This window comes from Triturus cristatus, chromosome 2_2, assembly GCF_964204655.1.
Source record: "Triturus cristatus chromosome 2_2, aTriCri1.1, whole genome shotgun sequence".
NCBI classification, from domain to species: Eukaryota; Metazoa; Chordata; class Amphibia; order Caudata; family Salamandridae; genus Triturus; species Triturus cristatus.
The window spans coordinates 470,347,027-470,419,115 of NC_140582.1; positions in this window are offsets into that span (position 1 = coordinate 470,347,027).

Here is a 72,089-nt window from a genome sequence, read left to right on the forward strand (position 1 = left end):
GGGCAGTTGTATTGGCCCAAAAAATGGTAAGCTATAACTTTCCACTTAAAACCTCCAATCATGATTTCTCTACATGTATTTGGCTCTAATTCTGTTCCTTTTGGCACTCTCTTACGTTCTCTATTCATTACCAATCTCCCAATCACTTCCCCTCCTTCCTCTCTTAACCTTTTCCCCACTATACATTTCTATTTGCTCCTGCATCTATCTTTCCATTCTTGTCTCTCCTGCTCTCCCTTGCTTTTTCTTTTTCTTTTTCTTTTAATCTCTCCTTTTCTAGAACATTTTCTCTCCATCTTCTCTTCTATCTTCTTTGTACTTCTCAATATGTTTTATTCTCTCTCTAGCTCTCTTCTAAATAGACCATGTATGACAACTGAAGCTATCTCTTGGCTGTGCATGGCCATTATCATCACCTGCCACCTTTCCTTTACCACTATGCTTTTTGCTGTTCCCCAGTCCCTGAAGCCAACCATCGTGGGGTCCTCCTGGAAATGGAGCGGTCTCCTATGATCATGGAACAAAGAAGTTAGTTCAAAGTGGCCATCACATCCCTGCAGCTTGTAGTCACATCTTGTTGGACAGGACATCAGGATGCATGGATTTGGTGGCTTTTTACTGCTCTATGTGTCTGGTAAAAACACTAGAAATGTTTTCTTTTCCAAAATCAAGGTCGACATGCAAGGGAAATGTTTTCCATGCATCCCAAGTTTGATTTTTTATTTTGCTGTATCGCGCAGCATGCTGTGTGCACTGATGTTACGCAACGAAACACAGGTGACAGCAGATCACACTAAGGGAATCTCTGGGGATCCAGAACTGTCCTGCCATACAGCGGTTCTATACTTCTACAGGTATCCCGCTCATGTGACTAAGTTATCGCCTGTAAGGAAAGGAAGGAAAGTTCAAGATTTTGCCTTGCAAAATGACCAATTCTGTCGATGTGGGTAGCTCTGGTATTTAGGCCAGGGCTCAGTTGGCTCAAAGCGAAACCTGCCCGGACATTTCTGAAAAAAAGGTACCTAGTGAAATCTGGGGAGGTGTAGTTTGTGTGGATACCATTAATTTTTCTTAACCAGAATGCCCTGCAAACACCAAAATTTGGCTAAATCACAGATGATCCACATATTTTGGTGAAGAAATATTCTGGAATTTGTGAGGATCCATAAAATTCCTACCATACAGTGTTCCTACACTTCTCCCAATAAAGCCACTACCTCAAATGTTTACCAAATAATATATATTTAGTACGTTAATTACATAGGACCTCATAACAGCAATTTATTTGCTCTGACCATAAATTAGATAAATTAAAGCAGAATTTTAAAGAAGTCAATTTATTTCAAAAAGCAGATTCATACTAATATAGGAAATTCAGAAAATATTAGTTGATCTTCTGCAGAGATTTCTACAGAGGTCAACTATAATACCAATGATTTTATGGTGTACACAATATTTGGCTCAAGGAGATGAATCCTCAGTGTGTTGACCCTGGCTTGGTTATCTAGATATTAAACCATTTTGAAAGATAGTCTGTGACATGGCAGGCTATATTGGGTCCCTTCAGCTTCACACTACTGTTAGGATATTTGCACCCCTCTGCAGCAGGGACAGTAACCTAACAAACTATCTGATGCCTGCAAATCAAAATAACATTCTTAGGACTAGATACAGTAGCTCACCAGGCTATATTTCACAATTGGCTAGGGTAGGCTGTAGCAATGTCAGTCAAATATAAATTGTACCTGAATTGTGATAACTCTACCCCAGCACAATAGGCTATTAAAAGCACTATGCCAAATTGGAATCTGGAGTTTACTGAATGGACATAGCTTCTGAATGACTGGTAGGACTTCCTGTTCTCCCTGCTTGCTGCACTTGTGCTTCTCCTGCCTAGGAGCTAGCCTGCCCCAGCTCCCTTGCTGTTCTTTCGCTCTCCTCACACTTTTCCCACCTTCCACTCCGCCCGCTTTTCACTTCCCCTGCGCCCAAACCAAGGCCTATATAATAAAGGCCCCAGCGCGGTCTATGTTGAGCAGGTCTTTCCGCTCATACCTGCCTGCTGCACTCGCACCGCTCCTGCCTAGGAACTAGCCAGCATTAGCAGCTTGCAGACTTGCTCAGGTTCCTGTGCCCCAGGCCCAAGGTCCCTCGCCATTCTCCCACTCTCCTCACTCCTTTCTTGCCTCCTGCTCGGCCAGCTTCCTGCCTCCCAGCACTCCTCCCCTCTCCCAAGGCATGTATAATGAAGGCTGCAGCGCGGCCCTAGTTGAGCAGGTCTTCACGCTCTCCCTGCCTGCTGCACTCGCTCTGCTCCAGCCTAGGAGCTAGCCAGCCTCAGCAGCCTACAGACTTGGCCAGGTTCCTTTGCCCTAGTCCCCTGAAGGCTTGCTCAGGTTTCTGTGCCCCAGGCCCCAGGTCCCTCACCGTTCTCCTGCTCTCCTAACTCTTTCCCGACTCCCGCCTTCCGCTTCCCGTCTCCCCAGCATCCTTACCCCTCCCAAGGCCTATATAATGAAGGCGCCAAAGGCAAGCCCGTCTGCGCCCGTCCATGCCTGAACTGTGTCCATCACCAGGACCCCTGGCTTCCCACCCTCCACTGCTACTCCTCCAAAGCAACCCTGGACCTAAACACTGGACGCTGAGACGCCTGCTGCACATCCTTCCTGCGCTTCACTAAAGGACCTTTCACCTTCACCACTGCTGTTTCTCCTGCCACACAGGACCGCCCACCTTCACGGGAGCCAAAGCCACCACCTCCCAGAAGACCACCACCAACCTGGAACCACTACACTCCATCCTGCTCAACGCTCGATTCCTCAGCAAGCACGCCACAGAAATCTGGGATATCACCCCCCCCCTCTTCCCAGACGTCGCCTTCATTACCAAGATGTGTCTCAACTCCACATCGAACCCTGACATCTCCACCACCACCCCCGATGGGTACAAGATGATACACCGAGACGGCCCCAACAAGCACGGTGGAGGTATCGCCATAATATTCAAGGTAACCATCCAATTCTCCACAACACACGTTGACCCGATGCCCCTCATGGAACACCTCAACTTCAAACTACACACTGACGCCAAGACAACCTTCTACAGACTACCATGACGCCGACCAGCCTTCTGCTACGCCATCACCAAAATCATCGCCCTCTTCCCTCCACTACGTCCTGCTCGGCGACCTCAATTTTCACATCAAGGACCCCGACGACGCCAACTCCACCTCCCTACTGGAGAACCTCAACAACATTGGACACACCCAACTAATCAACGAACCCATGCACAGAGCTGAACACACCCTCGACTCCATCTTCTCCTCCAGCAACAGAATCAAATTCACCCACACCACAATGCTCACATTGACCGGCCACACTATTGTCCACTTCACCATCTCCGACACAACCACACCATCACCAAATACCATAGCGCCACTCACCGTAGCTGGGCCAAGGTAACCGAGAGCCAATGGACACAGACTCTCAGCACCACACCGCCCAACACGTCAACAAACCTAGACCAGGCCATCCACAGCTTCTCCGCCTGTATCAACAAATGCGCCAACATAGTCGCCTTACAGAAACAGGCAAAAACCAACGGAACCTCAAGACATGCCAGCTGGTAAACCGCAGAGCTCAGAACCATCAAACGCAACTGTCTCTGACTCCAGAAGTGATGGCGCATCTTCAAGGACACCTCTGACAGAGCAGCGCACAAAACAGCACTTAATGACTATCACTGGCACATCCAGGAGGCCAAAAGAACAGCCATCATCATATCAACTAAGATGTATTTGTGCTCCTAAAATAGTTTCCACGCCCTTGTTGATGCTGCACCAAAGGTGATTTTGTACCTGGATGCGATTTTGCAACTACATTTGTTTGTATTGCTTTACTTATGCTGATTTGGCACCAAGGATGATGCATTAATTCTGCTTGCTTTGCACCATGTTTGATTTTGCACCTGAAAGTGATTTTGAACCTAAACGGGATTTTATATCTAAATGTCATGTGTACAACTAAAACATTTCCATGGTTATTCCGATGATTCACCAAGAGTGATAGCACACCTAAATATACAATTGAACACATTTTATGCCATACTGCTCACCTTGTACATGCACTTTAATATCATACTACAAAATGTTCTCTCTGTATTGAGTGATTTTGCTTTTAAATATGATTTGTTGCTCCTCTTGCTGTTTTACAGCTAAATGTGTCTCCACATTCCTGTTGGTGTTGCTCCAAGGGTGATTTTATACCTAAAATGAGATTTTACACCTTAAAGTGATTATCCACTGAAATTCACCACTTCTAGTTTACTGAGATAACTTGCAGACCCTGCCACGCACTGCTTGTGTCCTCACATATTACATCACTCATGACCTGTTAAATGACATCATTGACATCATTGTGATGCCATCCTATAGGGTTAGTGGACTTGAAGTAATTCAACACCTTACACCGCTGTAGTCTGGCCCTTTTGACATGGCATTGCCTTGACAATATATGGTGCTGCAGGCAGTCCCGTCTGAGCAACTCTCCTGCTGCGGAGTGTAGAAGGCTGGTGGCCCACATCCTTAGCATTTGCAATTGTTGGAGTTGATGCTCCAAGTCAAATTACATTAATGAGGGTCAGTTCCCAAGAAACGGAGAACCCTGAGCTCAAAGAATCGGCCAAGACCATTACCAAAAAATGCGCACAACTAGGATTCTTCAAGTTATCACATATATTTATTCAAATATCAACGTAATCGTTACTGAAATTAACACGTTACTCAGAATTAGAATAAATGCAATAATGCAATGTCCCTTTAAGAAATTAAGCAGACCCATCACATTAGGAAATAGTCACATTAATTATAACAATCCCTGGTACAAGGTGCATGCAGCATCCAGCTCGCTCTAGTACAGCAGCACTTCGGAATAGAAGAATGGTAGCCATAGGAACAATACCTCTCTAAAATAAAATAGTTATAATGTGCAGTGCTGCACTGCAGAAAAGTCTAAAGCTTGAATTCTAAAATGCCTTAATGTCTAAAGCAAAATAATCTATTGACATAATGTTTACAAATCCTTTATAGCGTTTTAATCAAAGACAGCATGCAGTTTCATGGTAGGACATTACGGAGAAAGGCAACACAAAAATCGTAATTGTGTGGCAAATCAATAAGACTGTTAATTTCCAAAATACATACTAGAAAAAGATTGGACAGAAACTTGAGAAGTGCAATTTAATGCAACGGACTGTTGTGCATTGCGACCAGAGGGTTAGCACATGATCTTGTAGCGCTTTAAGAGTCCATCTCTTCAACCAAGGAAGCTAGGGAAAAGTGTTACTTAACACGTACTGAGACAAACCGCAGCTGCAGTTTCATTTAATTGATTTTATGAAAAGCTACATTAAAACATTTACACGTGCACTCTTCATAATGTGGCTTTGTGTTGCCTGGGTATGCTAACTGAACCAAACCCATGTTAGCAATCTTTTTCTATTGAAAATTAATTTAGTACACTGGCTAAGAAACCTAAGGTGCTTTTACCATTATGTTTTTTTTCCAAGATACCTAGTCCTGGAATTCCTTTTGACAATTCATACCCCTCTGGGATGATCGACACAGTAAATGTTTTTGATATTTCCAAGACCAGATAGCTGCGGCATGTGGGTTGACAGAATGATTAGAGAAATCAAAGACAGGAGGTCATGAAGCAGGCCTATAGACTAAGTTATGTAGCTGAATGAATTGCAGTGCTAGCAAAATCTGCAGCCAAGGACAAAAAAACAGTCCATAAATAACACCACCCCAGCAGGCGAGAAATTGGCTGCAGTGCAGGTAGCACCTTCACCCCAATGGAGTCATGAGGGCCAAACAATTCTGCCCAAATGTGGCAGATAGGAGAGCAAAACCCCCAATAATTCCAAGGCACGTTTCATCAAAACATGTCCCAGAATCAGAGACAATTCAAAACTCCCTACATTGCGAGGAGTAATTGATGGCCTAATTAGGAGTAGGCGGGCAGTTGTGACCTTCACCACCCATACGGAGGGTCTCCCGCCAGATTTAGAGATCCACACCTGCTTCACTGAGCTGTCTCTCCTGTGAAGTGAGCTGCCACCACAGCAGCTACCTTCACTGAAGTAAAGCTTGCTGGGGGGAGGAACTTTTAAAGTATCTGCAAACTTTTTTTGTTCAGTCAAAACTATTTCCCAATATGGTGGTTTGTTTTTTCAGAACAAAATATAAATGGCCCCAACATGCAACCAGCTTTTCCCTGGGCATATAGGGTGTAGAAGAATAGGATCTGCTTCACATGGGTACCCCCACTTTTTACTGGTGTTTCACTGTTTTTTTTTACCTTAGTCTGGCTGTGGCCCTGCTAATCAGGACCCCAGCCTAGCTGCTTCCTCTCTAAAATGGTTTCCATGTAGATTAGGTACATTTCTAATTGGATTCTGGAGTGCCTTATAAGCCCCTAGTATATAGTGTACTATGTACCTAGGGCATAGGTACCTCAGCGGCCTACCAGGGGCTGAAGCATGTATTATGCCACCCCTGGGAAGCACTCCAAAATGACACCACAGGTCTGCTACTGCAGCCTGGGTAAGGTGGTGCTTGCACCCCTTACTGTGGTATAGGCTACCTATATCACTACCATTGCACACACATATAAAACCTATAAGTCACTCCTATGGCAGGCCTTAACAATCCTGAAGGCAGAGTGCTTGGTTTTTATGTGAGAGGGTGCCCCTGCATGAGCAGAGCCCCTCTGCAGCGTTCGGAGTACGTCCTCTGATGCTCTTTGTGGTGCAGCCTGACCATATACTCTTAAGTGCATTATAACCTTGCGGTAAATGCTAACTTTGGACTGGCTGCACGGAAAGATGTTGTGTTTGGTGTCAAATGCTTTGGAATACTACCCCCCCCCCCCGCCAGTTCTGGCGATGGGGGTAGCATTCCACCGTTCTAGAGGGAGAGACATGTTCACACTGGTCTAATCCGGTAAAGACTTTCTACAGCCCTGGCATCACAAAATGGATGCCACTGACACGGGTCTGGCCTCCTGCTGCTGACTGAAACTCCGGCAGGGGAGGCCTGGACAATAGGTTTCCTGTCCCAGGGAGGTGTAACCACCTCCCCAGACAGGCAGATGTGTATTGGGGCTAGGCGGGAGCACTCTCTGGTGCTTTGAAGTCCTGCACTGGGGGCACACTTGGTGTCCCTGTGCATAGTCCAGTTCAAACCAGTTGCAGGGGCTACCTGCCCCTGCTCTGGAGCGAAACTGGAAAAAGGAAATGGGTGTAACCACCCCTCTTTCCAAACCCTCCCATAGGTGGGTCCCTAGAGTATGTCCAACCCCCAAACTTAGTATAAGTATGGGAACCCAGTCCTTGCGACTTTAGATCATCCTAGACGAAACTCTGCAACATATATCCTGGACCTTCGACATTCTATTTCAACTAGAAGACTGAAGAAATCTCCCTTGGGGTCAAGGAGTGACTTCCCTGCTTGGCAGGCACCAAAGAAGCAACTGTCTGGTCTGAAATTCTGAAGCTCCCACTGGACGCCGAGGTCGCCGCATCCCCAGAGGTAGATTTCTAGACTTCCCTGAGGCTACCCTGAGTCCACAGCAAAGCTGAGGCCTGTGGCTATCGTGGGTGATGTGGAACTGTGACCCCTGGACACCATGATCTTTTGCTGATCCCTCATCTTCCTGGTCTTCCTTGAAGTTGTGCTTTGGGCTCCGAGTAACCCAAGCCTTGAGTACCTCCTGCACTGAAGATTTCTGGCCTCCACTTCACGAGTTACCCATGGGCCAGTTTCCAGTGTGACCGCTTGTGGCTCCTTTGCGATCGCTAGCCCATTGGCTAGTGGGTTCCCCACGAAGGCGACTCCTCTTCTGATTAGGCTATGCTGGTTGCTCCAGATGTGCCCCAACTTACCCTTGCTGGGTGAGTCCCCCAGACCTTGCTGGTCAGCACCGATGTCCTTTCTCTGATTCCAAGTAACTTGCCATTGCCAAGGCTTGTTGGGTCAAATCTGGTCGCCGACACCGCAGCACTGGACAGACTTCGTGGGCCAGCTCGAATCCAGCTCCTGGTCATCATCAGCACCTCCTGGACCTTGTGGCTGAAGAGTCTAGACACGCGTCTACTCACCTAAAGCACCCGACATCTGGGGGCGCATTGGTCTATCGTGCCCTTGGTCACTGGTAAGTGACCCAGACTCTGTCCCCTCTGCTTTCAGGTTCCTTCCATCCTAGATCCGGGCTTGGATCTCTCCGGACACTTCTTCTCTTCACGGCAGCAGCACTTCCTGAGCAGCTTCCATTGAAAACAGCGACGCGACTCGACACCATTTGACACCTATCCCTGGGTGAGGTAACTCGAGTACTCCGGTGCTCCCGTGGGTGTTGGCCCTAGACACCTCTAAGTCCAAAAGGGTTCGCTCGTAGATATCCTCTAAGTGTCCTTAAACTCTAAATTTCCAACCGCGACTTTCCCCATAGAAGTAAACGGCGATTTGCGGCTGTGTTCTCACACTGCACGCGTCCCCCGTGGGTCCCCTGTGTCACTACCTTGGGTGGTTTCTTGTGGTCCAAGCACTTCTACAGGCTCTAGGCCTTGTGTCTAGTTCAGTCGTGGTTCTTATACCACTTTATTGGTGTATGGTTTGGTACGCCCCTAGGGCCCAAACGTGTATTTGTGCTATTACTGTTGAATACTGACTTGTAACTAAAGTACTTCGAACTCTAGCCTCATAAAGAGACTAGAGGGGTGTGTTTTATCTTAAATACATATATTTTAAATATATACCTGGTGTGGTTGTCTTTTCATTTGATCATTCAAGAGATTATAGACTGGTAAAACAAGCTACTTTACATTCCTTCAAGATTTAGCCTGAAGGCTGCTTTCCATAGCTACCACTAGGATAGCTTTCAATAAAGGTTGTCTTTAACCTATCACCATAAGGGGTTGTTTGGACTGATACAAGGTGCCCACTATAACTAGTGGACAGCATATATCAGGCCAACTTCTCACATTGGTGTGCAGCGTGTGGGATTCCAGCTTGCTATTGTTTTACCAGATAATCTCAATTAAATTGATCAACTGAAAACCACTAAAGGTATCTTGGGTACATATAATCTCAAGTTTAGTATACAGTAAGTTCTACTGAACTTAGAGTTGTGTGTTAAGGGATAGCACACCCTTTCTACAACTCAAGAGAGTTTAGTAGGCCACACTAGTGTAAGTAGTGCAATACACCACACCACACCACACTAGTAATGTCTAATCAGCCAGGAACCAGTGGGTCCCTGCCAGAAGCCAGTGGGCTTCTCCCCTATAAATATGAGGATCTCTCCTTTGCACAGCTTAGGGCCTTATGTTCCATTAGGAAGCTGAAGACAAGCAAAAGCCCAACCACCCAGCATCTCTTAAAGATACTCAGGCTGGATGATCTCTCAGGGCCTAGTGGGCCTGAAGGGGTAGGCAGAGTGGGTGGGACAGCAGGTGAGGGTGGGCCTAGGGGTGGAAAGTCCCCTGACCCCACCTCTACTGCTGACCAGACTGATGACAATGATCAGGATCTGGTGAACCCAGCTCCCCTGGATGAGGATGAGGAGGATGACAACAATGCTCCCCTCTTTGTCCCTCCAGGAAGAGTTGAAAACAGGGTTAGAAGGAAATGATCTCTCTCAAGGGAGTCTGTTCAGTCTACCTCATCTATAGGGACCTCTGTCTCTTCTCACAGAGGGAGGGAAACCTCCCAGGAGAGGAGAGAGAGACTGCTGAAGTATGAGCAAGATATGTTCAACCTCAGAAAGCAGCAGATGGCCCTAGATAGGGAAGCCCTAGAGCTCTACAGAGCTAGCAAAAAGGAGGGACTAGAGTCCCTTGGTGGCAGCAATTTCCCTAGAGATAGGGATAGGTCTTATGACCATAGAAACCTAAGTAAGATTGTCCCTCCCTACCAGAGTGGGGATGACATCGACAAATTGATAACTGCCTTGGAAAGGGCCTGTAAAGTACAGAAGGCCCCCCAGGGTCAGTGGGCAGCAATCTTGTGACTCTCTTTTGCAGACACAGGTAGAGATAAGCTCCTCACTGTAAGAGAAGAGGATGCTGATGATTACCAGGTCTTGAAAAGTGCACTGATAGATGGGTTTGGCCTAACCACTGAACAATACAGGTTAAAGTTCAGGGATACCCAAAAGGCACAAAATCAAGACTGGGTGGACTTTGTTGACTGTGCTGCTAAGGCTCTGGAAGGTTGGTTATTGGGCAGTAAAGTGTGTGACTTCATAGGATTGTACAATCTGATAATGAAGGAGCAGATTCTTAATAACTGTCAAAATCAGCTGTTGCACCAGTACCTGGTAGACTCTGATCTGACCTCTCCCCAAGAATTGGGAAAGAAGGCAGACAAATGGGTCAGAACCAGGGTGAGGCAGAAGGTACAGAACCAAGGTGGTGACCCAAAGAAGCAAGATTCTAAGAACTCTGACAAGGGTGGGGACGAGGGTAAAGACCAGAAGTCTTCTCAAGGGCCCCAATAATCTTCTTCAGGTGGGGATTCACAGTCTAACAAAGGGAAATGTCAAAAGAAACCATGGTGCAAAGTCTGTAAGCAAAAGACACACTGGACCAGTGATTGCACCAAGTCCAAAGAGAATACTCCAGCCCCCACCAATGCCCCTAAAGCACCTGCTCCCCCAGGTGCAGTTACAATTGGTGGTGGGAATACACAGCCAAAGGGTTTAGTAGGGTTGACCCTGGGTACTGAGTTGGGCTCTGGCCTAGTCAGAGAAACCACTCAGGCTGTTCTTGTCTGTGATGGGGGCATGGATTTGACCTCCTCTGTGAGTCCCAGTAACTTGGGCAAGTGCAGGCAACAGCCTTTAATCAATGGAGTACAGGCTTTGGCATTCAGGGACACAGGAGCATGGTGACAAAAGATCTTGTGGATCCTGGGCAGATCATACTTGGTGAAATGTACCAAGTGACCAATGCTAGCAATGTCAGAACAGACCATTCTCTGGCAGTTGTTAACTTCTCCTGGGGAGGGGTAACTGACCTAAAGAAGGTTGTGGTGAGTGCAGACCTACCAGTCGAATGCTTGCTTGGCAATGATCTAGAGACTTCAGCTTGGGCAGAAGTAGAGCTCAGGACTCATGCAGAAATGCTGGGCATCCCTGCAGATGTGTTTGCTGTGACCAGGCACAGGCCAAAATTTCTGAAACAGAACAGGCCTTGGATTCTGGAATAATGGACCAAGTGTCATCCAAGAGGAGGAGCAGAAGGGTTCAGGTAGAGCCTTCCCCCCTGACTCAGAAGGAGGATCAGTCTCTTGAGGGAGATGATCACAGTCCTGAAGAAGGAACTGTCCCAGAGGAGCTTGAGCCTGATCAGGTTGAGTTCTTGGGGACAGGGGGACATTCCAGGGTAGATCTGAGCGAGGAGCAACAGAGCTGCCCCTCTCTTGAACCCCTCTGACAGCAAGCTGCTGCTGAGGCTTCTGGGAGTGCTAGTGGTACCCATAAGGTGTATTGGGATGATGGACTCCTGTACTCTGAGTGTAGAGACCCCAAGCCTGGTGCCACCAGGAGGTTGGTTATACCTCTGAAGTTCAGGGGCTTCCTATTGACCCTAGCCCATGATATCCCTTTAGCAGGTCACCTGGGCCAGAACAAGACTTGGGACAGACTGGTCCCTCACTTTCACTGGCCCCACATGTCTGAAGACACAAAGGAGTTTTGTCGCTCCTGTGTAACCTGCCAAGCCAGTGGCAAAGCAGGTGGCACTACAAAGGCCCCCCTAATACCACTACCTGTGGTGGGGGTGCCATTTGAACGGGTAGAGACTCACATTGTTGGTCCATGGATCCCCAAACAGCATCTGGGCACAGGTTTATCCTGGTAGTAGTGGATCATGCTACCAGGTACCCAGAGGCTATACCCCCTAAAACCACTACAGCACCTGTGGTGGCAAGGGCCCTGTGGGGAGTTTTCTCAAGAGTGGGTTTTCCTAAGGAGGTGGTATCAGACAGAAGTACCAACTTCATGTCTGGATACTTAAGGGCAATGTGGAAGGAGTGTGGAGTGACTTACAAATTCACCACACCCTATCACCCACAATGCAATGGTTTAGTTGAAATGTTCAACACAACCTTTAAGGGCATGATTAAAGGGCTCCCAGAGAAGCTTAGGTGAATATGGGACATTCTCTTGCCCTGCCTTTTGTTTGCATACAGGGAGGTGCCACAAAAGGGGGTTGGCTACAGCCCCTTTGAACCTTTGTTTGGTCACCCTGTCCGGGGTCCATTGTGTTTGGTGAAGGAAGGATGGGAGTTACCTCTTGTGAGAAGTTGGCCTGGCATATGCTGGTCACTAGTTATAGTGCCCACCTTGCACCAGTCCAATTCGACTCTTATGGTAGATAGGTTTAAGACAACCTTTTAAAGAAAGCTATCCTAGTGGTACCGGTGGAGAGCAGCCTTCAGGCTAAGTCTCAGAGGAATGTAAAGCATCTTGTTTTACCTTATAATCTCTTGAATTACCAAATGAAAGGACACCACACATGTTTATATATCAAATATATATGTATTTATTTCTAGACACACTCTACTAATCTCTTTATGAGATTAGAAGCCAGGAACACATTCAAATATCCAGGGGCCAGGAAGATGGATGCCCACGGATGTCGGGTGATTTCAGGTGATCAAGGGTGTTTTGACTCTTTGCTCACGAGGTTCAGGAAGGATCGACGATGACCAGCAGCTGTATTTAGAGTGTCCCACAACGTCTGCAGCTGACTGCAGTGTCGGTAACCGGATTGGAGCCAACAAACCTTGGCAGCAGCAAGTCTCGTGGAAAGTGAATTTAGTCAATGGTGCAGACCAGCAAGGTCTGAGGTACTCACCCAGTGAGGGTGAGTGAGGGCAGGCCTAGAGCAATCAGGGGAGCCCTTTGAGTTGATAAGAAAGTCTTCAGGGGACCCACAAGCCAATGGGCAAGGGATCGCGAAGACACCTTTTGAGGAAACGCTTCACAGGAGCCCACGGTCACCCGGGATGGGGTAGGCCTCTGATTTTCACTGCAAAACCTGCTGGAGGCTTGGGCCACAAGTGGTCCAAAGCACAAGTTCGTAGAATGTCGTGAAGGGGTTGCACTTGACAATAGTGCACGGTTCCCAGGTATTGCGGTTCCTTGTCACTCGTGGGGTCCACTCGCCTCAGTTCTGCTGGGGACTCACAATGGCTGTCAAGAAGTCAGGAAATCTACTTCCGGGGCTGCAGGGACTTCGGACTCTGGCGGGAGCGGGAACGTTTGCGACCATTGATTAGAGGTTTTGGTGCCTGCCAAGCAGGGGAGTCACTCCTTTACTCCAAGGGAGATTCTTCTGTCTTCCAAAAGTGGAACATCGAAGGGCGTCATCCAGGGTTATCTACTTTGCAATGGCAAGGCTTCCTATCTTATACTGAAGATAGGGGAGGGACTAGCTCTAGGACCACTCCTCTGGGAGGGTCAGGGTAGGGGGTGGTTACACCCACTTCCCTTTGTCCAGTTTCTCGCCAGAGCAGGGACAGGTAGCCCCTGAACCGGTTTGAGCTGGTATATGCACAGAGGAGCCTACTGCTCCCCCAGTGCAGGACTTCAAAGCACTCTAGAAGTGCACCCACCCAGCCCCAATACACTAAATCCTGTCTGGAAGGTAGTGACACCTCCCTGTGACAGGATGCCTATTGTTGGGCCTCCTCCACTGCGAGTTTCAGTCAGCAGCAGGAGGGCAGCCCAGTGTCTGTGCTGGTGGCATCCATTTTGTGATGCCAGGGCTCTTTCAGATTTCTACCGTGTTACCACTGTAGGTACATGTCGTCCCCTCTAGAAGGGTGGGATCATACTCTCACACCAGTTACTGGTGTGGAGGTATGATTCCAAGTTGTTTGACACCAAACATGACATGTTTTGATGCAGTCATTCCAAAGTTAGCATTTACCGGTAGGTTATAATGCACTTAAGAGTATATGGTTTAACCGCATCCACAAACAGCTACAAGGAATAGTCCCTGCCAGCTGCAGAGGGGTCCTGCTCATGCAGAGACACCCCCTCACATTGTAAACCAAGCACCCTGCCCTCAGGATTGATAGGGCCTGCCATAGGGGTGGCTGATAGGTTTACATGTGTGTGTATGGTGAGATATAGGAACCTATACCTCAGTGAGGAGTGCTAACACTTCCTCACCCAGGCTGCAGTAGCAGGCCTGTGGTGTCAGATTTAGTCTGCTTCCCAGGGGTGGCATAATACATGCTTCAGCCCCTTGTAGGCCTGTGAAGTGCCTATGCCCTAGGTACCATATACTAGGGGCTCATAAGGTACCACAGTATCTAATCACTAGTGCATCTAATATGCACACCAAGTCGTTTAGAGAGAACAGAGAGACTGGGGCCTTGATTAGCAGGGACCCAGCCAGACTATAGCCAGAAACCAGTGTATACATCAGAAAAAAAGTGGGGGCAACATAATTGTAGATTCTACTCTCCTACACAATCCCCCCAAACACAGGGACACTAAATTAACCTTGACCAGTTGAGTCTTTGTGTTCTAAGTGGAAATACCTTGAGAGTCCATCTGCATTGGCATGTTGGGTCCCAGGTCTATGTTCCACTGTAGAGTCCATCCCCTGTTGGGAAATGGACGACCTGAGCAGTTTAGGAATTTCACCTTTGATCTGTTTGAGCCATAGAGGGGCTTGTGGTCAGTCTGAACTATGAAGTGAGTGCCAAACATGTATGGCCTCAGCTTCTTCAGGGCCCACACCACAGCAAAGGCCTCCCTCTCTATAGCTGACCAACGTTTCTCTCTAGGGGTCAGCCTTCTGCTTATGAAAGCTACTGGCTGGTCTTGACCTTCATCATTAAGTTGAGACAGTACAGCTCCCACACCCAGCTCTGAAGCATCTGTTTGAACAATGAACTTCTTCTTGTAGTCTGGACTCTGCAAGATGGGGGCAGTGCACATTGCCTGCTTCAGGTCATCAAATGCCTTTTGACAGTTAGCTCTCCACTGAATCTTTTTTGGCATTTTCTTACAGGTCAGAACATTTCAGGGGGTCACTATAGATCCATATCCCTTAACAAACCTCCTATAGTACCCAGTCAGGCCTAAAAAGGCTCTAACCTGTGTCTGGGTTGTTGGAGCTACCCATTCCATTATGGTCTGGATTTTGCTCTGCAGTGGTTGAACCTGGCCTCCACCTACAAGGTGGCCCAAGTACACAACCTGACTCTGCCCTATCTGGCACTTAGTGGCCTTGATAGTGAGGCCTGCTTTTTGCACGGCCTCCAAAACATTTCTGAGGTGGACCAGGTGATCCTGCCAGGTGGAACTGAAGCCAGCAATATCATCTAGATAAGCTGAGCAATAAGTTTCCATACCAGTCAGAACTTTATTCACCAACCTTTGAAAAGTGGCAGGTGCATTCTTCAAACCAAAAGCATCACCACAAAGTGATAGTGCCCACCAGGGGTTGAAAATGCTGTTTTGGCCTTGGCATCATCAGCTAACTTGATTTGCCAGTAGCCAGCTGTTAGGTCAAATGCACTAAGATACTTGGCTGAGGCCAAAGTATCTATCAGTTCATCTGCCCTTGGGATTGGATAGGCATCAGTCCTGGTGACTGCATTGAGGCCTCTGTAGTCAACACAAAACCTCATTTATTTCTTACCCCCCTGGGTATGAGGTTTAGGCACAAGGACTAGGAGTGGAGTGGTGTGGCTCACTGGTTAGAGGCAGCAGACCCGGAAGCAGAGGTCGGCCCGGGACCAGGGTTCGATTCCCGACGCGGCAGGGTCTTGGGCCAAGGTCAGCGGACTCGATAATTCTCGCCTCGGTGCCTACTCTAACCATGGATCCCACTCAGCAACTCTGGGCAATAGCTTGCTTAATCTCCACTTACGGCGCCATCAGCGCCGGGGATGCTTGCCTTCACCTTGGAGATGCCCAGTAGGGACCATCTCACAGGGAAAGCCAGGATGGGTTCCCCAGCGGTATACAGCGCCGGGACGCCCCGTTGCTGGGGCAGCTGTGCGCTTTACAAGTATACAACATTTACATTTACTACTGGACTCGCACAAGGGCTATCTGAAGGCTCAATAACACCTAGTTCCAACATTTTCTGGACTTCAGTCCTGATACAGTCGTTGACATGGTCAGGTTGCCTGTAGATTTTACTCTTTACAGGCAGACTGTCTCCAGTGTCCACCTCATGGGTGCACCAGGAAGTCTGACTTGGGGTCAGGCTAAACATATGTCTGAACTGTTGCAGAACTTGTCTGCATTCAGTTTGCTGATGATCGGTGAGGCTGCTTGCCAAAGCAACACCATCAACTGACCCATCATCAGGGTTCTGTGAGAGCAGATCAGGGAGTGGGTCACTCTCTTCCTCCTGCTCCTCAGCATTTGCCATGAGCAAGCCCATGTCAGCCCTTTCCACATATGGCTTTAATCTGTTGACATGGAGCACCCTAAAGGGGCTCCTGGGAGTTCCAAGATCCACCAAGTAGGTGACTTCTCCCTTTTTCTCAACAATGGTATGGGGGCCAATCCATTTGTCCTGGAGAGCTTCTGGGGCCACAGGCTCCAACACCCACACTTTCTGGTCTGGCTGATAAACAGTCAGGACAGCCTTTTGGTCATGCCAAGATTTTTGCAATTCTTGGCTAGCCTCAAGGTTTTTAGTTGCCTTCTTCATGTACTCTGCCATCCGGGAGCAGAGACCAAGTACATAGTCCATCACAACCTGTTTGGGAGGTTTGAGAGGTAACTCCCAGCCCTCCTTCACCAAACATAATGGGCCTCTGACAGGTTGCCCAAACAGAAGTTCAAAAGGGCTGTAGCCAACCCCCTTCTGTGGGACCTCCCTGTATGCAAACAGAAGGCAGGGAAGTAAAAGGTCCCATTTTCGCCTAAGCTTTTCTGAGAAGCCTTTAATCATTCCCTTTAGGGTTTTGTTGAACCTTTCAACTAACCCATTGCATTGTGGGTGATAGGGAGTAGTGAACTTGTAGTTTACCCCACACTCCTTCCACATTGCTTTTAGACAACCTGACATAAAGTTTGTACCTCTGTCAGATATAACCTCCTTAGGGAAACCCACTCTGGAGAAAACTCCAATGAGGGCTCTTGCCACCACAGGGGCTGTGGTGGTCCTGAGGGGAATTGCTTCTGGGTACTTGGTGGCACGATCCACTACCACCAGAATAAACCTGTGCCCTGATGCTGTTGGAGGGTCAAGGGGACCAGCAATGTCAATCCCTACCCTTTCAAAGGGAACCCCCACCACAGGTAGTGGTATCAGGGGGGCCTTTGTTGTGCCACCTGACTTGCCACTGGCTTGGCAAATGACACAGGAGCGACAAAACTCCTTGGTGTCCTCTGACATGTGTGGCCAATGAAAATGTGGAACAAGCCTGTCCCAGGTCTTGTTTTGGCCCAAGTGTCCTGCCAATGGGATATCATGTGCTAGGGTCAAGAGGAGCCCCCTAAACTTCTGAGGTATTACCAGCCTCCTGGTGGCTCCAGGGGTAGGATCTCTAGCCTCAGAATATAGGAGCCACTCATCCCAATAAACTTTATGGGACCCACTAGCACTCCCAGCAGCCTCAGCAGCAGCTTGCTGTCTGAGGGGTTCAAGGGAGGGTCAGCACTGTTGCTCCTTACTCAGATCTTCCCTGGAAGGTCCCCCTGCCCCCAAGAACTCAACCTGACCAGGCTCAAGTTCCTCTGGGGCAGTTCCGTCTTCAGGCTTTGCTTCTCCTCCCTCAGGAGGGGAATCTGAGATCTGAGACAGAGGGGAAGGCACAGCCTTAACCCTACTGCTCCTCCTCTTGGGTAGCATCTGGTCCATAGTTTCAAGATCCAGAGCTGGTTCAGCTTTATGCATTTTGGCCTGTGACCTGATCACAGCAAATACCTCTGCAGGTATGCCCAACATCTCAGCATGAGTCCATAACTCCACTTCAGACCAGGCTGAAGTCTCCAGATCATTGCCCAACAGACATTCGACAGGGAGGTCTGCACTGACTACTACCTTTCCGAGGCCAGTTACCCCTCCCCAGGAGAAATTCACAACTGCCAGACCACGGTTGGTCCTGACATTGCTTGCATTGGTAACCTGGTACATTTCACTCAGGATGATCTGTGCAGGGTCCACTAGATCCTCTGCCACCATTGTGACACTAGCACCTGTGTCCCTGAATGCCAAAGCCTGTTTGCCATTTATTATAGGCTGCTGTTTGTACTTGCCCAGATTACTGGGGCTCACTAGGAAGGACATATCATGGTCTCCCTCACAAACGAGCAATGCCTGTGTTGGCACTCTGACTATGCCAGAGTCCACATCAGAACCCAGGGTCAACCCTACTGCACCCTTATTCTGATTACCACCTCCACCAATGACTGCACTAGGGGAACAGTTGCCTTAGGGGCAGGAGTGGTGGTGGTTTGGTCTTTGGACTTGGTACAATCAGAAGTCCAGTGCCCTTTCTGTTTACAGAATTTGCACCAGGGCTTCTTTTGGCCTTTTCCCTTTGTAGACTATGAATCCCCACCAGATGCAGATTTTTGGGGCCCTTGTGAAGACTTCTGTTTTTATGCTTTATCCCCACCTTTATCTGAGCCTTTATGATCCTGCTTCTTAGTGTCAGCCCCTTGGTTCTGGGTTTTCTGCCTCACCCTGGTTCTGACCCATTTGTCTGCCTTCTTTCTCAATTCTTGGGGAGAGGTCAGATCAGAGTCCACCAGGTGCTGATGCAACAACTGGTTTTGGCAATTATTAAGGATCTGTTTTCTAATGATAAGATTTTACAATCCCTTAAAATCAGTAACTCTACTACCAACCAGCCAACCTTCCAGAGCCTTGATTGCACAATCAACAAAGTGTGTCCAATCCTGAGTCTGTGCTTTCTGGGTATCTCTGAACTTCAACCTGTACTGTTCAGTGGTTAAGCCAAACCCATCTATTAATGCACTCTTCAGGGCTTCATAGTCATTAGCATCCTCTTCTCTAACAGTGAGGAGCTTGTCTCTACCTTTATCAGAAAAGGAGAGCCACAAGATTGCTGCCTGCTGTTTCTGGGGGACCTGTTGAACGTTACAGGCCCTCTCCATAGCAGTTATCCATTTGTGGATATCATCCCCACTCTGGTAGGGAGGAACAACCTTGGACAGGTTCCTATGGTCTGGAATGTAATCTCTGCCTCTAGGGACACTATTGCTGCCACCAGGGGTTTCTAACCCCTCTTTTCTAGAAGCTCTCTGGAGCTCAAAGGCTTCTCTATCTAAAAACCAATTGTTTGGTTCTGAGGGCAAGCCTAGCTTCCTCATACTGGAGCATCTTGTACCTTCTTTCAAAGGAGGTCTCTCTATGAGAGTATGAGTTCCTCTGATGGACAGAATCTTTGTCAGAGTGATATGAGTGGTTAGATTCCCTTGAAGGGGACCTAGGCCTCTCTCCCATTCTGTCAACTCTCTTAGGGAGAATTCCTCTTTCCTGTTCAGACCTTTCTGGGTCTGGCCCTTCAATCACAGACTCCAGGTCATCTTGATTTTCATCATCTGACCCAGAGGTTGTGGCTGACCCACCCCCTGATCCAGATCCACGAGCTCCTAGAGCTAGTCTAAGATCAGCTGCTATAAGTAGATTCATCAGGTGTTGTGTGGAGGGACTCTGTCCTAATCCCAGGTGTCTTTCAACACACATGGCCTTCAAGTCAAAGAAGGTCATGTTCTTATACAGGGGTTGAGTAGACCCACTGGCTCCATCCCTTGAGGACATTCTAGTGTTATGCAGTGTTGCACTACCTACACTAGTTTGTGGCCTACTGATCCGAGCTTGAGCTGTAGCAAGGGTGTGCTATCCCTTCACAAACAACTCTAAGTTCAGTAGAACTTATTGATACTAAGCTTGACTTTTATATGTACCTTGAGTACCTTTAGTGGTTTTCAGTTAGTAATTCAAATAGAGATTTTCTGGTAAAACAATGGCAAGCTGGAATCCCACACGATGCCCACCAATGTGAGAAGTTGGCCTGGCATATGCTGGTCACTAGTTATAGTGCCCACCTTGCACCAGTCCAATTCGACTCTTATGGTAGATAGGTTTAAGACCTTTTAAAGAAAGCTATCCTAGTGGTAGTTGTGGAGAGCAGCCTTCAGGCTAAGTCTCAGAGGAATGTAAAGCAGCTTGTTTTACCTTATAATCTCTTGAATTATCAAATGAAAGGACACCACACAGGTATATATATCAAATATATATGTATTTATTTCTAGACACACTCTACTAATCTCTTTATGAGATTAGAAGCCAGGAACACATTCAAATATCAACGTTTCACAATAAGTTAAGCACAAATATGGCTGGGGCCCTAGGGGCGTACCAGACCATATACTAAAAAAGAGGTTTAGGAAAGTCGACTTGCAGAATGACAAGGCCTAGGGCATGTAGAATCGCTGAGGCTTCACTAATGCAGCAAAAGCAGGTAAGTAACATACCCACGGGAGACGCATGCAGTGTGAGAACAAAGCCGCGGGTTCCCTATTGATTACATTGGAGCAAGTCGCGGTTTGATTTTTAAAGTTTTAGGGTACTTCGAGGAAGTCTACAAGCAAGCCACTTACAAGGTAAGTAATTCGAGGGCCAACACACACTAGGGCAACGGAGTGCACGAGTTACCTCACCCAGGGAAGCCGGGTGCATAGGTGTCTTTTGGTGTCGGGTCGCGTCGCTGTTTTCTATGGAGACCAAAGAAGATTTGCTGCTTGTGAAGACTGAAGAAGTGTCCGGTGGAATCCAAGGCTGGATTCAAGATGCAGATGACCTGAAAATTGAAGGGACAGTGTTCACAGTCACTTGCCAGTGACCCGGGGCCAGGAAGATGGATGCCCACGGATGTCGGGTGATTTCAGGTGATCAAGGGTGTTTTGACTGTTTGCTCATGAGGTCCAGGAAGGATCGACAATAACCAGCAGCTGGATTCAGAGTGTCCCATGATGTCTACAGCTGACTGCATTGTTGGCAACCGGATTGGAGCCAACAAGCCTTGGCAGCAGCAAGTCTTGTGGAAAGTGAATTTAGTCAATGGTGCAGACCAGCAAGGTCTGAGGTACTCACCCAGTAAGGGTGAGTGAGGGCAGACCTGGAGCAATCAGGGGAGCCCTTTGAGTTGATAAGAAAGTCTTAGGGGGACCCACAAGCCAATGGGCAAGGGATTGCAAAGACACCTCTTGAGGAAATGCTTCACAGGAGCCCACGGTCACTCGGGATGGGGTAGGCCTCGGATTTTCACTGCAAAATCTGCTGGAGGCTTGGGCCACAAGTGGTCCAAAGCACAAGTTCGTAGAATGTTGTGAAGGGGTTGCACTTGACAATAGTGCATGGTTCCCAGGTATTGTGGTTCCTCATCACTCTTGAGGTCCACTCACCTCAGCTCTGCTGGGGAGTCACAATGACCATCGAGAAGTCAGGAAATCCACTTCCAGGGCTGCAGTGACTTCGGTCTCTGGCGGGAGCGGGAAAGTTTGAAACTGTTGATTAGAGTTTTTGGTGCCTGCCAAGCAGGGGAGTTACTCCTTGACTCCAAGGGAGATTCTTCTGTCTTCCAAAGGTAGTGGGACGTCGAAGGGCCAGGATTCTTCTTTGTAGAACGTCGTCCAGGGTTATCTACTTTGCAATGGCAAGGTTTCCTATCTTATACTGAAGATAGGGGATGGACTAGCTCTAGGACCACTCCTCTGGGAGGGTCAGGGTAGGGGGTTGTTACACCCACTTCCCTTTGTCCAGTTTCACGCCAGAGCAGGGACAGGTAGCCCCTGAACCGGTTTGTGCTGGCATATGCACAGAGGAGCCTACTGCTCCCCCAGTGCAGGACTTCAAAGCACTCTAGAAGTGCACCCACCCAGCTCCAATACACTAAATCCTGTCTGGAAGGTAGTGACACCTCCCTGTGACAGGATGCCTTTTGTTGGGCCTCCTCCACTGCGAGTTTCAGTCAGCAGCAGGAGGGCAGCCCAGTGTCTGTGCTGGTGTCATCAATTTTGTGATGCCAGGGCTCTTTCAGATTTCTACTGTGTTACCACAGTAGGTACATGTCGTCCCCTCTAGAAGGGTGGGATCATACTCCCACACCACTTACTGGTGTGGGGGAATGATTCCAAGTTGTTGACACCAAACACGACATGTTTTGATGCAGTCATTCCAAAGTTAGCATTTACTGGTAGGTTATAATGCACTTAAGAGTATATGGTTTAACCGCATCCACAAACAGCCACAAGGAATAGACCCTGCCAGCTGCAGAGGGGTCCTGCTCATGCAGAGGCACCCCCTCACATTGTAAACCAAGCACCCTGCCCTCAGGATTGATAGGACCTGCCATAGCGGTGGTTTATATGTGTGTGTATGCTGAGATGTAGGAACCTACACCTCGGTGAGGAATGCTAACACTACCTCACCCAGGCTGCAGTAGCAGTCCTGTGGTGTCAGATTTAGTCTGCTTCCCAGGGGTGGCATAATACATGCATCAGCCCCTGGTAGGCCTGTGAAGTGCCTTTGCCCTAGGTACCTAAGGTACCATATACTAGGGGCTCATAAGGTACCACAGTAGCCAATCACTAGTGCATCTAATATGCACACCAAGTTGTTTAGAGAGAACTGAGAGACTGGGGCCCTGATTAGCAGGGACCCAGCCAGACTATAGCCAGAAACCAGTGTATACATCAGAAACAAAGTGGGGGCAACATAAGTGCAGATCCTACTCTCCTACACCTCTCAAGCCCCCAAAGCAAGACATAGTGGACTATGTACTTGGTCTCCACTCCAGGATGGCTGAGTACATGAAAAAGGCAACTAAAAACCTTGAGGCTAGCCAGGAACTGCAAAAAGCCTGGCATGACCAAAAGGCTGTACTGACTGTTTACCAGCCAGTACAGAAAGTGTGGGTGTTGGAGCCTGTGGCCCCAGCAGCTCTCCAGGACAAATGGAGTGGACCCCTCACTATTGTTGAACAGAAGGGAGAGGTTACCTACTTAGTAGACCTAGGAACTCCCAGGAGTCCTCACAGGGTTCTCCATGTCAACAGGCTGAAGCCATATGTAGACAGGGCCGACATGAGCTTGCTCATGGCTACTGACGAGGGACAGGAGGAAGAGAGTGACCCACTCCCTGACCTCCTCTCACAGAACCCTGATGATGGGTCAGTTGATGGTATGGCCTTGGCAGGCAGTCTCACTGCCCAGCAGCAAACTGATTGCAGACAGGTGCTCAATCAGTTCAGAAACATGTTTTCTCTGACTCCAAGACAGACTACCTGGTGTACTCATGAAGTGGACACTGGGGACAGTCTGCCTATTAAAAATACGATTTATAGAGAACCTGACCATGTCAGGGACTGTTTCAGGACAGAAGTCCAGAAAATGTTGGATTTGAACCCTCGGATAGCCCCTGGGCTAGTCCAGTGGTCCTTGTGCCAAAACCTCACACCAGTGGTGGGAAAAGAGAGATGAGGTTTTGTGTGGACTACAGGGGTCTCAATGCAGTCACTAGGACTGATGCCCATCCAATTCCAAGGGCAGATGAGCTTATAGATACTTTGGCCTCAGCCAAGTATCTTAGCACATTTGACTTGACAGCTGGCTACTGGCAGATAAGACTAGCTGATGATGCAAAGCCAAAAACTGCATTTTCGACACCCAGTGGGCACTACCAATTTGTGGTGATGCCCTTTGGTTTGAAGAAGGCACCTGCCACTTTCCAAATGTTGGTGAATACAGTTCTCACAGGTCTGGAAGCCTACAGTGCAGCTTATCTAGATGATATTACTATCTTTAGCTCCATCTGGGAGGATCACCTGGTCCACCTAAGGAATGTTTTGGAGGCCCTGCAAAAGGCAGGCTTCACTATCAAGGCCACTAAGTGCCAGATAGGGCAGAGTCAGGTTGTGTACCTGGGCCACCTTGTAGGTGGAGGCCAGGTTCAACCACTGCAGAGCAAAATCCAGACCATCATGGACTGGGTTGCTCCAACTACCCAGACTCAGGTGAGAGCCTTCTACGGCCTGACTGGGTACTATAGGAGATTTGTCAAGTGGTATGGATCAATAGTGACAACCCTGAATGACTTAACTTCTAAGAAAATGCCCAAAAAGGTTCAGTGGACAGCTAGCTGTCAAAAGACATTTGATTACCTGAAGCAGGCCATGTGCACTGCTCCCATTGTACAGAGTCCTGATTACTCCAAGAAGTTCATTGTCCAAACAGATGCATCTGAATTGGGGGTAGGGGCTGTACTGTCACAATTGAATGATGAAGGTCAGGATCAGCCAGTAGCTTTCATAAGCAAAAGGCTGACCCCTAGAGAGAAACGTTGGTCAGCCATTGAGAGGGAGGCCTTTGCCGTGGTTTGGGCTCTGAAGAAGTTGAGGCTATACTTGTTTGGTACTCACTTCCTAGTTCAGACAGACCATAAGCCCCTCTTATGGCTAAAACAAATGAAGGGTGAAAACCCCAAACTGCTTATGTGGTCCATTTCCCTACAGGGGATGGACTTTACAGTGGAACATAGACCTGGGAGTAACCATGCCAATGCAGATGGACTCTAGGTATTTCCACTTAGAACATGAAGACTCAACTGGTCAAGGTTAGTTTAATGTCCCTGCGTTTGGGAGGGGGGGGGGGTTTGTGTAGGAGAGTAGGATCTGCTTCACATGGGTACCCCCACTTTTTGCTGGTGGCCCTGCTAATCAGGACCCCAGCCTAGCTGCTTCCTCTCTAAAATGGTTCCCATGTACATTAGGTACATTTCTAATTGGATTCTGGAGTGCCTTATAAGCCCCTAGTATATGGTATACTATGTACCTAGGGCATAGGTACCTCAGAGGCCTACCAGGGGCTGAAGCATGTATTATGCCACCCCTGGGAAGCACTCCAAAATGACACCACAGGTCTGCTACTGCAGCCTGGATAAGGTGGTGCTTGCACCCCTTACTGTGGTATAGGCTACCTATATCGCTACCACTACACATATAAAACCTATAAGTCACTCCTATGGCAGGCCTTAACAAGTAGTACTGTAATAACTTAAAACAAGCATTGCACGACTCCTTAGGGATCTGCTCAAGAATCCTAGTTCAATACGCGTCACTTTCGCAAGCCCATGTCCGTTGCCAGTGCTCATGCAGAGACTTCAGTCCCTCTTTTGATTGTCCCAATGGAGCCTGATGTAATATTATCCTCGAATGCCTACACCCACTAGTTGCCCAAATGCTCTAAAGGCACACATGCAGTGGCGGGTCACTCCAGTCGGTTTGTGACCTCCAGCACATTGTAAAAACACTGCCCAATATAACAGAAAGTGGGCTGCTGGAAGCTCATGCTGCTCTAATAGAGCCACAAAATCCACAGCCTACACAAATCCCCAACTGTGGTAATACCTAGTGTCCATGCATTGTATAGCTGTCAGAAGAGAGCTTCTTAAAGGATAGGAACCCTCACTAACCCGAGGGTGACATGCTTCATCATTGGGTTCCCTCCTCTCATCCAGAAATTTGTGAGAAAAACTATCTCCAAAAGGCCAATTCACTTATATTCAATGGTCTTCTGGGACAGGGTTAAAATGAGGGGACTCTGGGATTAAATCAAATATACCCCTGTAGATGCTCAACATATTTCTGCTTGTGGTTGACCCCAAAAAGGGTTCACGCGCATTCGAAATGTCAAAATATTGAACCAGTTTTGTTGCACCCAGATGACCGATGCCGCAATGCCTTCTCACCTCTACTTGAAACGATCCCCATTCCATGGGGGGAATCCACTGCCCCCACATTCTCTGCAAACTCATTGCAGATGGTCACCCCAGCCTTCCTAAACACCGAGTCCTCCAACAACTCAATCTTGAGTTTCCAGCTTAGTATTACTGTTCTGGTTGGTATTCCAGATTAAGAGACAGCAACAGAGTATTGTGGGCGGATGTGCTCTTGCCAAATACTCTGCACCCATTACCCTTTCCTGCATATCCGCATTGCATAGTAATCTATCTCACCACAAATATAGTTCATGCATTTCAGAAAAGTATAAGTATTCATGCCTGCGGGGATAGAGGACTCACCAAGCATTCAGTAGTTCCCACTGTGCCATCCACACTTGAAGGTCCCTAACAACTTTATGGGATTCTGCATTGGGCAAGTGGGGATCCTAGCTATTTAGGACCATGTCCACTATGCAATTGAAATCTCTCCCCACAATCAAAGTTCTAGTGCAGAATGCCAGCCATGTGTGGTGCTAAACTCTTTAAGACGTCCCACTGGTCTACATTGGAAGCATATACATTAAGAAGTGCCACACCATTCCCTTTCAATTGAGCTACCACTAATATGTCCCTTTTTTTCAGAGTTTTATATATCCCGAACTTGACCCAAAGGTATCAGCGCACTTTACATGAGCACCAGTTGCATTACAGACTGACACATCTGGTCCTGTTTGCCAACAACATCCAACAACATCCACCTGGGGCCTCAATGGAACACCTGGTTGTACCCAAACTAAGACCCCTCTTATGAAAGCTGAATATGTAGCACAATACACCTTCCCCCTTCCCCTCTTTTGCAATGCCTGTCACTCTGAACTAGTGATGTGTTTCCTGTAGATAAGTGATTGGCGCCTTCCGTCTTTTGAAGTGTACTTGCACATTGCATTGCTTCCACGGAGAATCCAGATCTCTCAAATTCCATGTAAGTATGCGTACATGTCACATTCAGCCATTTACACCTATGTAAGTCCCTCCCATCCAGGAGGTCTCCAATATAACCACCACCCTTTACCTTAAGCAATGGGAATGCGAAATAACCAACCAATAACAGCCATAACTGGCAAAACACCAACAACCCTCACCCGGGAATTAGGAGCCAAAATATCCTGTTCATAAGGAGGCGAAGATTTCCACCCATAGGTATGTGAATAGCATTTTGCAGTACATGAGTAGTACTACTGTAGTACTAATTTCAATACTAAAAAATGCAGTTTGTGAATAGGCCCTTGTGTAGTTTGAGATGCTACTATATTGATATAAGTACAAGTCAATAGACAAGGTATTCTTTTTTAATTGTGGATGGTCAAATAAATGTATCCATTTGACTACAGCCCTTCTAGTGTGATTGCCACAGATATGAAGCAAGGCTGCGGATATGAATCGAGAAGTCTTTGAAACCTGGGAAAATCAACCAAAGGTCACCCTATGACCACATTTCATGTTGATGTTGCCCCAAGGGTGACTTAACACCTAAATAGGTTTTTCCTCCTAAATAGGATTTATGCTTCTAATAGTGTTTTCATGATTCAGCTAATTTTGCACCAACGGTGATTTAGCAATTACTTTAGATTTTTTGGTCTAAATGTAATTTTGTAACCTAAATGTGATGCTGCAATCCAAATTTATTTGATACAACGGTGAATTTAGCCTTAAAAGTCCTTCTTAGCCTCTAGATGTAATTTTGTGTGAGTGTGCTCCTAAATGTTTTTCACATCACACAAATTGCACCAAGGGTAATTTTGCAGCTCATCATACCTCAACAACACTTTTACACCTAGTGTGACATCTTACTACTGTATTTTCTCTTTCTACTGAGTGATAACCCAAAACGGTATTTAGTGACAGTCCCATACTGAATCTGCTTCAGAAGATTAATAGCCTGCAAGGTTATCAGGTGAGCTTAATATGGCACCCAAACACAAAATATACAGAGCTTAATATTAGATCTTGTTCCTCTGGCATATTTAAAACCCCTCTCAAACACCACAAACACAGAGCTCTGAAACCAATCTGTTAACTAACCTTAATCAGAAACAAACACAGTCTCAGAACATGATCCATCAATTAAACCTGCATTAAAACTGATCTACTCTTTTTATACCAATGTCATATTTTTTTGGACCAATACACTGTACTTTTTCTTCTTGGTCTCAAGGACACAAAGCCAGTAATGGAAACTACATTTCACCTTGTATGAAAATGGGAATGTCGAGACCTAATCCTTAGTCATTAACCTCCATATCTACCCCACATTGTTTGAGATCATGAAGGCCCTAAAAGCTTCAACCAATGCTAGGGGTGGGTAAATATCCTTCACAACAAATTTTTGACCTTGCATACCAACACTCAGCATCCAAGTACTACGCATGGTGCACCCACCCCGCATACCATTACTCCGCATTTTTTACAACGCATGTGCATTTATCACGCATGCCTTTACAATGAATTTCGTTGTAAAGGTATGTATAGTAAATGCACACGCGTTATTAAAACAAATATAGGTGATCCACGTCGTTGTGAGGAAACAGAGGATTTCCCGTTTCCTCACAACGACGTGCACCGCCCCGCAGAGACAGACGACGTGAAGCAGGAACCAGGAGGAGAGAGGAACCACGAGGAGGGAGAGGTAAGGGGGATTGGGCCTGGGGTGGGGGTTAATCTTTTAGGGTTTACGGTAGTCTCGGGGGGGTCGTGCGGGGTAATGTTTCAGTGTAGGGACCGGACTGGGGGTCGGGGGATCGTGCGGGGGGGTAGTGTTTTAGGGTTTAGGGTAGTGTTTGTGTAGTGTAGGGTTGTGTTTTAGGGTTTAGGGTAGTGTCGGAGTTGTGCAAGGTAGTGTTTGAGTGTAGGGACTGGACTGGGAGTCGGGGGATGGTCATGCTGGGGGTGGTGTTTTAGGGTTTAGGGTATTGTTGTGATGTTTGTGTAGTGTAGGGTAGTGTTTTAGGGTTTAGGGTAGTGTTGGTGGGTCGTGCAGGGTAGTGTTTGAGTCTAGGGACCGGACTGGAGGTCGGGGGGTTGTGCTGGGGGTAGTGTTTTAGGGTTTAGGGTAGTGTTGTGATGTTTGTGTAGTGTAGGGTAGTGTTTTAGGGTTCAGGGTAGTGTCGGGGGGTCATGCAGGGTAGTGTTTGAGTGTAGGGACCGGACTGGGTGTCAGGGGGTCCTGCTGGGGGTTGTGTTTTAGGGTTTAGTGTAGTGTTGTGGTGTTTGTGAAGTGTAGGGTAGTGACTGGGGGTCGGGGAGGTCGTGCTGGGGGTAGTGTTTTAGGGTTTAGGGTAGTGTTGTGGTGTTTGTGTAGTGTAGGGTAGTGTTTTAGGGTAGTGTCGGGGGTGGTGCAGGGTAGTGTTTGAGTGTAGGGACCGGACTGGGGGTTGGAGGGGGGGGTCGTGCTGGGGGTAGTGTTTTAGGGGTTAGGGTAGTGTTTGGTGTTTGTGTAGCCCTCTCAGGCTGCCCTCTGGAAGGCATGGGTGGAGCGTATGGAGAACTATTTTGAAGCTGTTGAGATGTCTACGCCGCAGGCATCCCATGCTCCTGCATCCAGGGGGTGATGACATCCATAAAATCTCAAAGTCTGTTGTAGAGGCTGGTCCCCCATCGAACTATCCCACTCTGAGGGATGCCATCACAGCACACTTTGAAATTTATGCCAACTTAGACTACAAAAGGTTCCTTCAGCAGCAGGCTCGGCAGCACACCAACGAATCGGTGGATGTCTTGCATAGTCAGCTGAGGGAGCTTGCCAGCACATGCACTCTTCCGGATGAGGACGATGAAGTACATGCCCTGTTCATTCAGGGGTGTGCGTCCTCCAAACTTCGAGAAGGAAACCTCCAAGAGTTGAACATGTCCATGAGAGACATTCTGATGCTGGGTCATTCCAAGGAACACATGGACCCCAACGCATTAATCCCCATCAATGAAGAGCCCATCAATGGCATACAAAAAAGCACTGGCGTAACAAAACTAGAGGCCCCCCCCCCGGCAAGGTACAGGGAGGGGCCCCCTGCAGACTAAATTGGGAGCTTTGCGGCAGACCAAGGCTGCACTGTCAGCCGATACTACTCTTGCCTACTTCGACCTGCAGAAAGACCCTCAACTAGTGGCGGAAGCCAGCCCCACGGGACTGGGAGCAGTGCTGTCTCAACAACACGATTGTGGAGAATGGGACCCAGTGTCTTACACCAGCCACACGCTTACACCCACTGAACAAAGCTATTCCCAAATAGAGAGCGAAGCGATCAGCATATTGTGGGGCTGACGGCATTTCTACATCTACCTCTATGGACATCTATCATCCATCGTCATGGATCACAAGCCGCTGATTCCACTGTTCGAGGGGTCCTCGCCAAAACCTCCCCAAGGATAGAAACATTGATTTTACAGCTGCAGGAATTCCAGTTTACTATAGAACACCGACCAGGCCCCCGTAACCCAGCCGATTTTTTGTCCAGGCATGCTCGGCCAGCCACCTCCCCCCCTTCTCCCCCCCCCAAGATGGCCAAAACCTTAGAGACTGAAGAGTACGTCCAGCTAATTGTGGACCGCTCCAGACCTCTACCGATGTCCTTAGCCAAAGTGGTAGAAGCTACCCAGCTAGCTGACTGCTTACAGATAGCCATCAAGGCAGCTACGACTGGTGATTGGCAACCGCTTCCAAACCCAGCTCCCTTCCGCACTAAAGGGGCCAAATCAGTTTTCAAGATACTACACAACGTCCACCAAGAACTATCTATTACCAGGGGGGCTATTTGTTGAGAGGCCCATGGCTGGTGCTTTCAAGAAGTTTAATGCAAATAAGAGGCCCTCCTTGCACATGCAGTGCATCAAGGTATCGTGAAGTCCAAGAATAGACTCAGGAGCAAGGTCTGGTTCCCAGGGCTAGACCAAAAGGTGGAGGCAGTTGTGCAAAATTGTCCTGTCTTTCTGGCTACCAGTCTGTCCGACCGCCCGTGCTGATCCTCCCTGAAGAGGGCCCTAGCGCTCCTTGGCAATGGGTCAGTGCTGACTTTGGCAGCCTCCCCAATGGAGCCCATACATTAGTTGTGGTAGATGACTATTCTCGCTACCCGGAGGTTGAAATCATGACAACCACGTCCACCTCGGAGGTCATCCCAAAACTAGAGAAACTCATGGCCACCCATGGCCTCTTTGGAGAAATCTGCATGGACAACGGGCCCCCTTCAACAACTCTGAACTGGCCAACTACTTGTGCTCCCCGGACACGGAACACCGCCACCTAACCTCTCGCTGGCCCCAAGCAAATAAGAAGGTGGAGCGCCTGTTGAAAAGTCTCACAAAAGTGATCCAGATCGATGTGGCGGTAGCCACCAACATCGAATGCGCCTTATACCATTTCCTGCGTGAGCACAGACTCACATCCTACTCCATGACTGGTGTTTAAGCCAAGCAAGCTGTGTTTCAGAATGACAATAGTTGATACCATTCGCCACCACCCCATCTGATAGGACATGCCAAACCCCCAAACCAATCTGACTCGAGAAGGGCCAGAAACAACGAGTATACTTCCCGGAAGTGGAGAGCTAAAGAGAGCCCTATCAAAGGAAAAGATCACGTCTTGGTAAAGGACCACCACCCTGGTGGAAAGTTCAGGCTACCATTTGAACTCACTCCATGGACCGTCACAGACGTCAAAGGTATGAAAGTAACAGCCCAGAGGGGCCCTGAGTGTGTCTCTCGGAACGTATCCCAGTTCAAGAACATTCCTCAAAAGGTGATGGCCGTAGCTGCAGGTGCCAACCCTCCGGGGGACACCTCGACAGATTGCCGATCTGACAGTGAGGATGGCCGGGGTCAGGACCAGGAAGAGGATGCCCACTCTAAAGAACGGCTCCCAACCCCACCACCACCTGTTCCATCCCCAGATGCACCTGACCCACCTCTGGTGGCCAGCATCTGGAGTCAGGGGGCTGCTGATGCATCGGTCAGGAGAGGTCCTCGCCAGGCTCATTCACCAGGGGTTCCCGGGGACATTATCTGCTGCTGCCCCACCCCGAGCCATCTCAGCGATACACTGACTTTGTGTGTGATTGACCTGGGGCTGATAACATTTCTTTATTCGTGCGAAGCTCATCACATCCAACAGTTGAAAGTAGCTGGGGGTGTGAACTGTGTTATATTTTGGACTGGAATAAGGTGTTATTGTGATTTTAGTGGTTGCTATGTTTTATCTCAAGGTAACGGAGGAATGTAGTGTTGGGGGAAGGTGAGCAACACCATGCCGTGCGCTACGCCGGGGGCGGGGGGGAGGGGGGCGTGAAGACCCCTGTACTAGTAAGTAAGGTGGTAGCGTCTGGGGTACACACAGCACATTCAGTTTACAGTTGCATGCACTTGAATAAAGAGGTACAAACCAGAGCTCCGTGTGTGGCGTGGTCCTTTGAATGCTCCCGGGCTGGGGAGGACTCTGCAGTTACTGTGGTAGAGTGACTCCAAGCATTGCGTGGATTAATTTATCATTAAAAAAATCCAGCAAGCGCTGTTCAAAAGTATTAAGCGCTGCACTAACGGCCGCCCAGCCCTTTATAAATCGATGCCGCCTTTCGTTTATGATATACTCGTTTTGCTCATCATCACCTCACCAGTTCTGTTACAGGATGTGGTCCTGCTCCAAAGATATGCCATTTATTGGTGTGAAGGCAAGAGATGCAGAAGGCGGTGAATAAGAAGATAATTAGACACATGGGAGAAATAATCCTTTCTTCTGCCATCTAAGTTGTTAAGATAGAAGATGGAAAAACATTTAAATACAGTTCTATATATATTATGTAACGTTTCTTCCATTAATTATACACGTGGAACGTTATTGAAAGATAGGAAAGGAAAGGCAGTGGAATCTCTTGTCCAGTAGATGGCGCCCTTACCCCAACTGTGCTGGATGAATACAAAAGTATTTCCACTAGACTAGGTATATAATAGATACTTTGAGCGACGTGCAAACATTATGCCATCTAACCCTTAAAGTTGCCAATATCGCATCATGTTTATTCTCAAATAAGTCAGTGAATATAATTGCTTTGTCAACTTCCAATTATAATCATTCTTCTGCTCTGTCGTTCCCTTCAGCTGTCAAAAAAACATGAATATTTGTAGATGAAGGGACTCATAACGGATTTTTTTTATTATTTGCAGTTGTGTGGGTGTCAGGACGCTTTACAACAGTAAGTTACAGCATCAGGTTAAGAACTGTGGAGCATATTAACAAGGCGGCGCTATAAAATTATCGCCGCTTTTGCGGCTGTTTTCGTCCGAAAAGCGGCAATAATTTTATCGCTTTATCAGCAAGGTCACGCTATCGCGTGAATCCTTGCCTTAGCGCCCTTTCCCATAACGCCCACCTTTGTATCTCTAATGAGATGCAAAGTGGGCGTTCCTTCCCAAAATAACTGGAGAAATGTCGCTAACCGACATTTCTCCAATTATCAATGGGCACGCTAAGCATAGCGATAAGAAAAGTAGCGCTAACCGTGGTTATTGCTACTTTCCTTACGCCTGCTTTTGGTTTGACTTAGCCATGATATCCAATGGAAGGTGGGTATCATGGTTAAGTATGCCCTGCCCTATCAACAAGCAATCGCCAAACCTTGTGCGATTATCGCTGGATTTCCAGCGATAATCGCACATTTGGCAGCTTGCGCCAGGAATTTTATCGCTTTTGAGATAAGCGTTGCTGATAGCACGCTATCTCAGCGATAAAATTCCGCGCTAGCCGGTGATAATTATCCTAGCGTTAAGTGCGCTTAGCGATAATTATCGCCGATTGTTGCTGATATGCCCCTGTGTAAGGAAGAAAAAGAGGAAAATAGGAAGAAATACAGGAGAATTAGGGAAATCAACAAGCGTGCATTCACGAGGTGATTAAGCATAGGCTTCGATAATTGGCAAAGTTTATATATATATATTACCTACTGGCGGTCGCCAGTAGGTAGTTATAGTTAGGACCACGTTTCCATAGGAAAACCTCAACATTCTATTTTGAATAACTTTGGCGCCGGTCGACGAATCCTCGCGAATTTCTCAAAATAGGTGGGGCGCTACGCTCCGCTCCTACCCTGAAAGTCTCGGGGGGATTCGTCAAGCGGGGGCTGAGATAAAAGGGGGGTCCCAAAACGCGTTTTTCCCATGCATTTTTCCATAGGACCTTTAGAACGAGCTACAGCCCGAACGGCTGAACAGAATTACTAGAAATTTGGCAGAGAGGTAGTCCCTAGGTCAAGGAAGTGCCTTTTGTAGGTTTGGTGTAAATCTGTTCAGTAGATTCTGAGAAAATAGCCTTTAAATCAATATATATATCTGAGCCCGCTTACGGTACGCTTACCGTACGCTTACCGTACGCTTACCGTAAGCTTACGGTGGCGTGCGCGAGCGCGATTCTGATTGGCTCTTAGATCTTAGTAAACATTCGAATCGGCCGAAACCAGGAAGCGGCGTCCGCCATTTTGTCTCTCGCACTGAGTGTTGTTTATCAAACATGATGGCCAAAAACATGTTACGGGGCTGTTTTGACAACTCCCTCCCACATAGTCATGTTGAGGGAGTCCCCAAACATCCCCCAAGAGCAAAAACGGTTTTATTTTTTTTTCGGCAATTTCGCGGGGTACGCTTACCGTACGCTTACCGTACGCTTACCGTAAGCTTACCGTACGCTTACGGTAAAAAAATAAAAATAAAAAAAACACTATCCACACTTACCCCACCCCCTGTGCTTTTGGTGGCCGCAGGCCACCAAATGTGCAGGGCTTATTAATAGAGAAAAAAAACGTAATTTTGGCAACATGAAATTATAAAATCGAAATAAAAAAAACACTATCCACATTGACCTCACCCCCTGTGCTTTTGGTGGCTGAAGGCCACCAAATGTACAGGGCTTATTAAAGTTGATAAAAACCGTGCACGCAACGAACTGCGTTAAGTGGGCGCGCACGCCACAAATGGCGTAAAGTAACTTAGCATTTAAAAAACCGTACAAATTCACTGAAAAAACCATAGGTTTCACACACGTTATAGTTAGGAAATAGCATTTAAAAAACCTTGCTAATTCACTGAAAAAACCATAGGTTTCACACATGTTATAGTTAGCTGGACATTTTACTGATAAAAAACCAATGAAATTCCCGCGTTATAGTTACTGTAGGCAACTATAACTCACGCGACCGTAATCCTCTGCTGATGACATATGTGTCTTTATGAAAAAAAAATATTTGTAATATATGTATAGCTAAAATTTAATGGAAGAAGATATGGGCAAATAAGTGTCTAAATACAGTACTAGCATCAGCAGAGGATTGCGGTCGCGTGAGTTATAGTTGCCTACAGTAACTATAACGCGGGAATTTCATTGGTTTTTTATCAGTAAAATGTCCAGCTAACTATAACATGTGTGAAACCTATGGTTTTTTCAGTGAATATATATATATATATATATATTACCTACTGGCGGTCGCCAGTAGGTAGTTATAGTTAGGACCCTGTTTCCATAGGAAATCCGCAACATTCTATTTGGAATAACTTTGGCGCCGGTCGACGAATCCACGCGAAATTTTCAAAATAGGTGGGGCGCTACGCTACGCTCCTACCCTGAAAGTCTCGGGGGGATTCGTCAAGCAGGGGCCGAGAAAAAAGGGGGGTCCCAAAACGCGTTTTCCCCATGCATTTTTCCATAGGACCTTTAGACACAGCTACAGCCCGAACGGCTGAACAGAATTACTTGAAATTTGGCAGAGAGGTAGCCATAAGGTCAAGGAAGTGCCTTTTGCAGGTCTGGTGTAAATCTGTTCAGTATTTCCTGAGAAAATACCATTTAAAAGCATATATATATGTGGGCGGAGCCTAACCACACATCTCATCCTGAGATCTGATTGGCTGTCAGCACTTCATCCAAGAAGTGTTGGCAGCCATCTTGGGACCAATATACATGATAGCACCTCATTAAAAAGCATTGCAGTTAATAGAAGGTTTTAAGACTTTAGTTACATTATAAATCATTTGTTGATGGTACCATACTCATTTTAGGAATTGTGGTATGTTCTAAGGTGATTTCACCATGTGAAAAAGCCTTCTGCTGGGATATCATGATTGAGAGAAAAATATTTTCTCATGCTTTTACCACAGAGGTTTGGAAGGTGATCTATAGGCTAAACTGAGAGCTTATTTTCTGTAAATTCACATTATCTTTCTCAGTCATGTGAGAATGAAGTCTGACATTCTCAGTAAAACATGTACATCCAACAAGGGCAGAGACTGTCAGTTGATTCCTTTGTGTTCTACTGCAGCTTCCCAGAGTGTTCCAAAGAACTACTAGAGCGCTAACAGTCCTACTTATGATAAACGTATGGCACACCTGAAGCCATCTTGCTTGGATTAAAGTGGTAACTCTTAAAACATTTAATTTAAAAAGGAACAAAATGAGGGGGTTCATTTTTCCATAAAAAGTATGATTAGTGCTGCAGAAAGAAAAATTAGGGCACATTTTGAGTGACTTCTCAAATCCTCTTCTATTTCATTAAAAAATTCTGACATGCAGACTGAAACATGCACTTTCAATACCAGCAGCAGTTTTCCCTGGTGAGCAGTAGCTTTACTACAGTGATCTAATGAGCAAAAAGAGTGCTAACATTCTGAATTTATGGCAAATGTGTGACACATCTGAATGCCTTCTTGATGGAATCAAAGTAAAAAACTGAAAGTATTTCCTACTGAGGAGACTGCAGTAAATGAGGAAATTAGAAACTTCATAACAAATAAGTCTCCCAAGATGGCCACCAGAGACAAAAGAGCCCAAATGTAGCCCAAATATCACCCAGATGTAGCCCAAGTATAGCCCAATGACAGAATGTCCCAGAATGTTCTTAAAAACAACTAGAGCGCTTACTGTCTTCATTATGACAAAAGTATGGCACACCTGAAGCCATCTTGATTGGAATAAACTGGTAACACTTAAAACATTTAATTTAAAAAGGAACACAATGAGGAGGTTCATTTTGCCATAGAAATTATGATTAATGCTGAAGAAAGAAAATGAGGGCACATTTTGAGTGACTTCTCAAATCCTCTTCTATTTCATTAAAAAATTCTGACATGCAGACTGAAACATGCACTTTTAATACCAGGAGCAGACTTCCACGGTGCAGTAGTTTTACTACAGTGATCTAATGAGCAACTAGAGTGCTAACATTCAGAATTTATGGCAAATGTGTGACATATCTGAATACCTTCATGATGGAATCAAAGTAAAAAACTGAAAGCGTTTCCTACTGAGGAGACTGCAGTACATGAGGAAATTAGGAAACTTCATAACAAATAAATCTCCCAAGATGGCCACCGGAGACAAAAGAGCCCAAATGTAGCCCAAAATCACCCAGATGTAGCCCAAATATAGCCCAATGACAGAAGTGTGCAAAACACTTATTATTTTGTGTTTTTGCAGTGTTATATAGTGCAGACTTGTCAGGTATTGGAGTGCTTTACATGAGCATTGGTTACATCACACAAAAACAAATTCATTTTGGTTGTAGACATGGGGAGACTAAGTGATTTGACCAGAATCACAGAATGTCGAGCTGAAGCAGAAACTTCAACCTGGTTCCCCAGTTGCAAAGTCTGCAGTTCTGGAAGTAACACCACATCCTCTCCCCTAAGTGCAACATTTAATCAAGTGGTCAACTGGATAAAAAAACATAAAGATAACAAATAATTTAAAAGTGCTTTGTCGCTATTTGAAAACTCAGAAAATATGTCCTTATTTTAGTCTTTTAGAGCACTAACCATAATTTTGATGCCAATAAGACCCTCTCATATATGTAATTTCTAAAGGAAATGCTCTAGGTATTACAGTTTTGATTACATCAAGATGATGTCAGGCGTTCCACACTTTTGTAATAAATATCGAATGTTAGCAATCTAGTTGTTCATTAGGATACTGTTGAGAGGCAGAGTCCAGGGGCACGGACTCTGAAAATTGAAGGCAGGTAGGAGGGTGCAAAGGCAACAATTTAACCACACTGAGCAGGCAGGAAGGGCCGTGGAAGCACAACAGACTATGGAGGGCAGTGGAAAGGGGGGCAGGGGCAACAAACCAACAATACAAGACTTGCAAGAGAGGCTGTTGGAGGGAAGATCTATTACGGGTCAAGGAAGCTAGGGGCGGTCCCCAGATCCCCGGGAGCCACCACAGAACTGAGCAGGAGAGTGAGTCAGGGACAAAAGGGGCACCTTAATTTGAGCCGGGGTGCCTAGGAACGCTTGCTCCAAAAATGAAGAAAACAGACATATGAGACATGGAATTGGAGGCAGAATACAATGGCAGTTTAATGAGAAGATGCAACTTCAAAGAAACCGCAGAATAGAGACATAAAGTACAAAATACAGAATCCAGATAATCATACAGCTGTCATAATATTCTCTGTATCTCAATTAATGTACTGACAGAGAGAGAGAGAAAACACATCTATAAATGCATCATGAGAAACAAGTTACACCAAGGAAAATGTTACCTAGGAACACTCACGTTTACTCTTAGAGCAAGCATTCCTGCAATTACAATACAAAATCTTTTAAATGCAAAAGTAAAGAGAACAATGGTTAAACATAACATGACATTTCATATAGGTAAAATAGAATAAGATACTTCAAGCAAAGCAGAGCAAGACATTTTAAGCAAAGGAAGACAAGAGCTCCCAGCTCTTGGGGAAAACCTGCACTGCCTGTTAACCTACATACAGACGGCGAGGTAGTCCGTCGATATCTGTGGGTGCTCCCTTTTTATATCATTTTGTGGGCTCCTTTGCACGCTACATCTACCTACGTATGCTACCCAAAAGCTTCGTCTGCAGATTTTACCAGACATTTCGTCATTTACCCACTTAATGCTGACAATGGACTGGGTGAAAAGGTCAGTCTCTCAGGCCAATCGCTTATCGTAAGTTCCATAGAGCAAGCAGAAAATAATGGGTATTGTACGGGAATTCAATATATTCATGTATAAAATCTCCTCAGTTCTCCTAACTTGACGCTCTGCGGTTGCCACTTCCTTAAAAGCGGGAAACCTGCCCAGGAAGCAAGTACCAGTCCAGGATGCAGCCTACTGTATGTCGACAGCTTCAGGGGGATGTTGAACTTTGATACCGAGCACGGAGCACTCGGGTAGGGTGGGGGCTACTAGTTTGGATCAGAAGGCCTCGCAGACCTGCCTTCAGACTGCTATACACTAAAATTGCAGAGCTATGGTCAATTTAACAAAGAGGCCTACATATTGAACAGAAGGGCCTACACAGGGGTTTTATGCTGGCTGAGTGGTAAGGATGTCTCAGGATAATTATATAGCAACACAGGACCCGCTGGTCAATTTAATACGGCCTACAAATGCAGCTGGCAGGGCAAGGACAAGGGTCTCATACTTCAGGTGTGGACAGAACGGGTCAGGGGCCCCCTGTGATACAAAATCTACCCTCCTTCAAGGCTGTGGCAATGTAATAGACCATTGTGGGCAGAAGGAAGAGGCAATGGTAGTACAACCATACATGCCAACAGACCCGATTCAGCCAGGAAACGTCCAATGTTTTTAAGCTCAAATGGGCTTTATTTGATCTGTCTCCTGTCTACAATATCCTCTTTTTCAATGTAACTCAAAGGGGAAAATCAATACCCCAGTTTTTTTTCAAAATCTCCCTCTTACCAAGTTCAAAATGTTCGCAAGTATGGTACATTGGATCATGGAAGGAAATGGGATAGGGACATGGACTTGGATAACAGAGGACAGGAGGGACATGGAGAGGTGCACCAAACTGACCCTGCAGGGCAGGCATCAGGGTTTGCAGCAGCACAATACACCACACAGGGCATGCAGGACGGGAGTGCAGCACAACAATCCATAGAAAGCAAGAGGGAGGGGACAGGACCATGCACATGGACAACAGAGAACAGAGGGGCAAGAGGCAATGGTAGCTAGCTGACCATAATGGACAGACAGGAGAGAAAGCTGCAGCATAACAGACCATAAAGGGCAGGAGGGACGGATCAGGGGCATTACAATGGAACAGACAAGCCAGGAGGGAGGGAGTAGGGCTGGGGGCAAGGGGGCAGGGCAGGAGCAGCAAGATAGCCATGGAGGTCAGGCAGGATGGGCACTAGAAGCAAGACACACCATGAAGAGCAACAGTGAGACTGTGATGGCATACACACAGACCATGGAGGGAAGGTGGGAGGGGGTCAGGGGCAGCTAACTGACCACACAGGGAAGGTGGGAGGGGCCATGGCAGCACAGAAGACCATGCATGGCAAGTGGGAGGGTTAGTGGCAGCACAATGGCTATGATGGGCAAGAAGGAGGGTGGAGGGGCATGCACAAAGGACGATGGAGGATAGAAGGGAGGGTCAGGACCTGTGCACAGACAAGAAAGTTCAGGGGAAGGGACCTCACAACAGACCACACGGGGCAGGCAGGAGGAGCAGTTGCAGCACAACAGACCAGGGAGGGCAGAAGGGTGTGGCAGTACAATGGACCATGTAGGACAGGAGGAAGAGGATAGGGGCATGGCATGTGGACAGGCAGGGTGGAGGTGGCAGGGACAGGTTACAGTCATCTGACAATGCTAGGCAGGTGGGAGGGGAGTGGCAGCTCAACAGAACACTCAGAGTATATAGGAGTGGCAGGTCCATGGGACATGGTGGGCAAAAAGGATGGAGCAGGGGCATGCACAAAGACATCGGAGGGCAGGGGGAAGGAGAATAGGGGCAGCAAGCTAAGCACAGAGTTTAAGCAGGAGGTCAATGATGGGGCATAGAATTGGGCAATGGAGGGCAGGAGGAGTGGACTGGTACATCATACTAAATTGAGGGCAGTGGCAGCACATCAGACCATGCATGGCAGGAGGGAGGAGGCTAGTCCATGGATTCACACAACAGAGGATAGGGAGGAAGGGGATGGGGCAGCAAGCTAACTGTTCAGAGAAGGCGGGTATTAGGAACTTTATTGTTTTTAAAACATTGTGTCTGTGCGAACTACTTAAAATATGAACAAGTATGCAGCATAATCTCACTTTTATTCAGGAAGAAGAGGACGTTTGTGACTGTGACTCCGGGCTCACTTGGCAGAAACACCCCCTGACCCTCCACCCCCTATCGCAAAATGTAATGCCCGTGAAAAGGGTAGGTGAACACAGTGTTATATAGAACATAGTCCTGAGAGCACGATTGAAAATGAAAACTAGATATAGTGTATGGTATAAACTATGCACCAAAAAGTGTGATATAAGATGAACCGGGCGTGAAATATAATATGCAATACATTGTGCGCAATGACAGATTCATTGGAGAGCGCGAGATAGCACAGGCACTAGCGCGTGCTATGCGATATGCGCCTTGGAGTGTAATATGCACAGGGCAGTGTTGTGTAACCTAACTAGTCTCTAAAGTTGTAATATAAAATATGTGCTGGGGAGTGTAACGTTGCATATGCACTGTGACAAAGATATGGATCCCAGATTGTAATATGTATGGCATAGCACTGTGCGTTATAACATAGGCATCGAGAAAGGCACGTTAGATGGGGCAATATAACCCGTGCGAAGACAAGTGTGGCATGACATATTCACGGGGTGGTGTTACAGTGCACATGGGCTAGAGAGTGTCATAGCATATGCACTAGCTAGTGGAATACAACACAGAGGTGTGTGGCACTCGGCAGGCAATGGTGGGTGTAACACAGCATTGGGTTCTGTCAGAAGCACGCTGTGACTCTCAAGTGATGTTCGTCCCCTTTCCAGAGAGTAAAATAAAAAGTATTACACATCCGGCAGTGGATGTGTGTTTTATTAACCGTGAGGGGGGTTTCTTGCATAGTTTTGGTCGAATTTTTGTCAAATCCCCTTTGAATGGCTTGGTGTGCATGTGTATTAAATGTGCCCGTCAATAGCTACCCATGTTTGTATAAATAAACGACAAGGGTGTCTACCAGGATTAGGCACGGTAGGGCATCAGACATGTCAGAGCTTCACTAGTGGTGTAAATACATTCCACATGGATTCATTGCATGCATAGTCGCCTTTTAATGAATATCACGCAAATCGTCATGGTGATAGGTACGTACGGTTTGTCCAGCATGTCCTAGGTGTGTCTATAAATATATATTTTTTTAAAATAATAAAAAACAGTGGCCGGCCCTGGGGATTGGGGTCAAAAAAATATAATTAGGAGACTGGCCCTGGGGGATGGGGTCATCAGGGCCAATAAATTAGAATAAGAAGGGGAACCAAACAGCCCCCCTTCTTAAAAAACTAAAATAAATAAAAGACTGGCATCGTGCCGGAGGCCATGCCCCCTCCGTGCAGCACTCTGCAAACGCGCCCCCAACAGGCATCTCCAGTATGCGCCAGGGAGCTGCGCTGCAGCCAGGTGTTCTGAGGCCAAGCCCCTTTTTACACCTCTCTGCAACGCAGCTCTGTGGCGCTTACTGGAGGTACCTAGTGGTCTAGTTTGACCCTAGGGACCCTTAGGATTCAGGGGGACTTAATCTCTCAACTTAGAACAGCCACAGGGCGCGTTTACACAGTGGTGAAGGGAGGGGACGGGGCCTGAGGTGACGTGTGCAAACACGCACTATGGCACGTTTTAAATTGGGGATATAATTTCCCTTCAATACTGAGGGCCCCTGGGGGCTAACTAGCCCACCAAGTGCTTCCAGTAAGCGCCACTGAGCTGCATTGCAGAGAGGTGGTCCAGGCCGTGCCACTTTTTACACCTCTCTGCAACGCAGCTCTGTGGCACTTACTGGAGGTACCTAGTGGGCTAGTTGGACCCTAGGGACCCTCAGGATTCAAATGAACTTAATCTCCCAACTAAAAATGGACACAGGGCGTGTTTACACAGTGGTGAAGGGAGGGGACGGGGCCTGAGTTAACGTGTGCAAAAACGCCCTGTGGCCTGTTTTAAGAGGTAGTTTTAATCCCCATGCCCTATTATACACTAGGGGCTTACAGAGGAGGTCATGCTAATCACAGGGGGACCCCAACGCATAATGTTCCCTAGTGTATGTAGGTGTTTTCACTGTATTCTAAGTGTCTTTTAACATAGCACTGGCTCTAGGACTGGTTAGTCAGACTCAGTTACCACCAGTATCCGTCTGAAAAAGTTGAGGGTACAGGATGATTTTGCAACAAGGCTTCTTTCTGCTCTTCTTTTTGTTCTTTCTGCACGTTATCCTTCTTCCTGCACTTATCTTCGTATTTGAGGACTTCTGTTGCTTCTTTCTGCACTTCTTTTGTTTCTTTCTGTGCATTTTTTCTTCTTTCTTCACATGTCCTATCTCTGTAGGCATAGTTAGAAATTAGCATTTAAAAAACCTTTGAAATTCACAGAAAAAACCATAGGTTTCAGGCACGTTATAGTTAGGAATTAGCATTAAAAAACCTCAGAAATTCACTGAAAAAACCATAGGTTTCAGGGGTGTTATAGTTAGCTGGACTTTTCACTTGTACAAAACCATTGAAATTCCCCCGTTATAGTTAGTTCAGCTAACTATAACTCGCGCGCCCGCAATGCACTGCTGATGACGTCACATATTACATCACTCATGACATGGTCAGTGACATCACTCATGACATCACTGATGACATCTCAAATGACATCACTGATGACATCACTGATGACATCACTGATGACATCATCCTTGTGATAGAGTGGCAGACCTCCTCTCACCCTAATATAACCTTTGATACACACATTCAAAAATAGAGAATAAAAGTTTCAAAACAATGGACATACCAATACCAGTTACAACAACCTCTTCAGTAATTCTAAGATCCACATACACATCCACTCATTCACCAACAGTCCTATACAGTCACTCATACATGTACTCACTCATCATATGTACTCATACACCTATACATCCTGTTACACAATGCCACTCATCCATAGAGTTACTCACACACATAGTCACTCATGCTAATAAAGAATCAAACATACATTTACTTGCATATACAGTTATACACACACCACCATACTTACTTCTACGGAAACTTACACATACTTAGTCTTTTAAACAATCACTTATAGAAACACATACTTATTCATACAGGAACTCTTTCAATCTCTCACTCTCACATATACTCACATATATACACCAATAGTCACATATACTAGTTTAAAACATAGGTAGTTACTCATAAAGACACTATTGAGACAGTCATTCACTCACTAACACACCCATACACACACTCATCCACCCATACAGTCCTGCACACATGCTGTGTTCAACACATACAAACAGTGAGTCACTCATTCATGCACCTATGCACTACGTAATACCCCCCACCGAACCATGCAGACACTCAGACTGATACTCAAAAAACCAACTAATAACCTATATAGACACCCATGTAGCTACTCACCAACCCATGCAGCCACTTATACACAAAGTGAGAGACTGATACAGATATTTACATATTTAAACACTAAGCCATGTATTTACTATGATACACTTAATCAGTCAGTTACACAATCAATTTTTCAAAAACAAATCATCCATTTAGACACTTATATACCCATTTATTCTTCCATTGACCTTGAGATATACATATATAAAACATATTTAATTTTCAGAAAAACACACATTCACTGGATGATGTCATCAGTGATGTCATCAGTGATGTCATTTGAGATGTCATCAGTGATGTCATGAGTGATGTCACTGACCATGTCATGAGTGATGTAATATGTGACGTCATCAGCAGTGCATTGCGGGCGCGCGAGTTATAGTTAGCTGAACTAACTATAACGGGGGAATTTCAATGGTTTTGTACAAGTGAAAAGTCCAGCTAACTATAACACCCCTGAAACCTATGGTTTTTTCAGTGAATTTATATATATATATATACACACATACAAACACACATACAAACACACACTCACTCTCGGAGTTCGGACCATAAAGCAGCCTTAGGTGAGTGTGGCTTTGTAGTGATCGGGCCCCCAAAGTATAGAGTTTCGTCGTTGTTGTATTGTTAGGGAGAGTTTTTGGGGTCAGTTACTACTAAAGTATTTTTTAGAGTTTTCCTTGAAAGCATCAAAAGAGTGCTTCATACGTATCTATATATGGATCAAGTTCCATATTCTGGTGTCACTATCAGGGTTGGACTGGGAAGGAAAATAGGCTGGAATGACTAAATAAAAGCGACCCCCATTAACGAATCCGATAATAGCTAAAAAAGTGGCACACATTTGCAAATCTTGGCAGTTTTGAACTTCACAGACAGGCTGAATGGGTGTTTTTTTGCAAATTATGGGACACTGCATGCATTTGTGCTTGCTGCAAGCAATGTTTGTATTTTAAGGAACAAAGGTCCCTAAGAAATTAAATAGGAACGAATACTCTGGAAAGGAAAATATAATATCCTGGGTTTATCCAATTGGACGTATAGAAAACATATTTTAATTTGTAACAATAAAAATAAAGAAGATCAATTCCGCAGGAGTAATCCTCAGCAAGTGTTAAGATCACTAAGGAAACAGGCAAGGAATATTGTGTGGCCATCAATTATGTACACTTATTCGTTGAACAGACACCACTCACTGCTGCACTCAAGAATCATATATACACATTTACAGGGTCAGAGTGTTTTCAGGTCGACAACTTTTGGACACATTATCAATAGAGGATCATCATCAGGACAACAGGAATATATGCCTGATTAAATAAATCATACACGGAAAATATAAAGATTTAACACCTGTAGAGGTAAGGGCGGAAAAGAGAAAAAAAGAAAATAAAGAATAAATCAGGCCTCAGAAAAAATATTGTTTACAAACAATAGCATATAAGAGCAGTAATACGTGAGAGGCACGAAAACATGCTAATTGTGCCTCTTCGAGTGAGCAATATCCTCTGAAACTGATCTAAAACAGCACTGGACCGTGTAGAGTTGAGGAAAAAACAATAAACAATGGCATGGCGGTACCAGCAGTAGCCACGCTGTAGAGCTCCGTCTCGAGAAGAGCAGGCCCATATAAAAGCGATGGTGCACCACGGAATGCGACATGCAAATGCATGCAAAAATTGAATGTCGAGATCAACACTACACTACACCATGTATCATGCAACTCAACGCAATAAATATCAGCCGCGGTCGGTAGTAGGAGTACCTGCAGGGCGGTGACGTGGGGAGAGGGAGGGGCAGGGTGGGGGGTAGTAATCTATGGGTTACGGAGGTTTACAGGTAAGTTAACATATAAATTAATAAAACAAATTTCGTTGCGTGCACTGCATCCCCAAATGCGATGCAGTGCACGCAAAGAAATTCATTTTATTAATTTATATGTTAATTTACCTGTAAACCTCCATAATCCATAGTTTACTACCCCCCACCCTGCCCCTCCCCACGTCACCGCCCTGCAGGTACTCCTACTACCGACCGCGGCTGACAAATATACTGTGGAACACGTGAGCCGCAACTTGTAATGCTGAGATAGCGGTGCGCTAGACCATGCATGCAAAGTGTAAAAGCAAGTATTGGCTTTCCTTGGAAATTCTAGTACATGACTTCTGATGTCAATATCAAGTGAAGGAGGCCAATTTACGGAAGACTAACAATGAAAAAGTAACGCAAGACTCATGCTAGCAGTTGATCGGGGTTATCGAACAGTAGAAGAAACCTGCAACGTGTGGAGACGGAGTCGATATATATAACAAGTGCATCGTTCAAAATGGTTCTCGTACTTATCAAGCGTAACCTGGTCATATGTGCAGAGGGGCATATTTACAATAAACTAACGCAGCGCGGTGCAGCAAGTCATTTTGCTGTGCCATGCTGCGTTAATTTGGAAGCACAGGGATGCAACATATTTACAATAATATGTCACATCTCTGTGCCTACCCCTATGCTGGAGCACAAACTGCTGCCATGTGCTGACGCAGGTACTCTTGCACCATGGTGCAAGGATGCCTGTGTCACGGGAATGATTGTTTATGTGCAGGAAGGGTTCCCTTCCTGCACATAAACAATCAGAAATGGTGTTTTCCAAATTCTATATGTGCTGCATTAGCACACATAGAACTTGTAAAACGTCATTTATTTAAAGGATTTGTTTATGTGCAGGAATAGACACCTTCCTGTACATAAACAATCAGAGGGTATTTCCTCGTTCTACGTGGGCTGCAGAATGCAGCACACATAGAAAGAGGGAAACAACAAGGAGAAATTAGTACATATCTCCCCGTTGAGCCTCCCTACGCCTCTCCTGGGGAGGCGGAGCATTCAGACGCATTTCCAGATTTACGATTTCTTGTAAATCTGGAAATGTGTCTGGTTTCATGGGTGTCGCGTGGGAACACCCACAGCAACACCCATGGAACACCCTTACACGCAGAGTGCTGCATGTAAAGGGGCCGTATTTACAAGGACAGGAAAAGCCATGGAGGGTGGCTTTTCCTGTCCTTGTAAATATGGAGCAGGCAAATGTGCTGCCAGTGCGTCACAAATAGTGACGGACTGGCAGCGCAAGGGGCTTGTAAATATGCCCCAGAGAGTTCAGAAGTTTGGTTAGTAGATATCAGCAAGAATTACCAGATTCATCAATCTGAAATTTACAATAAAAAATTTATCTGAAAGAGACAATTAGTTATGGATTCCTCACCTTAGAATTACCCCCAGGCGTCAGACTGGATCCGGAGAATTTTTCTTCAGCAGAACCCCTGTGCGTCGGTAGGTGGCGTCGGTCGACTCTATGTTCATTGTTAGCGCCGCGGTCGCTGGAATGATGTTGCAGTATCTACTTAGACGCCACCCCTGCGCGCTGACGTCAGTTCTTTTTTTTTCCGCGCCAGTCTAGCGCAGATCCGGAGAGAGCAGTACCTCGAGTCACTTTTTGACTCTATTTTTGCGACTTTTTGTCGACATCTTTTTGAGTCGTTACGACTCGTGGTGCACAGGGATGTCATCTCGGCGGACTGGCTTCAAGCCTTGTGACTCCTGTCACAAACTAATGTCGGTGACACACCCATATCTCGTGTGCCTCTGGTGCCTGGAGCGCCACCACGACCCGAAGTCGTGATCCGACTGCCATGCCATGGCCCTGAAGTCTTTGCAGGAGCAGTCCCGAAAGCTTCCGGAGGCCAGAAGTCTGCTCAGCGCCGATCGAGGTCCCGGTCGAGAGGGAGGTCACGGGATTAGTCGCGGAGCCATCAGCACTCATTGTTGAAGACTTTGTCTTCGGATAAGTCGAAGCACAAATAGAAGGCAAAGAAGCACCGTCGTTCTTCGCATTCTCCCCGTCCGTCAGCTGATGCGACACGGGATGCGGCTGGTAGTCGCCCGGCTCTGCCCACAGACCCTGTTGCGTCGACCCCATGCTTCCCTTCCTTTCTGGGAGCCGGTGCGACACCTGCCCAACTTTGTAGCTTTTACGAAGCTCTTCATTCTATTTTTGTGCAGCCCGACTCCGCCGGTGCGTCTTCGGGCCCCGTGGACTCGGCTAGGGGCTATAGGCCTTCGATGCTGGCGGCTTCGGCCCTGGCGCTGCAGGGTCCCCAGCGATCCATGCCTGAATCCGGATCGGTGCCGGTCGACCATGTGACACCTCCACCGGCCCGAATCCATTGGCGACACCTCCACCCCCTATGACCCCGGTTGTGTCCCCAGTTGATGTTGACCCCGGCCTCACCCTCGATGTGGACACGGAGCCGGACCAACGTCGCCCTACGTCAGGACTGGCGCCGACCGGTACTTTTGTACCCCTGTTCTTTCCTGGTGTTTCCTGTGGCTACCAGAGGGAGGTGAGGAGGACTCGGAAGAGTCGTTGGACCCTTTGGCAGACCACTTGGAAGAACCAGACTGGAGAGAGGAGTTGAGTGAGGCCAGTGGTCTGGACACTTCCCCAGATCTTGGCATGCTTTCTCCCTCTACCATGGCTACGGAGGAGGGTGCGTCATTTGCAGTGGTGTTGCGTAGGGCGGCTGAGGCCTTAAACCTCGAGTGTCCTACGGTGGCGGTTAGGACTAACTTCCTGACCGAGGTGCTTCAACCAGCAGCAGCCTCTTCAGAGCCCCTGCTGCTGTTCAATAAGACCCTTAAGGACATCCATATGGGCACGTGGTCCAAGCCCAACACAGGGACTCCTGTGGACAGGATTATTGCCCAACGCCACCGCCCGGCCCCGGGTGACCTCATTTTCCTCTCTCACCACCCTACCCCAGAGAGCTTAGTGGTCCAAGCCTCGACTTCCAAGGGCGCATTCCCTACTTCACCACCTGATAGGGAATTCAAGAAGCTGGACCACCTTGGGAAGAAGATGTTTTCTTCCTCCAGCTTAGGACTGCGGTTGGTGAACACTGCATGTCTCTTGGGCCGTTACTCCTACTCTGTGTGGGACTCGGTCGCACAGGTGCCACCTCAATGCCCAGAGGAGGCCCTAGCTGTACTCTCCCAGGCAGTGGCAGAGGGGAGAGACGCAGCAAAGTTCGCCATCCGATGTGGGCTGGACACTGCCGACTCGCTGGGCAGGACGATTTCCATGTCAGGCCCTTAGACGTTATGTCTGGCTGAGGTGCACTGGCTTTTCGGGCGATGTCCAAGCTACTCTTATGGACATCCCGTTTGATGTCTGTCACCTGTCCGGCGACAAAGCAGACAATGCGCTCGAGCGTGTTAAGGACTCAAGGGCTATGGACAGATCCCTGGGCCTCGCTTCCACCTTCTCGCCCAAGCAGTCTGCTTTTCGCCCCTTTCATGGCTACGGAAGTGGTGCCCCGCCACGTTCCACCCAGAGCCACAGGCCTGCGCAAGCTGTCCAGCCTCTGCGCAAGCTGTCCAGCCTCTGCGCGGCCAGGGACGTGGGACCCACCGGTGTGGGACTGGGAGCCAGCGGGGGGGGGGGGCAAGTCCACCAGCACCCCTCTGCAGCAGCCTCTAAGCCCTCCTAGTCCGACCTTTCAGGGACACCAATCGCCAGTGGGTGGCAGGATTTGCCATCACTTCCCCCACTGGTACAACATCACGTTGGACAGGTGGGTTGTGCAGATAGTCTGAAGGGTCTAGTCCCTCCCCTTCGAGACTACCCCATCATCCATGCCACCTCAATTCCATTGCATGTCAGAGTATCACCTGGCCCTTCTCCAACAGGAATTTATGGCCCTCTTGGCCAAGGGAGCTATCAAATGAGTTCCTGCCCCAGAAATAGGTCGTGGTTGCTATTCCCACTAATTTCTGGTGCCCAAGAAGGACAAAGGCCTGTGTCCTATCCTGGATCTCAGGAATGTCAACTGCTTGCTCCGGAAGGAGAAGTTCAAAATATTGACATTGGCTCAGGTCCTGTCTGCTCTCGACCCTAGAGACTGGATGGTAGCATTGGACTTGCAGTACGCTTATTTTCACATCCCTGTCCTGCCAACCCACAGGCGTTACCTATGGTTCACGGTAGGCCATGAGCACTTTCAATTCACTGTGCTCCCATATGGCCGTACCAGCACCCCTTGGGTGTTCACGAAAGTGATGGCGGTGGTCGCAGCTCATCTGCGCAGATCAGGGGTTCCAGTCTTCCCCTATCTCGATGACTGGCTGTTGAAGGCGGGCTTGCCCCAGGCTGTCGTCTCCCACCTCCAGTCTACGGCAGAGCTCCTGCATTCAATGGGGTTCACTATCAACATGTCGAAGTCGCACCTTATTCCCTCTCAGAAGCTGCTTTTCATCGGAGCGGTTCTGGACACAGCGCAGTTTTGGTCTTATCGTTCCGAGCAGCGAGTCCAGGTTATTCAGGCTATGATTCCGATCTTTTAGCCTCTATCCCGGGTTTTTCTCAGAATGACCCTGCCGCTACTGGGCCTCATGGCATCTTGCATCCTGCTGGTGGACTATGCCAGGTGGCATAAGCGGGCTCTGCAATGGGACCTGAAGGTCCAGTGGGCACAGCATCAGGGAAATGTTTCCGATTGCGTCCAGATCTCGGAGGGCACTGCACGCCAATTGCAGTAGTGGCTAACGATACAGGATTGGGTCAACGGCAGATCCCTTTCCCTTCCCCAACCAGAATTCACAGTGGTGACAGATGCATCACTTCTGGGGTGGGGTGGCCATATGGGAGAGGAGGAGATCCGAGGCCTCTGGTCTCCGGTGGAGTCTGGGCTCCACATCAACCTTCTGGAGCCTCGGACAATCCGTCATGCACTGAATGCCTTCTTCCTTCTGTCAAAGGGAGAGTAGTGCAGGTGTTCATGGACATCACCACCTCCATGTGGTGCTGCAACAAACAGGGCGGGGTGGGGTCATGGACCCTATGTAAGGAGGCGCTTTGTCTCTGGAATTGGCTGGAACATCAGGGCATGTGCCTGGTGGTTCAAAACCTGGCACGTTCTCTGAATGCCAGGGCAGAAGAAATCTGCCGCCGGTGCATGATGGATCACAAATGGTGTCTTCACTCGGAGGTGGTGCAAGGTCTCTTTCAGCAGTGGGGAGAGCCTTGGTTAGATCTATTCACCACCGAAGAGAACGCGCAATGTCAGCAGTTCTGCGCATTGGAATTTCCAAGGCGGCACTCAATCGGCGACGCTTTTCGTCGCAAGTGGCGTAGTGGTCTTCTATTCGCCTTTCCGCCTATACCACTTCTACCCAGAGTGCTGAAAAGATCAAGTTCGACCAGCCCCAAGTCATTCTTGTGGTTCCGGACTGTCAGTCAGTCAATAAACTTTATTCGGTTGTGCGAATTGACAACCATAAAAGCGTTTACATTACATTTAAAAAGATCACAATAATACATAAGGATAAAATACAGTTAAGATAAGCAGGTGAAGACATATATACAACAAGCATTCAGAGTATTTTGTGGAGTCCATTATAAAAAAGAGGTAATAGCAATTCATATATTATTTTTATCCTTCCATACTATTTCTAAATTTTACTGCCAATTTTAAAAAACTACATAGATGCATAGTATATTCACAACTTAGTAGCTGTAGAAAGTGCAGTGCAGGACGATATTGTATAAAATTTAGTTTTTTCAGACAGGGTTTTAAAAATAGATTCCTCGGTACAGTATAAAAGGGACAAAAGAAAAGAAAGTGTGCCAGGTCTTGCGGAGACATGTCGTCGCAGCCGCAAGCCGGCAACACTTGCCCACGATGAGATCCCCTGGGTACAGCCAGCAGAAAATGAAACAGATTAAACCTGAACCTGATCAGTAAAAAACGGTCATAACTGGACAATTGCCAGGATAAATAGGGTTCCATGAGCAAGGTGCTTTTTACTAATACATGATTACGGACACTTTCTTTTTTTAGCTCACGTGATTCCCTATCTTGAATTCTAAAATCAATAAAAGCTTTCTTGACCGTTATAACATCCTGTTTAGTGATCGATTCAGGGGATAAAAAGAGTTCAGGGCGACCTAGATCAGCAAAGCACTTAAAAAGATACTTTAACCAGGGAACCTTCATCCTGTTGTCCCATGTGATTGACTCTCTTAAAATAAGCTGGGTTAGTGGAATGTTGTCATTTAACCAACAATTCATCCAGCATAACAAGGGATTAACAGCAATCTTGTCACTTACGAAAGAAACCCCCAGTTCCTCGTGCACGGAGAAGTTGGCCGTGCCCCTGGGAACCCTTAATGCTAATTTCAGGAAGTTATTTTCGACAGTCTGTAAGGGATCCGGGGGAACATAACCCCAAATTTCACTTCCATAACACGCTGTGGAGACACTTTTTGCTTGGTAAAGTTGGAGCAAAGCGGCAATAGGACTATTGCCCACTTTCTTAGAAAAGTCCATTATTGCCGCGTTTACCCTAGTGACTTCTCCCTTCTTTTTTTCAATCACGGGTCCCCAATTTAATTGACTGTCAAAGAGGACCCCGAGATAGGAAAATGTATGTGTAGTAGGAATACGTACACCATTTACATTTAGGCAATTTGCTTTTTTATTTCCCTGTCCAACCTTCATTATGTAAGATTTAGAGTTATTAATGCTTAACTCTCTTGAGGTCATGAAAGAATGGAAGGAGTCTAGTAAGATTTGTAGACCGTTTGCTGTTCTTGATAGGAGAACTGCGTCATCCGCATATAAAAGGACTGGCAGCCCCCTACGGCCTATATACGGATAATCCGTATTAGTGCTTAAAAGATGCTCTTCCAAATCATTTATATATAGGTTAAAAAGGAATGGGGCCAGGATGCAGCCTTGACGGACACCACGATGCACCCCAAAGTCTTTGGTCACATTCAGATCTTGGGTGAATCTGACATTTGCATTGGTGTCCGAGTGCATATCATCTAACAAATCAACTAAGTTTGGATCCACACCCATTTTTAGCATGGCGTCCCAGAGCTTCCCCCGGCTCACACAATCGAAAGCCGAGGAAAGATCCATGAACGCCATATGGATCGTTCCTCTTCGAGCCTTAGTATACTTCGCGATGATGAGGTATAAATTTAAACATTGTGAAATCGTAGAATGACCAGGCCTGAATCCATACTGGATTGAAGATATTATGTTATTTTCTTCTGACCATCTGACCAATCTGTTCAATATTACACCTCCCACAACTTTAACCACGGAGTTTATTAAAGATATTGGTCGATAGCAGGCAGGGCTACTGCGGTCTCCTTTTTTAAAAATGGGCACAATAGTGGATACCCCCCATGATTTTGGGCATCCACAAAGCACAGCAGCATTAAGTACAGCTGTAAGGACCGGTGCCCAGAGTGATATACAAGATTTAAAAAGATCAGGAGGGAGACCGTCAGGTCCTGGGGCCTTGTTGTTTGATAGGCCTTCTATACCCTTTATTACCTCATCAGTTGTGAAGAACAAAGATTTTTCACTAATTTCTTTTGGGCTGCATTGTACCTGGGAACCGTTACCTTTGAAAATGTAACTGAAGTAGTTAATCCAAACTTCTTCTGGGATATTGGTGCCTATACTTGAAATACTGGGATGATCAAATAAGGGCTTGTTAATGATCTCCCAGAACTTAGAGCTATTTTTAAGTATCTCTGGATCTAACAAGGACTCCCAAACGCTTTTCTTGATAGCACGTTTGCGAATGGCAAGAGACTTTTTGTACTCAGCCCGCAACACCCTGATGGTTGAAGGTTCTCTCTGGTTTGTTTTTAATGCCTTCTTGAGCTCGCGACTGGCCTTCGAACAGTTGCTGTCAAACCATTTTGGATTATTGGGTGAGTTAGCTATCCTCTTAGCAGGTAACGTTAAAAGTGACTCCACCTTTTTAGCAATCTCATTAAAAGACGTCAGAATTTGTAATGGTGCTGAAGCAGTAGATGTACATGTTATCAGATCATGGTGGCATACATTGTTGATAGAAGAATAAAATTGCTTACAGTCCACCATTGACCACTTTAAGCGTCGCTTACCATTAATGCATTTAGTGGTACCACAGTCCTCTCGAGGGTTATGTTTTACGAGTAAGTTCACACCCAAAGTGATACGTAAAGGATTGTGATCGCTAAAAATGCTTGAAATAATCGAAAAATCCCCAACAAAATTAACAAATTCTGCCGATAATAGGATATGGTCTATATATGACCCTGTTGCGTGACCTTTAAAAGTAGGGGTTGAAAATACAGTTTGATCCTCAACTAATGACATAGCAGTGAAAAGGTTATATTCATTCATTAAGTCATTTAAACATGAACCCCTTCGCGAGTGGTCAAAGTGTATTCCTTCCAGGTTGTTACAGCCCAAAAGACCAACAGGACTCAGGCTAGGATTCCCACATAAATGAGTGTTGAAATCACCCGCTATTATCTTAAGGCGGGGAAGGGAATCATCTTTGGCCCTTAGGAATTCACGTAATGACTCCATATTGCAATCGCCAGACTGACTCACTGCGTTATAAAAGTTGATCAGAGCAAAACTTGTACTGCCCCTCTTAAATTCGACAACCTGAATATTATTATTGCCAGAGTGATGTACAGTTTTAAGGCATAATATTGATAAGTTAACAAAGATTGCCAAACCCCCTTTAGCTCTACCACTAGATGAAGGAACTGCCGAGGTTATAAAACTCTCATAACCGTCAATGTGTATATTTTTCCCCACTGCCCAGGTTTCTTGGAGGCATATAACGGGGTAATTTTTAACAAAGGATAACCAATCTATATTAGACAATTTATCCTGCAGTCCAGCTATATTCCAGGATAATAGCCCCTCCTTATATTTAATTGGTTCGTATTGTAATATAGCCACATTTCCACATGCAATTTGAGTGGTAGGTGTTAAGCCTGTACAGCAGCGTACCCCATCTGACCCAGGATTAGCCGAAGAGCAAGCTTGAGGACAGGCTGGGTTTATATCAGTAGGTAAACCTGGTATATCTATTTGATTCCAGCCAACCAAACCCCCATCCTTACTGCCTTGCGGTTCTAACCCTTGAAAAATATCTCCAAAGACTGTAACTTCTGGCAATCGGTCGGTGGGGAGGAGGTTAGAAGATGTGTCAGGTAGTCATTCCACCCCATCCAGTCCCCCCACGTCTGAGAAGATGCCATACCTATTGGAGATGGGAATGTTAAAATGATTATTAAAATGGGTAGAGTAGTATTGATCTGGAGGGGGTGATCGTATTGGACGTTCCCTTCTATCCTGACTATACCCCCAGTTGTTAGTTGGTACCTCAAAACCCCAGCCATTAGATGTCGCTGGCCATGTAGGCCTGGTGAAATTATGGATAGGCTTAGGATAGGACATGCTTCGCTGTTTTTTGCCAAAAAATTCTAGGGTGAGAGGAATGATGGTACCTCTTCTGCGCTGCGGCGGCAAAATATTTGGCAGGATGTTTGGTAAAACTGCAGAATTGGCAAGATTTATAATAATGCAGTCACCCTTGAATTTTTTAGGGTTTTGACCTATCCATGGGACCCTTCTGGCTGACTTGATGTCACCAGCTAGCTGTTGTTTCCCCCACGGGGCCAACTGCATATTGCCTGATAACCAGTACAGAGCCTTACTTGTTACTGCCGGGGGGGATTCTGATTGATCTGGGGCTAATGAGGGGACGTTAGCCAATACTAGTACTAATGGAGCCGCATCTTCCAGAAACTGTACCGTAACTTCTTCTGTAGTAGGTGCAGGTATTACAGGCGGAATTGGGGGTAATATATCTCCTGGCCGTAAATGAGGTGTCGCTGTAGATGAGGACTGTTCCTGTAAATTTGTGTGTACAGAGTTTGAGGTAGTGCCTCCCTCAAATGAAGGAAAAAGAACCTCTTTTACAGGTAGAGCTAGGCTGGTAACTGTGTCTGATATATTAGACACAGCTTCTACTAACTTGTTTTGATCTGCACCTAGTTTCTTTATGTCAGCAGTTAGCTTGTCCAATTTGGTCACTACTGGTTTAATTAAGATTTTAAGTTTAGTGTCAATTAGATCAGCTAATCTTGATAATAACTCCTCATCCACATTATACTTCTCGGGTTCTTCTACTTTCCCCCTGCTTTTGTCCCTGCTTCTCACGGGTGACGCAACCCTCTTCTTCCCTAAAGAAACTCCACCACGGTATAATGGAGTTTTTCTACATTTTCTGATAGCACGTGGCGCATGATCTAGAACTGGTTCCGGACTGGGCACAGAGAGTCTGGTATCCCGAGCTCTTGCACATAGCCATCCATCCTCCGATCAGACTGCCCCTTTGGGAGGATCTTCTGTCGCAGCAGCAGGGGACGGTCCTCCAACCGAACCTGTCCAGCCTGCACATCCTTGCGTGTAGATTGAGCGACGCCAGTTGACATCTTTTGACCTTCCGTCTGTAACGTTATCTTGGCAGCCAGGCGTCCCTCCACCAAAACGTTATACGCCTGTAGATGGAACAAGTTTGTGGCATGGTGCGCAGCAAAGGCTGTGGATCTCCTTTCTGCCCCCCTTTCTGAGGTCCTCCCCTTCTTATTTCCTTGGCCCAGCAGGGCTCTGCTCTGGGCACTCTAAAAGGTTATCCTTCTGCCATTTCGGCCTTTCTTCAGCTTCCTGACCAGCCTTCACTTTTCAAGTCCCTTGTTGTAAATCGCTTCCTTACGGGCATTACTCATTTGTGTCCTCTAATTCCTTTCATAATGCACCAGTGGGACTAGAACCTGGTTCTGACCTATCTTATGTACGCTCCTTTCCAGCTGCTTCATAACTGTCCTCTCAGACTTCTGATTCTTTAAAACTGCCTTTTTGGTTACCATCACCTCTGCTCGCAGGGTGAGTGAGCTTCAGGCTCTTTCTTCCAAACCTTCTTTCCTGGCTGTTCATCCACACAAAGTTGTCCTTCGCACTAGGCCTTATTTCCTTCTCAAAGTGGTTACCTCTTTCCACACAGGACAGACCATCACTTTGCCCACCTTCTTCCCACCACCGCATCCTTCTAAAGAGGAAGAGAGGCTCCACCGTTTGGATCCAAAACATGCGTTTTCCTTCTATCTGGATCGTACAAAACAATTCCGGGTGAATTACCAGCCCTTTGTTGGCTATGTGGGCGTCAAGAAAGGTCCGGCCGTGCAAAAGCAGACCATCTCCCTATGGGTTGTTCTTTGCATCAAAATCTGCTGCTCCTTAGCAAAAAAGGAACCTCCAGTGGGGTTGCGCCCCCATTCCACCAGGGCGACAGCAGCCACTACTGCTTTGGGATGTGGGGTCCCCCTTAATGACATCTGCCAGGCAACTACGTGGGCTTCTTTGCACACGTTTACTAAACACTACGGCCTGGACAGCCAAGTCTGGAGAAACGGCTTCTTTGGCCGTTCTGTTCTCCAGGACTTCCTGGTGTGAACTTGGTTTGCAGATCCACCTCCGGAGTTGGTATTGCAGGGGTATCTATTCTAAGGTGAGGAATCCATAACTAATTTTCTCTTTCAGATGAACAAGTTACTTACCTTCGATAATGATATATCTGTAAGAGACATAGATTAGTTATAGATTCCTCACCACCCCACCCATCCTCCCCGTACTGCGAACTGACTTCTAGGATAAGGAACTTCCCTTCAGGGCCCTAGATTTGTGCACCAGTGGTCAGTGTCTTGCATGGCTCTGTGCTTCTGGCGTGGAATGTCATGTAAAGAACTGACGTCAGCATGCAAGGGCGGCATCTAAGTAGGTACCGCTACATCATTCCAGCAACCTCGACTGCTGATGAAAAAAATCTCTGGATCCAGTCTGGCGCCTGGGGGTAATTCTAAGGTGAGGAATCCATAACTAATCTATGTCTCTTACAGATATATTGTTACCGAAGGTAAGTAACTTGTTTGATAGGGACGCAAACAGGAGGACCTAGCTTGTGAGTACGTAAAGAGGGAAATGCTGTTACCCATAATAATTCAAGAGATCATCCAAGTTGAGGTATAAACATGCAGGAAGTCTTAATAAGCGATACTGTTCAACCCAACATTTTTTAGTTCTACGGAAAGAGGAATAAATAAAAAGGGTGGTGGGGTTATTTATGATCAAGCATATCATTCAGTATAGTTGTGCTCACAGAGTCTTAACACATTTTGCTGCTAATATTCAGTGCCAAGCTGCTGGAGGACCTGACTGCAAAGGTGAAGTGTCAGTGCAAGTAACCGAGAAAATGGGAGAAAGACTTACAAGAGTGTTTGTTAGTGGGAACAGAAAATGTTGGCCATATTGGACAGGCACTTAATCCCGTATAGGTAATGGTTGTGTTCTGTTCACACATAAAGGGGGAGGCAAGCAAGGGAGTAAGCGAGGGGTTATCTCACAAACAATCTGAAAAGCTCATTAACTTTCGGCTATGTCGAGAGGGGGCCAGTTGGGGAGTTGGTAAAGACTCTGAATAACTGAGGGCGATATGTTCCTGGTGATGGGGGTGACTTGTTGGTCCACTGTTAAGAAGAATTACATAGAAACTGAGAGAAAGGACGTTCAACAGTAATCATGGATTTGTAGTATAATGACATTACCAACATATAGGCAAACGTACATATTTTAGGTCTCATACAGGGAAAATAGAGAATACATTGCACTTGTGAAGAAATCTCTATTTAAAGCTGTCCAATGTTCCATTATGTTTAATCCCCTATGGAAGCTGACCATTTTGAGGAACCATTTGATTTCTACTTTTTTTATATTTGTAGTGATGTCACCGCCACGCTCCAGTGTTTTCACTACTTTGATTACCTGCCATCAGATGCAATTTTCAGTGTGGCCCAGTGTGTTGAAATGTTCAACCAGTGGAGCGTTGGTTACATTGCATCACAGGCAACCTCTGTGTTGGCAAATCCTTATTCTTATTTTCTTCGTTGTTTGGCCCATATACATAAAATTACAAGGACAGGCAATTGCGTAAATTACATTTGGGGTGTTACAGTTGGAAAAATGTTTGAACGCAGTTCGTACAGTTTTGTATACAAATTGTTTAGACCAGGGATGGCCGGCATGGCTCGTGGGTGGGGGGGGAGGTGCGGGGGCTGTTGCGTGGGGGGATTGCAGGGGTGTTGCACGGGGGAGGGTTTAGAAATAGATTAAAAAACTTACCTCGAGGCCGGATCCCACATCTTCTGTGTTCCTTCTCTCCTGAGTCCGCTTCCAGGAACAGGAAGCAGGCAGCCAGGCTCCCTCCCCCAAGAAAATCACAACACTGCAGTGCAGTGTTGAGATTGGTCTGAACACTCTTAACACGGCGTTCAGCCAGGGGCTGTAGGGGTGGGCATGTTCTCCATGCAGGCGGTCATCCAGCCTGCATTGAGAACAGGGACATGCCACTGACTGCTTTGGGTGGCCCGAGATTTAAAGTTATCATTATGTTATGTTTCATCTTCTCACACCGCTTGAAAGCAGTGGGGGCGACACTCCTCTGCCATAGCGGAGGAGCCGCCACTGGTTTAGACTGAATAGTTTAGTCACACACACTACAATCACCACATTTGTGATGATCCACCAGTGGTGCTGAGCCCCAGAAATCACGTACGGTGTGATGAGTTCTATATGATGGGAGGCATGCTCTAACCAAATGGTCTTCAATATTTTTGTTCTTTGTGAAGGCAAACAGAGGGCGCTTTAAGGATAGATCCCCTGTCTTTAAGATATGCCAATGGTGTACAACTATTTTCTTTATTCGGTTTGAAATGGTGAGAAGGTGAGAATCTTCGCAACGGCCAATAGGATCAAATATTGACTCACAACCCGATGCAATAGATCTCCTTGGGGGTGAAGTCTGATTCTTGTATATCTCGGTAAGGTGTATTTCTCTGGTGTCCTATGATTCTTAGTATTCAGTAAGAGCTCTGGAAATTTATTCTGCTTTCAAACCTGTTTTGGAAATGGAGGAAATTACAGTCTGTTATTCCTTTGTGGGGTCTCCTGTGAGCCTCACGTAATGTTCCTGGTTAGATAACTATCTCATAATTTCATTCTTATACAAATCAATGTTTTGTAACAAAATGCCACCACCTTTGTCAGCTGGTTTGACAATTATTAGGTCATTGGACTAAAGTAGGGGCTTTTTTCTCTGCTAAGGGTATGTTGTATGGAACAAAAACCTTCTGTTGTTCCAAATTAGAGATATCTCTTAATACCAATTTATCAAATGTATGGACCTCGGGTGTATTGAGGAGTTGGGAGGTGAGAAGGTAGAAGGAGGTCAGAAATTAGTTTGTGCATTGGTAGGGGTGCATTAGTTGTCCTGGAAGAAAGCATGTAATCTGATTTTGTGAAAAAATCTGAACATGTCAGTTTGTAATTCCAGAAAATTGGGTCGGACCATAGGAACAAATGACAGACTGAGTAATGATATTTCAGTAAATGTCAAATTGTGTGCAGAGAGGTTAAAAATGGGAATAGTTTGTGCAACATTCGTGCTTTGTGAGGTGGAATCAGGGTTCATACCTATAGCATATTCACTTATTGTTTGCCTCACTGGTAATAGTTTTGGCATGTGTGTCTTTCGCCTGGCATATTGAACTGCCAATCGACTCAACCTCTCCCTCGTCTGCGGGAGTCTGGGTTGGCCTCCCACAAAAAAATTGGGACTGTGGGTTGTGTTAGCCGAACGTGTGCATTCACCAGGGTCTGAATTATAAGAGGATTCTGCTGAGGAATCAGAAAATATGATTACATTCATTTGCTTATTGAATCTGCCCCAGGGGTGTTAAAACTGGGGTTGCAGAAGTTTCTGTTATTGTAGAAATCTTTGTTGAGGTATGGGTAGGCTTTTTCTATTGAATAGTATCAATATTTGTGGCAATATCACGGAAATCAGCAGTAATAAATGACCCAGCAGACCATAAAACAGGTCCAGAAACAGCCAAAAATCAGCCTACATGCTTACTCATCAGGCCAACCCTTCTGGCACTGCCTTATAGGCTAGTCAGACCCTGGGCACTACCATGAGCTGGTCATTTGCTTTTTACTCCTTGGAGAACCCTAACACTAAGGCTTCAGCACTGAGAAAGGAACAGTCACCCGTGGATGCAGTGAGTTTTTGAACCAAGTATTTTGAGGTTTTGCTGTGGAATGCTTAGGGAGTGATGCAGGCTACTTTGAACATGGTCTTCACTTCAGGAGAAAGGCAGCTGAGGGAAGAGAGCACCGGAATGATGTGGTCATAGTGTCTTGTTCCTGAGATTAGTTTTACAGCAGCCGTGAGAGTGGCCCTCATTGATATTCGGTTAGATTTAGGAATTTGTAAGAGTAGTGGATTACCATAGTCACGTCTAGCAATAGCAAGAGATTGTGCCATCACTTAGAAGTCTGATTCTTGAATAAAATGTTTGCCACTTCGGAGAAGCTTGAGATGTAATTGAGCATTATTTGTAGTTGTGTTTTTCTTGAAGGTTCAATTTCTTATCAAAGGTTATTCCGAGTGAATTGGTGCATTCAATTATTTTGTGTCTGCAGTTTATTTAGTTCATTTAGTGACTCCAGCCAGCCTTGAATTGGGGTTCAACTGTGTGGGTATGGAGGAAGCAAGGAGGAATTCTGTTTTCATAGGGTTCAGTTTTGGGTACTTGATTGATAGCCAAGCTTGCTGTCATAGTCTCAGCCACTGCACAACCCTCCAGGAGCCTATGTGTTTGAGTCACGTTTGTTCCCTTCTCACCCCTTCTATTTAGTGTGTCTTATTCTGATTTGGTTTTCTGTGTGCTCCATTCAGAGTGGTATAAGGGGAATTATTGACCTCCACAGACAACTGATTGAACTGTCCATAAAATCACCCAGCTCCTTACAACCACTATGAACGTTCTAGAATCTTGGCAGGTGCACCAATCAATCACAATAATGCTGAGTTATTATCAGAAATAATTGTTCTGTTTATTGCAAACGTTCCAGAACAAACAGAAGTAACAGGTGTGCTTTTCAATTAAAATCACAAGTTATCACCTTCAAGATTAATAGCCCTGCTTGAACATTCCATGACCAGGGAAGATACATTTGCTAATCAACCCCCTTATTCACAGTGAACGTTCCATGACTCTGTTAGCTCTGCTTGAACATTCCATGACCCCAGCAGATGCATTTGCTAATCAGCCCCCTGGTTCACAAATGAACTTTCCATGGCCCTGTGCTTTTGTTAATCTTACTCTTGGCTCACAGTAACTTTCCATAACCCTGACAGGTGCACTAAAAGCACATGGTAAGCCTCTATTTAAAGTCTGTGCAACCCAGTTTCTTACTTGATGCTCGATTCACAGAACTAACTTACTACAAAATACTAAACTTACTATCATTTTGGTATTCACAGAAGGCACTTACTCATTTTGGTATTCACAGAATGCACAGAAGGCATTTGATGATTTTATTAATGTACTTGAAGCACCTGATAAAAAGAAACTACATATTGTCAATTAAAGAAACGCTGAATCTAGAGTTCAACCCAGTACCAAACGTTGATTATGAAAAACACATTTTCAATCAAGAGCGCCAAAAAGTTGGTGAAACCATTGATGAAATTGTGAAGATACTTGATACGCTCATCAAACACTGTAAGTTCAATTAATTTAATGATAAGTAAGCTATGCAAAGTGTTGATGAATGAATGAAACAGCATTTGAAAGCACGTAGCTACCCATGGGCATCCCAGCGCTATGGCTGTAACAGAGAAGGACATAGCAGCACACTTCAGGGAAAAGCCAAGTCTTCGATAATTTCAGAAAGGCTAGATGGCTGGGTTCCCAATGTAGGCTGAGGGGGAGGGTATTCCACAGCTTAGCGGCATTGTAAGAGAATAGACGACTGCCACTTCTGGCTCTTTTAATCCTGGGAACAACTGCCAGGCTTAGATCGTCTGAGTGCAGCCGTCTATTCGCCGCATAAGGCTCAAACAAGGAGTGTTTGATCGCAAAACCATTCCCTGTTAACATCTTGTGGGTGATGCACATGGCCTTAAAGTTGACTGTCCCCCGAACAGGGAGCCAGTGAAGGGACTTCAAGGCATGCTTTGCAGATTGCCGGTTCGAGGTCCCCACAAGAATCCTCGCAGCGCAGTTCTGCACCGTTTGGAGTTTCGTGAAGTTCGAGGCTGGAGCTCCAAGGTAAAGGGCATTCCCGTAGTCCAGACAGGAAAGAATAAGTGCCTGTACCATGAGCTTTCTTGCCTGGAAGGGGAGGAGTGGAAGCACTTTGCGGAGCATCGTGAGGATGCCATAGCAGGAAGCTGCAACCTTCTGTGCCTGGACCATAAAGCTGAGATCTTGATCCAGCCAGATACTCAGACTCTTCATCTGGGTCTTAGGGACCAGGACAGGACCCATGCAAACTGGCCATATAACATCTGCCTTGAAGAGAGATGGATTACCAAGGAGCACCAACTCCGTCTTGTCACCGTTTAGTTTTAAGTATGATTGATTCTTCCATTTGACTACCTCTTCTAGATAGGTACAGAGGCCAATAGAGGCATGATCAGAGTGGTTCAGAGCTACAACCAGTTGGGTGTCGTCAGCGTAAGTCACTATATAAACCCGAAACGGAAACACGATCTCTGCAAGCGGAGTCATATAGACATTAAAAAGGGACGGACTAAGGGTCGACCCTTAAGGGACTCTGCAATGGAGAGGCAGAGGTTTTGAGATGACATCGCCCTCAAACACCTGGAAGGATCTCTCTTCCAAAAATGATTGCAGCCCTGTTAGGGTTACTCCAGTCACCCCCAAACGTCTGAGTCGATGGATCAGAATTTGGTGGTTGACCTTGTCAAAGGCTGCGCTGAAGTCCAGGAGGATAATCGCCGTTGAACCTCCGGTGTCAAGAATCTTTTTAGATTCTTTAACAACTGTCAACAGCGCAGTTTCTGTTCCTTGACTCGGGTGAAAGCCAGGTTGGGAGGGATGGAGTAGGTTGTGGGATTCCAGGTATGTCAAAAGTTCTGTGTTGACATGTTTCTCTTCTATTTTATTAATCCCTAGGAGGAGCGAGATAGAGCGGAAATTACTAAGTAGATCCGGATCCAAGCTAGATTTTTTCAAAAGAGGCTTCACCATTGCTCTTTTCCACAAGGGTGGGACCACTCTAGCGGAAAGAGAGGCATTAATCAAATCAAGGATGACCGGAAAGACTGTTTCGGACACTTGTTTCAGGATATTAAGCGAAGCTGGGTCTCTAGGCGACCCGCTCTTTACAAGTGCCGAGATGGTTTGGAGTGATTCACTGTCCATCAAACGAAATGCCTCCAGGGAGTGGTCTCTACTACGCAGACCCGTCTCCTCTGGGTGGCGTTTGTTTAGGCTGTCCACAGGGGAGAATAACAAGTAGATTGTTTGGATCTTATTATGAAAGTAGTCTGCAAGTTCATTACAACGTTGGCCAGTGACATCTGTATTAGATAACCGGGGGGGAGGGCTTGAACAATGTCAGGGTCGATCCTGCCTTAAGCCAAGTTTTAGGCGGAAATAAGACTTTGGGGAATTTTCCGTTTAGCAGGATAGAGATCTCCACCGCATGCTTGGGCAGCGATCTACAGTTCAACAAGAACATTTTGCATGATTTTGGAAGGGGCAGCGAAGTTTGAATGAGCAGTGCTGGTCTAAAGGGACAGTGCACGCAGCCGGGAACAAGGCTGCCCGGAATAATTTATTTATTTATTATTTATTATGAGTTTTATATAGCGCTAGCCAGACCCGAAGGTATCGGAGCGCTTTACAACATGAGACACTCATAGGATACATTATACAATTAGTATATACAATGTCCCAAGATGCATCGTATCATATCGACATGGAGTGCAAAATGTCCCTCGTGAAGTAAGTTATCGCAGTAGAATGTACAGGTAACATATGATAGTTATCGCAGTAGAATGTACAGGGAACATATGACACCTCGCTAAGGTAGTCGTAGAGAACCCAGTGACTCACGGACAGGTCAACCGGTGAGGGGGGGGCGGGAGGTAGTCAAGCAGAGAGTGAGGTAGAGGTCATTGATGACAAAGTGTCCATGTGCTACTATGGTTTGTCATTCTTGCAGCTATCTGCTTTGGAGAGATCGGTTGAGGAGGAGGTGTTTGAGTTGCCTTTTGAATTTTATGTAGGAGGGGTTAGTCCTGATATGGACTGGAAGGGACTTCCATATTTTCAGCGCACTTCCTGCGAAGGATCGAGATGCGTTTTTTTGTCTGCGAGATTTCGGGGGGATAAGGAGTAGAGTGTTTGTGCTCCTTAGGGTTCTTGACTGACCGGCCTTCTGGAGTTTAGCAGCCAGGTAGGCGGGTTTCCCTGTGTGCAACACTTTGTGCGTGAGGCAGGCGGTTCTGAAGTTAGCACGCATTTCAACAGGGAGCCATTTTAGCTCTCTAAGTGCAGGAGAGATATGATCATATTTCTTTACTCCGGTGACCATTCTAGCTGCTGCGTTCAGAGTTGATATGAGTACAATGTGTCATAGGGGCTGTGTTTAATTGCCTCAGCTAATCAGCATTATATTGGACGATATTATTGGAAAAAGGGGAAGGGGTTGTGGCCCCTGGCCCCAGCCAGATGCGGACGGGCACAGACGGGCTTGCCTTTGGCGTGCCTGTGGCGCTCCCAATCAGCGTCTGGCCCGGCATGTGTCTTTAGTACCTTTAATGTCTTTTGATGGATGCTTGTCAGATTTATTCTGACGATGAATGCTGAGAGAAACTCTTTGTCTGGAGTGAGTGTTGTTGGCTGCCAGAGATGAGGAGCGTGCTGAAAGACAAGCCACTGACATGGAGGCCAGAGGTGCCACAGGGAATGAGAATAAAAAGTAAGCCAAAGCAAAAGACTGAAGGATATAAAGTGCAAAGAGGTGTTTTAGATGTGGATTTCCATTTCTACATGAAGGTAAATGTCCTGCCATTGGAACGATATGTAAAGGCTTTGGGAAAGAGAACCATTTTGTGACAGTTTGTAAAGCAAAGGAAAAAGCAAGTGCGTCATGGCGCAAAGACAAAATGGCAGCCAGAACCTTCCAAGGGAACGTTCAATACAACCCCACAAGGCCAAGTGGTGACATCAATTGAGGCAAATTGACACTGAACAAAGTCGATTGTCATCTAAATCATCTTCAAACAGTTTGTCTGGCTCAGTATCTAGTGAAAGTGAAGAAGACAGACTGGCCTTATGTGAGAATCAAAGAAAAGTCATACAACCATTGTCTGAAAATAAATGACTGCTCGATACCTTTCATCATTGAGCAGTGGCCCATTGATAAATCTAATTCCTGGAGAGAAATAGCATGAATTGTCATCATTATCTCGACTTACATCATCGAAAACCAAATTGTAGATTTGGGCTGCATTGACACCCATATAAAGTCAAGGCACATTTTTATCAACATTGAAACACAAAAAACCCAAAGCACGAAGGTGCAAGCACCCATCCATGTGCTTTAAGGAACTGAGCAGCAAGTGCCTGTCTGCTCAGCTTTAATACCGCTGCTGATATGGGACTGTTTTCTGTCAATTACAACCTGAATGCGCACCACGAAATAGGAAGTCACTTTCCTTCATTGTTTCATGGTTTGGGAAAGCTCAAGGCTATGAAAGTAAAGGTGTATATCAGAAGGGAACAGTTCCTCTCTTGGGGTCTGAGTAGAGAGTGTCAATGGCTTTTTACACAAATGTGGTGGTATCTGGTGGGATCTGACAGTCCAGATCATAATGCCCTCACACACCTGTTAGGGTGTCATGCTTCATCATTGGGCGCTCCTCGTCGGACCGGCGCTGCAATGTCCAACGGGCCTGGTGGCATCTTTATCGGAGATCTTTTCGATCTGGGAACGCCGTATTGTGAGTGAGGTGTGTGGGGCAATAAGAGGACAATGTCTTCTAATGTATGTGGAAAGTGATTTAAAATAGGCCCTAACCTTGTTGATTCTCTTTAGTAAGCATTCAAGGTAGGGGCTAATTAAAGACAGTGAGGCTACGTTGATGAGTTAGGGTATTCTGATAGCCTTTAGTTGATTGGGGTCAACATGTTTCGTGTCTTGTGCTCTGATTTGTATGGTGCCATGCCCCCATGCAAATGAGGAAGCACCCTCTTGAGATAGCACTGGTGCTACATGTGCACCAGTGATATATATATATTACAGAAGCACAGGCGTCTGCAGCCCCTTCTGTAATACCAAAGTGCCCTAGGGGGCATACAAAATGGGTGCACATGCCTGTTTCACCCCCATGGCACTTTCTGTAATACAACCCCTGCAGCAAAGGTACGAGTAAGGGATTTTTAACCATTTTTTTTAAGAAAGTGCAAGAACAAAGTAGTATGGAACTTTCAAGTATCACTGGATCTGACAAGAAGTCATCAAACAAATGCTGGCTAAAATAGAATGCACAGCTTCCGAGTAAACTCTATTTGATATGCAAGCAGTACACTTCATATTAAAGCATTCATGCTTTTGAATCATACAACAACGATGTTGTGGATATAATCAAGTTTTAGAGCTAACCACATTTAGGGGGTCATTAGGATGGCGGGTGGACTTGAGTCCGCCCGCCATCCTAGCGGTAACCGGATTGCTCACCAGTAAGGCGGCGATCCCGCACTCCAAATCAGGATGCGACCGCCACAGTGGCGGCCGCATCCAGCATTTTAACATTGTGGATGGTGCTGCTTGCTGCAGCACTGCCGCGGTGTTGAAAAATGCATGTTGTGCATTTCCATGCACAACGTGGCAGGCACCACTCGTGCATGGAAATGTAGGGGAGTACCATGGGTGCCGCCAGTGCAGCGACACCCCCCCTACAAGGGGACCTGAACCGGGCCCCCAAACCCAATCCCTGCCAGCCTTTCCATAGTGGCATGGCCGCCATAGAAAGGGGCCTGGTCACACACATCCTAATATGGGGGACGGTGTCGGCTAGGCACCGCCACCATATTAGTGGCCCTGCTCCACCCGCCAGGCAATCAGCGCGATTGCCACCGGCGGAAAAGCGGCGGATGGACTATGCATCTGCCGCGATACCCACCGGGTTCCTAATATGACGGTGGGTACATCTCAATGTGATGGCGAAACGATCGCCATCGCCGGCCCGCCATCGCCGGCCCGCCATCGTAATGAGCCCCTTAGTTATCAGAACTGTAAATGAAACTGAAAATGAGGGCTTGGAGATAGATGTCAATTTGAGTATATGGATATGAAAACATCAATTAATGTAAGCAGGGTGCAAATGCACCAGTTGCAATGGGTTGGCAAAATGTGTGTGTCAAAATTGTTAAGGCATTAATTTGCAATAGTGCGTGGTGTGCAAATTTGCGAGTATGCGATTTGAACCTGATTCTGAATAAAGCATTAATAGCATGTTATTCCCCATTATTAGATATGCAAACAGCACATGGATGGTATTTGCTTCCACAGTTTGTGGCCGTTTTCTTCTGCATAAGAAAACGATGGGATCTATCAATGTGCGCTCAATTTGTAATCATGTTTTGGTTGCAAAAACAGTTTGGTCCCAAAACAGTATTACCATCCTCATTGTGATTTACAATACTTTTATAAATTCTAGAATGGATGGACTGAGTGGGGATGTCCCAGGAACATCCCAAAAAATGGAAGCGAGAGGCAGATTTCCGGGGGATCTATATGAACCGATCCCAGATCGCACAATTGATTGACACTAGGCACAACCACCACACTGAGGGGTTATGCGAAGTCTGTGAGAGGGTTTTTCACTTCGGGCTGACTTTACATGCTTTGTATCACATAATGGGCATATAACACCTCAGTTAATTGTTACAGTAATATGTTGTTATGTATATTATTCTCTTCTATACATTTGGCTACAAAATGTCGACATCATTATGATTACTATGTATATTCTACTGTAAAGGCATTGGCCTTGCCAGGCATATCTTGGCTGTTGATAATAAAATGTTGTTGTTATAAAAAAGAATGGATGGATTGAGTCTGCAAACCTCAAATACATTCATGCATAAGTGAAACTGACATTAATAGGATATCCATAACACCGTTAAATACACGCATTTGAAATTTTTTTGTGGAAATTTTATTATGTGCGGGTAGAGACTGGTGACTTTGCGGGCTGTTCACAAAGGTAAACTTACACAAGCGTAAATCTAGCTATGTAATTTAACTCTTACACTTTTGTGTAATTGTATTACTTTTGGTTAGTCTCAATTTATGAGTGTAAAGTTACTCAAAGGTGTAGATTTAGATGTCACCACTTCCTGAATTCAGGGAGTGAAGCCCAATTTACATTTGTAATGTTACTACTTTTCACATATATGCAGAAGTCTCTATCACTGGAGAGTAGGTCCATGTTTGAACACAGTGAAAAGTTAAAAAGATTATTAAACTTAAAAATAAATGAGTGTATTATTTTGATGTTAAATACTAATGTAGATTAATTTGCTATAGTTATTTTAAAAGTAAAGCAAAAAATGCTACAGCATTTTTAGTTATATGGTTGAATAGATATTTGATTATTTATAACATAGTAAATGATGTTTCTTAAGATTTAAATTTAATAACACCTACGCCGCTGGGAAGTCGTTGCGGAGCTGTCCTGTGAAACTTATCGGCTAAAGGCATGCAGACGGTGGTGATGACAGTCGTGGAAACAATCTTACTAAAGGAGAACGCGAGGAAACAAATCGGGAGTTTGTAACCGGCTAAGCCCAAGAAAAGAGGCGCTTCTCGTTGCCTGCTACCAACCTTCCTGTTTTGTTTCGTTCTGCGCTGACCGCGCTGACCTTTTTCCGTGATCAGCGGCCTGCCGGGCTTTTGAACTCTTCATAGGCTGGATACAGTCGGATAAAACAAGACGTGAGACCCGTTTGTGCACTCATTTCTATACCTAAGGATATTGTGGATAACCCATATGATTCTGTTGGCTGACCGGGTTCCACTCCAGGTTTTGCTGCTTGCCGCTGACTATCCCGGGCGTTCCTGCCGACCTCTTTCCCAGTTGCACTTCAATCCACTTGCTAGTCTCCTTTACTGCAAGCTATGGATAATGGGGTCACCAAAAGCGAACCCCTCGAAGGGAGGGCGTGCTGGTGCTCGCGCGGGAGCTGTATTGGCGAGCACAGGGGGTGCTGAGAACGTCAATGAGGGCGGAGAGGAGAAAAGAGAAAAAACGGACCTAACACACTCTGCCTCACGGGTAGGTCATTCCATTTTAAAAGTATTACAATCTGGTAAGGCTTCTTCTGTAATCAACCCGGGGGTATAGCTACCTATCCTCGAGAATCGGACATGGTGAGTGCACTAATTGAGGCAGTGTCACCAATGGCGGGGTAAAAGACACAGACGGATACAAGTGTATCTAAATCTACGGAAGAAACAGTAACAATAGCCTCAAGGGAGAATTTGACTGTGCCTGCCCCACATTTCTACAACGCAATTTCTGAGGTTTCTCATGTTGATCAATTGCCACAATCTCTTCAGCTTTCACAGCCTCTACATAATCAGCCTGCAACGACATCTCTTTTCGCTGATGGCTATTGTGAAGTTCTTGAAAAGCAGGAGGAACGGTTTGAGGGCGAGAATACCGGGGCTGCTAAAACTAGTAAGGATAATAAGATAGTTACCCTCCAAAACATGGGACAAAGTGCCACCTCTTTAGATGTTGGAGGTGTGGATATATTGGAAACCAACCTAGGGATTCAGAAAAGTTCGCAAGACGCAATTCCTACTAGTAATGAATAGATTACAGTTAGCTGTGATGAAACCATTATGGAGTACGGTGAAGAGGGAGCTCCGACGAACAAACAGAATAAGGGGATCGTTAAATCAAGAGTTCAGAGACAAAACAAAAAGAAGACTCTTGATAAGCAATGTGATACTTCTCTTAAATCTGCTAAATCTGTGACAACTAGTAGTCCACTCCGAAAGTGAGTCACAAAGAATTGCGAAGTGAAGAGAATGATTTTGCGTCTCTCCGGCTCATGCCCCGAGTGTCAGGTATACCAAGCACTCTTACCTGAAGTCTCCAACCTCTTACCTGTAAGGTGCTTGGTGATGTTTCATGACACCGAGCTGCTTTCTCAAACTATCCAGGCTCTTCCGGCTCCCTCATTCGTAAAAAGGGGGCAAGGCAATGACTGTGTTGGTGTTAGTAGTAAGGATACTAGGGATATTAGCAGTCAGAGACAATCATCGATGCTCCCTCTTTCACCGGTTACTACAGCAAATCAAGAGGGTTTGACGGACCAGACAGATGGCTCTAGCCACCCAGCTGAACAAACATCGCTGCAAGAAATCCTCAAGGCACTACAAACACAGAGATCAGAAGCTCAAGCGCACTACGCTCAGGCTGGAGCTGATAGCTATCAGGATCACTTTGTTAGAGGTGAAAAATCAGATAGATTCTATAACTTCTGATATCACTGAGCTTCAGCAGAGGGTAGCTGATACCGAAGATCATATGAGCCAAACATTGAAACGTACGGACACACATGAAACCCAAATAAGATTTATGCGGATGAAGGTTGAAGATTTGGAAAATCGACAACGATGTAAAAATCTGCGAGTGTTTTGGGTACCAGAAGGAACGGACTGCTGAGGTTACATGGTTAATCTATTCCAGAAATCTTTTCCAGTTATGGCTGACTGTGATTGGGATAGCCAAATCCAACGGGCTCATAGATTACCATTGATTACTAACCAATCCCCTGGTCATTTTCCTAGTCCCATTGAAATTTGTCTAAGTAATTTTTTACTACGGCAAGCGATTTCCATCAAAGCCAGGCCTACCTCTCTAGTACGTACTGAGTCTTTTTCAATGTTTGTCAGATCAGACTTTTGTAAGGACACTATGGATCGACGCTGTAAACTTCGGCAACTCATTGATCCCCTGATGGCGGCTGGGG